The sequence below is a fragment of the Panthera tigris genome, chromosome X (genome assembly GCF_018350195.1).
Source record: "Panthera tigris isolate Pti1 chromosome X, P.tigris_Pti1_mat1.1, whole genome shotgun sequence".
NCBI classification, from domain to species: Eukaryota; Metazoa; Chordata; class Mammalia; order Carnivora; family Felidae; genus Panthera; species Panthera tigris.
The window spans coordinates 81907494-81979582 of NC_056677.1; the positions used below are offsets into that span (position 1 = coordinate 81907494).

A 72089-nucleotide genomic window follows, 5' to 3' on the forward strand; every position below is an offset into this window, starting at 1 on the left:
AGGCCCTGGAGTCAGCTACTCTGCCATTTTGAGTGACATCACTTCCTTAAATTAAGCCATTTCCATGGATCCCTAAAAGGGCCATGATACCTAAGCACTGTGCCTACTGTTCTTTTTTTTTTTCAATATATGAAATTTATTGTCAAATTGGTTTCCATACAACACCCAGTGCTCATCCCAAAAGGTGCCCTCCTCAATACCCATCCCCCACCCTCCCCTCCCTCCCACCCCCCATCAACCCTCAGTTTGTTCTCAGTTTTTAACAGTCTCTTATGCTTTGGCTCTCTCCCACTCTAACCTCTTTTTTTTTTCCCTTCCCCTCCCCCATGGGTTTCTGTTAAGTTTCTCAGGATCCACATAAGAGTGAAAACATATGGTACCGGTCTTTCTCTGTATTGTGCCTACTGTTCTTAATGGATAAGATCACCCTGGGCCTACCTAGGGTCTTCATGCCCAGAGGGCATTCTGGGTCAGTGCTTCTCCAGGGATAGTGAACTTCCTGGCTCAGATCAGCTTCAGAGTTCAGAAAAATGAGGATTCAATTCCCAGCTCTGCCCCTAACACTATGATCTTGACCAATAGACTTAACTTTTCTGAGATTCACTTTCTATCTTTTCTCACTTGGTTCTCAGAACTAATTTTAGAATTCAAACATAACAAATGTGAAAGTGCCTAGCCCAATACTGGTACTCAAATCTAGTTCCAATTTTCTCTCATTTTCAAATTTTCCTTGAGCTTTCTATTTTCTCTTGTCACTTTTCCACAGGGAAAATTAGTGGCTGTTAATAGCTGAAAAAATTACCCCTTGGGTAGTGTTTGCATTTTTACAAAGGACACATTTTAGCCCATAGGATTTAAACCTTTTTGATGGAATTGAAAGTCTCACTCCTTTTGGGAGAAGAGCACTTTAGAAAGAGAGACTATTTTTTCTTTTTTCAGATAGTTTGGTCATTGGCATGTGCTTTTGGTAAGGGAAGATCTCTGGTAGATGATGGTATTCCACTCTTGCATAGTGGTGCCTTCTTCCTCAGAGGATATGATGTTTGACAAATTAGACACACTACAGTGGATATACAGATATTAACTACCTACAGGTAAGGAATTGTGTGATTTGAGACACATCACTCAAAACCTTACTTTGGTCATCTGTGAACTTGGGATAATGAAAGTGGCATGCAAAAACTTTCTCATTTTATTATTTTATTTTATTTTATTTTAGGAAAAAGATCACTGTATTCTTGATCTGAGACTTTTTAAATAACTTTATGTTTACAAAAGCAACAAATTTAAAAAATAAAACATGTATAAATACGTGATGGGGATTAAGGAGTGAACTTGTGATGAACACTAGGTGTTGCATGAAAACATTTTAAAAACGTGAACTTAACCAGTGGGAGGCAGTGTAATTATTGATTTATATATCCACTATTATAAAATCATAACTAATGGCAAAACTTCTACCCACAAAGCAATAACCTAAAATCTGTGTCAATACAAGGAATTTGTGATTTATATTTACTTCTCACCTTCCCTGAAGGCACACTTTCCCTACAAAATCTCTTTTAGTACAAAAAATGAAACCACAAAAATGTTAATTACTATCAATTCCGCATATAAGTTTTGTGAAATTGGTTTATATCAGGCTTTATTTCAAAAAAAAATGCCAAGGCAGCTTACAAAGATAGAGGTTTGATGACAGGATTTTTTTTAAGTGATGAAATTGTAAATAAAGGAAATTAAGGTAGAAAAAAATGAGTGAAATTATGAGTAAGAATGAGAGTGAGCTCCCCACACAACCTAGCTTAATAACCAGCCAGCCTTACCCCAATGTTTACAGCAGCACTATCGATAGCCAAAGTATGGAAAGAGCCCAAATGTCCATCGATGGATGAAAAGATAAAGAAAATGTGGTGTGTGTATATACATATATATGTATATATATACATACATACATATACACACATATATACATACATATGTATATATATATACATACATATATATATATACACACACACACACACACACACACACACACACACAATGGAGTATTACTCGGCAATCAAAAAGAATGAAATCTTGCCATTTGAAACAACGTGGATAGAACTGGAGGGTGTTATGCTAAGCAAAATTAGTCAGAGAAAGACAAATATTATATGGCTTCACCTACATGAGGACTTTAAGACACAGACAGATGAACATAAGGGAAGGGAAGCAAAAATAATATAAAAGCAGGGAGGGGGACAAAACATAAGAGACTCTTAAATATGGAGAAGAAACAGAGGGTTACTGGAGGGGTTGTGGGAGTGGGGATGGGCTAAATGGGTAAGGGGCATTAAGTAATCTACTCCTGAAATCACTGTTGCACTACATGCTAACTAATTTGGATGTAAATTTAAAAAATAATAAAAAAAAACACCAGCCAGTCTTTGAACACTGCCAGTATTCAGTACCTTTTGAGATTAGTCAGTTTACCCTCAGGCTATGACCACAGGAAATGACTTTTCTTGGGGTCACCACTTTGTAATTTAACACTTAGTCATGGTCTCCCAACTATTACTCTCTACCTGATATTCTAATTTAATCACTATATATTGAGAGTTCAATATGTGTCAAAACTGTATTGACACATTAATTTCATCCTCAACCTTGTGAGATGAGTTTCTTTAAATCTCTTACAGATGAGGAAAAGTAAGTTTGCATGTGGTTAAATGACTGGCTTCCTGTTACCTTAAAGCAAAGGAGTGTGAGAGTGGTCTTTCAAACCCAGGTCTTCTGAATCTGTATACAATGCATGTACTACTCCATGTCATCTCCCATAATATGTAAGATTTTTCTCCTCCTGTTGCACTATAAGCTAGTTGGGCACTTGATAGGTCGCTGCCAGTTATTGAATAACAGATGTTACACTGAAGTGAATTCAGGGAAAACTTGAGGATCACCTCCTGACTTCACTGGGTGTGCACTGAGGACATCTGTAAAGCTAGGATTTCCTTCTTTTCTGGGATGGGAATGAGCCCTGTTCCACCCAACCTCTTAAAGGTTCTATCAGCTATGGAAAAGAAAAACACAATGTAGAGTACATTGAAGTAAATTTCTTGGTTACTTCATGCAGTATTTCAGGATAAATGAGGGATTTATAAGCCAGGGCCCTCACTTCTCCCCATAGCTGTCCCTTTATAGAATTTATAGATTCACCCATTTTATGGTGGCTGAAAATTCGAGGAACCAAATAAACCTCTTGCTTAGAGCATTTCTTAAACAAAAGGGAAAGAGTACTTCATACTTCCTCTTTTTCTATCTCTTTGGGGAGTACCAGCTATACTTCCTTTTTCTAACAAATCTCCTTGCCCTGTATATATAACAGGTGCAGTATGATAGATGTACAGCTAATCTTTTCAAAAGAATTACACAGTTAGATTTCCTTAATACACTGTTCTACCCCCAGTGAGCCAGTTAAAGATTTCATCATGAATTCTCCCTCTTCAATTTTGCTATAATCTACCTAATATATATATATATATATATACAAAAGGAAGAAAAAAAAAAGGAAGGGAACATAAATAGACCAAACTTTTAGCAAGGCTATACTAAAATTTTTATTTTGTTTTTAGAATAGCAAACCTGTGGAAAATAATTTTCTAACTCTCCAGAATGTGATTTATTATTGCTACTCCCAAGTATTTGTTTTCTGAGTGCTTATCTTAAATTAAGGTGCACAGTGAAGTTTTACTGACAAGTCCCATGGGTCAGTTATATACTTAAAGTTTTTAATCCCCTGGACTCAACTAAAAAGTCCCAAGAAACTTGAGCCTGTAATTAAATTAATAGACTTCTTTCAATCTGGAGGCTGTTTCCTTTAATGCCATCATGATGATAGGTTGACTTTCTTGGTATCAGTCATTGTGAAATTAGCCTGTCTGAAACTGGGCTTTGCTTTTCTCTCAGACATCTATGACCTAGCCCTAGTCTTTAAGAGTCTTTACAAGAGAACTTCATAGTCTTTCTCCATCTCTTACTCCCAGTTTTCTCTGACATTACCCTAGTCCCTGATATCGCATTTGGATTACCATATAGATTCTGTGTCTGGTCTCCTTCACTGCCCACACTTCCAACTTCACACTAACAACTTTTTTTTTTTTTTTAATGAGCACGTTAGACTCATTTAAGACCACCCAGTCCCACTCCCTCTCATTTCCTGCTTAGAAATCCTCAATGACTCCTGTTACTTAACAGGCAAAGACTTTAACCTTCTCTGTACAGCTTTCCAGGACTGCTCTTACTCTGTGCATATTCTCTCTGATACACCCTCAAGTGAGCTGTGTTCTCTGTCTTTACTCTCTATCTCTAACCTCCCTGCTTTATGGATCTCTTCCTGGAAACACCTAGCCCTCTTAAAGTCTGGCCACAAATAGGCCTCTGAGCTCAGTCCCACCAGGCCTCCTCCTAGTACTTTACTTCTTTCTGTAGAACTTTTTTCCAGACTAACACTTCTCAAGCTAGGTTAAGTTGTGATTTGATTATAGTTATTGGTCTGGTGACCAGTAGGAATCATGGGGATAGATGCTATGGAAGGGGACTTGTCTTGCAAGACAGAGGGATAAATATCATCTTCAAGCAAGATGGGAGTTAGGAGAAATGGGTAGGGTTGCCAGATTTAACAACAACAAAAATCCAGTTAAATTTGAAATTCAGATAAACAATGAAATTTTGTTTTAATGTAATTGTGTTCCAATTATTTCATTGGACATATTTATACTCAAAAATAGCTCTTTTTTCTGAAATTCAAGTTTATCTAGGCATTCTATGTTTTTTTTTTTCCTGGAAATCTTAGAATTGGTCCACCTTTTCAAGATAGAGGAATTGGGGGAGATGGGATCTCAAGACAGAGATGGAAGTCCCTTTATATGCTACCAAGGATGCCTTCTGACTTTCGTATTTTGCTTTAAATTGGTAAATTCTCATTCTCTTAGCCTTTCATTTTCTCTCTCCCATACATCAGTGGTACTCAGCAAGAATCAGCAGATTCTAGATAATTGCTATGTCCCCCAAATCCTCTCAATTACTCGAGATATTACATTTTCACATACATTCCTTTTCACTAGTATCACTGGTGAAAGTTTTAACAATTGTACTACTATAGCATGCCAGGGACTACCTACTACCAGTATTTTACCAACTACCAGTGAATGACAGGATCCTCATTTTCTGCTTCCCAAACCCTGTTTTTGGAGTCTGTTTCCTAGGACTACTCCTGATAACACTTGTCTTAGGTAAGGTTCTGGGAGAAAATGATTATGAGATGGAGATTTGTTTGTAGGTAATTTATAGGGGCATGCTCAAAAGAATAACACTGTGAGGTAGTTAGGGAAGCAGGATTAGCAGAGAAATCGAACTGTGATACAGTTATAACAAAGGTCTCAGTTGATCCCGTGGGGAGCTCTGAAACTAAGATGGCCTTTTACAGTTGCCCAAAATTGAAACGGGAGGCTTTGGCCTTAGTATTTAACTACATAAACCCACAAATGGTTGCTGCTTGCCCCTAGAAGAGGGCATGATCTTAGGAAACACAGTTCCCTTCAGACAAGGTCAATACCCAAAAGTTGGGGAAATGGGTGCCTTTGTCCTGAGATATTGGGGCAGGGGTGAGGAATGGTTCTGGGCAGCACCAACATAGTATCCATTACAACAAATTTATCTCCACTGACTATCTCTTATCTGTTCTATCAATCTATGGAATTAAAAAATTTTTTTCAATTATTTCCCTCTTTACCACAGTGTCTCTTCTCTTTTGTATTCCTTGCAATCTAATCTTCGCTTATTTTTTATTTACTTAGTTCTGTCAGTTTTTGTTTCACATTTTTCTGTTGTCTATTTCTGGGTTCTCTTTGTGAATTTATGCTGTATATCAAAGCCCTTAAATGTTTTCTTTCTTTCAGCTCATTTTAAAATACTGAGATAGTTTTCATTTACTTTGTTATCTTCATTTTTCTGGTGTGTTCACATTCTGCAGGTCTGGCCTTCCAAGGTGCTACTCACACCTTTAGAGGTTTATTTTGCTGTCATAAGACTTCCTTGGATCTGCTTTCTCTGGATTCTTCCCCTATCCACTACTATTTTTACTTTCTCTTACCCTTACCCAGTGTTTTGTACTATTCAATTTTGTTTCTGAAACTAGCAGTTTTCTTTGTGTATGTGGGTTTGTTCTTCTGGAGGAAAACACTATGCTGGATCATTCTGAAATCAAGGACCTAGTTCACCACAGCACTCTTTGATCTCTTGCTGATTCTGTGTAGTTTTTACCCACTTACCTGTAATTCAGAACCTCTGATGTCTTCTTTGAATGTTTCAGTTGCTCTCAAACCTATTTTTTTTAGTTTTATCAAGAAATGATATCTCAGATTAGAGTGGTGGCAGTGAAGATGAAGAGAATTGGACATTAAGAGAGATATTTTGGTGATACAATCAAGGAGGATTGCTTTTGGACTAATGTAAAAGTGAAGAGGTTCTCAAAAATGGTTTTGGGCTTGAGCAACTGGACGGTTTTATAGAAATGGGGAAAACTGGAAGATGAATGATTGGTAATGACAGAAGCAGGCACTCTGTGTGGTTATATTAAGTTTGAAGGACCTATTATATAGCCAAGTGAATGTATCAAAGAAATGTCTTTGAATTAAGAGGAAAAGGTCTATTTAGATGTCACTTCCTTTGGAAGCCTTTCCTGAATGCCCACTTCTCATTCCATTAATTTTGTTACCCTCCAAACCAGAGCATCCTTCAGTACTATTGTAGCCTTTATCAAATTTATATTGCAATTTCTTGTTTATTGGTCTATTTACTCTGTTAGATTGTGAGTTGTTTGTGGAATAGAATCTGTTCATTTTTTTCTCAGGTTCTTTATTGGCTGAATGGTGATAGCCAGCTCTTATTATTTGTTTAAGGCATGCATATAAAAAGGCAGTCAATTCTATTTTTTTCCTAAGACTGCAATTGTTGAAAATTATTTTCCAAATTCAGCCATAATTTGCCTCGATCTTCTATTTAATTGGGGATATACCTATGAGACTAGGTACTATTAATTTGTCTGAATATTGACTGGTAATTTGCTTAGATCACATGTGATCTTATGTCTGGATGGGTATATTTGTCTTTCAAACTAAGCATGTAATAAAAATCTCAACACTGTTTTCACATGCAATATCTTAAACTATGTCTCCTCAAATATATTTTTGTATTATCTTCTACATCCAAATGCAGGATTTAATGTTTATACCATTAAATTTAATCTTACTAGATTCAGCACTCAAATACAGAAGTAGAGTTAATTTTGGATCCTGTATATATATTTAAATATCTTGACTTATACTGTAACCTCCTTGTGCTCAGTGGCAGAAGTTGGGAGCATAGCAAATGTGCCAAAGTCAGATTCTAGGTCCTTGTCTCCAGCTTCACCTAGAAAATACTTCCCAGTTAATAGAAAATTAACTTTATTATAGAGTTAACAAAAAGTGTGTTTTGTCAAAATAGTTTTTGTTTTAAAAATTTGCAAAACCACTTTCTAGAGCAAGTCAATAGTAACTTCTCCAAGAATGTAGTTAACACCACACCCTTATCCATACCCCAACTTGCTACCCCACCTAATTTAAATGATTTTAATGTTAAAATATTGCATGATTTACACAGCGTTGATGAGATTGGGTGCTGCTAATTTTAATAAATCATTTATCTATTTAAGTTATTTGGAAAAGATCATGGTAATTTGGTGCCTTAGTAAATATTCTTATATAGTTTTGAATTCCTACCCTCCACCTTTCAACACAAAATGGACTTATGCAAAAGAATTTATCAATTCTAAAAATGCTTACAATTCAATTGATCTTTACTTTCTGTGAAAACAAGCTGCATTTTTTTTTTGCCATGTTCAGAAAAGAAATTTAGCCATTTTTTGTGGCTAATTCCAGTCTATTTGCTACTCTGGTTCTTCTTTTCCTTCTCCTTTCACTAGTATACCAGATGTGTTAAAAAGAAGGGCAGTAGTATTGTAGTAGTAGCAAATAATCTTATACCAACAGTCTCATGGAATAAAAGTTAGTTTGGGATCTAACTACCTTTCAGACTATTCATTCAACCTGGTATAAACCCAAACAATCATATTATGCTTCAGCTCCTATTTAACGTTTCAGTGAAATCTCAAGAAAAAACACTGTTAAAAGTCCCACCTATGTGCAGATACAACACCGTCTAAATTTATTTACTTTTTTGAATAAGATTCCTTTTTTGGATATGAATACTATAGCCTATTTTTCCTATTTCTAATGACTCCATGTTGGATTCTGATGGTATTGCCACAAGGTCACACAGTCGACTTGATAGTACAACTGAGACCAGAATCCTGGGATTTGAATTCCCAGGATTACTCTTTCTACTATACCATGGTGATGCTCAAATGCTTACAGGAAGTGCTTATCATATAAAAGGGAGCACCAGAGTAAAAAAAAAAAAAGTATGAAAGAGTTTCAAGGTAATGCACCCTCACAGCCCTTTCCACTTATAAATTCTTTCTTCTTCAGTTTCAAGTGTTTAGTTCGTCACATTTTTAAACTTAAAACTGAACTCCAGTCTGAATATCAGCTTCTCATAAGCAAGATGTAGAATAAATGGAGTTGTTACAACTTTACACTGTGATCTCCTGAGAGGTCCTGAGAGGTTTCATTATTTCCACTCTCACTCCCAAAATAAAATCATCTTTGGCTGGGAAATGATCATTTACATAAAACAATCTGTAGAAATTAAAACACTTTAATATAATATAAACATTTCCAGAATATAGACTGATTTTGTATCAGTACTTTTTGAGAGCTTTTTAAAACTATATATCATCTAACCTTATTACAGACAGTTTCATTTTCCACTTTTAGAACTAGAAAATACAAAAATACACTGCAAATTAGATTTAACAAACAAAAAAAAACTGATCTAAATTGCTTCATACATTTTTCTTAGAGAAAATCAAAAAACAAACACACAATAACAATAAAATACCAACACTAACACAAACCCAAACAAGGAATGGATTTTGTAATGCCTAGTAATTCTCTCATTTAAAATAAATTAATCTTTCATGGGCAAATAATTCACCACTACAGCAATTTGATGAATAGAAGTAGAGACAACCTCATTAAGCAAAATTACATTTTATATAAGAAATGTAATTTTTTAAAGAAAATGAGAAAAAAACTAACTTGAGGAAAAGGCATATTGAATACTTTTACTCCACTTGGCTTTTGTTAGAGGTTAAAGTTAACTGTTCACTTAGGAAGCATTCAAGTAACATAAATTTTATGAAATCAGACTTTTCAACTTATTTCTTCAATTCAACTTTAAGGGAACAAAACTAAAAAGTTCAAAATCCAAGCATAGACTCCTCCCAAAGCATTGTCTTTCTTCAACAGATTTCCTTTTCTTTTCTGTTCTTGTGTTCTTATGTTCTTCTTTCTCAGAGGCTAGATTTATGCTTGTTTCTTCTTTCAATTCAATTTCAATTTTTACACCCCCTAAAACTAAGCTTTCCTGAATAGCCAATGATCATATCTACCTATGCTTTTCTTCACTGGCTGTTCTTGTTTTTGTCTAAATCCATTTTCTAAACTGATTTCTTCATTTCATCCTTGGGTAAACAAAATGAAATTCCTAAAACAGACTCATCCCAAAACATTGACTCTCTGTCTTTTCTTCAACAGAATTCTTTTTCTCTCATGTTCTGGTTGTGTTCTTATGTTCTTCTTATGTTCTTTCTCAGTATATTTAAGCTTGTTTGTTTCTTCTTTCAATTCAATTTCAAATTATAAACACAAAAACTAAGCTTTCTGGAGCTGACACTAACTATATCCACTGCTCTTTTTCTTCTGGATGTTCCTGTCTTTGTCTAAATCTATAACTGATTTCTTCAATTCATCCTTGGGTAAACAAAACTAAAAATTCAAAATCCAAGAATAGATTCATCCCAAAGCATTTCCTCTTCTGTCTTTTCTTCAACAGGTTTCTTTTTCCCTTTCTTGTGCTTACGTTCTTCTTTCTCAGTGGGCACACCATGGCTTTTTTTCTTTTTTCGATGTTTAAGCTTTCCTGAACTGACGCTGACTTGATCTCCCTTTCTTTTCCTTTGTCGGATGCTCTTGTCCTTGTCTAGATTTGTATCACCATAACTCTTTTTCCTTTTATGCTTCGATTGCTCTTGCTCTGACCTGTCTTCACCTTCTTCCAGGTGCCTTCTTCTCTTCTGATGTCTTCGTTTGTGACCTGCTTTATGGTCACTGGTATTGTTTTCTGAGAGGTGCTTGTAAACTTCAGATTCTACACTGTATGAGCCAAAGTTATTTTCTTGCTGACTAAGGCTCAGGGGTACTGGCTTTTCTGGAAAACAGTCTCTGATGGGTTGACAGGAAGATATAGAGTCTAGTTTCTGTATGCTGTCATGAGCTGGTAAGCAATGAGGTAACTGGTTTTCCACTACTTGGGAAATACTGTATGATCCTGTATAAGCGTGGGAAGTCTCAAATGGGACTTTTTGCTCAAAAATTCTATGTTTGGGTCTGAAATCAACCTTTTCTTTGTACTTATGGATTTCTATAGAGCTATCACTAACCTTTCTGAAGCAAGTCTTTGGCTCTAGTCCTCTGGCTTTCTGCACTTTGATGTAATCTTCTAGCTCATCTTGGAAAGAATCATAAGTTCTGTTTGAATGAACTGGTAACCAATAATGCAACTTGCTTTCCACTGGTGAAATATTATATGGTTGTTGGTAAGTCTGGGAAGTCTCAAGTGAAAATCTTTGCTCAAACATTTGTTGTCTGGGTCCAGAGTCAATTTCTCTGTACCCATGGGTCTCTATAGAGTTCTCTCTTATCTTTCTGAAACAAAACTTTGGATCTAGTCCTCTCGCTTTCTGCACTTTGATGTAATCTTCCAGTTCATCTTGGAAAGAGTCATATGTCTTCTTTGAATGAGCTGGTAAACAATGAGGTAAATGGTTTTCTGCTGTTTGTGAAATACTGTATGATCCTGGGTATGTCCAGAAAGTCTCACATGGGAGTCTCTGTTCAAACATTGTATGTGTGGATCTAGAATCAACTACTTCCCTGTACCAACGGGCTTCCAAAGAACTCTCTTCCATCTTCCTGAAACAAATCTTGGGCTCTGGTCCTCTGGATTTCTGCATTTTGATGTAATCTTCACATTCATCTTGGTAAGAGTCTTGTGTCTTCTTGGGATTCTTCACTAGACTGATAACAATGGATTCTCTGCAAAGAAAACAGTAGAAAGTTCTTGTTACTAGGCTATTTTATTCTGAATACTTTCTTTATTTTAAAAAGATTAGTCTGGAAAAAAACAACAACAAAAGTCCAAACAAATATTAAAAGCTTACTTCAATATAAACGCTGTAAATCATCACTTTTTATGCTAAAAAGAAGCAGCAGGAACAGTCATATTTCTCAGGCACCTCACAATTTTTTAAATAAAAAAAAAAATTTCAGGGCTGAGATGAAAGGGAAGATGGGTACAAACATGCAGACATAGCTGATACTGCCTTAGTACTAAACATGTAAGACATGTTGGGATATGTGGGAAAGAACAAATAATATTTAATGCCCTGAGGATTGTCTGATTTGAATGTCACATTATTTTAAAAGTTTTAATTAGTTCTTTGTATAGAGCTATAAGTGTAATGGATATTTGTTCTGGAACCCTGAGATTTTATTTTATTTTATTTTATTTTATTTTTTTATTTTCATTTTTCCTTTATTTATTATTTTTTTCAATATATGAAGTTTATTGTCAAATTGGTTTCCATACAACACCCAGTGCTCATCCCAAAAGGTGCCCTCCTCAATACCCATCACCCACCCTCCCCTCCCTCCCACCCCCCATCAACCTTCAGTTTGTTCTCAGTTTTTAAGAGTCTCTTATGCTTTGGCTCTCTCCCACTCTAACCTCTTTTTTTTCCCTTCCCCTCCCCCATGGGTTTCTGTTAGTTTCTCAGGATCCACATAAGAGTGAAAACATATGGTATCTGTCTTTCTCTGTATGGCTTATTTCACTTAGCATCACACTCTCCAGTTCCATCCATGTTGCTACATATGGCCATATTTCATTCTTTCTCATTGCCACGTAGTACTCCATTGTGTATATAAACCACAATTTCTTGATTGGGAGGGAAGATGGCGGCGTAGGAGGACGCTGGGCTCACCGCGCGTCCTGCTGATCACTTAGATTCCACCTACACCTGCCTAAATAACCCAGAAAACCGCCAGAGGATTAGCAGAACGGAGTCTCCAGAGCCAAGCCCAGACGAGAGGCCCACAGAAGAGGGTAGGAAGGGCGGCGAGGCGGTGCGCGCTCCACGGACTGGTGGGAGGGAGCCGGGGCGGAGGGGCGGCTCACCAGCCAAGCAGAGCCCCCGGGTCAGGCTGGCAAAAGCGGAGGGGCCTGACGGGCTGTGTTCTGACAGCAAGCGCGACTTAGCATCTGGGAGGTCATAAGTTAACAGCTCTGCTCAGAAAGTGGGAAGGGTGGAGAACAAAGGGAGGGAGAGCTGCTGAGCCCCCGGACGGCAGAGCTCAGCTTGGCGGGGAACAAAGGCGCTCGCCAGCGCCATCTCCCCCGCCCATCCCCCAGCCAAAATCCCAAAGAGAACCAGTTCCTGCCAGGGAACTTATTCACTCCGCGCAAACACCCAACTCTGTGCTTCTGCGGAGCCAAACCTCCGGCAGCGGATCTGACTCCCTCCCGCTGCCACAGGGCCCCTCCTGAAGTGGATCACCTAAGGAGAAGCGAGCTAAGCCTGCCCCTCCGGCCCCCATGCACCTTGCCTACCCACCCCAGCTAATACGCCAGATCCCCAGCACCACAAGCCTGGCAGTGTGCAAGTAGCCCAGACGGGCCACGCCACCCCACAGTGAATCCCGCCCCTAGGAGAGGGGAAGAGAAGGCACATACCAGTCTGACTGTGGCCCCAGCTGTGGGCTGGGGGCAGACATCAGGTCTGACTGTGGCCTCGCCCACCAACTCCAGTTATACACCACAGCACAGGGGAAGTGCCCTGCAGGTCCTCACCACTCCAGGGACTATCCAAAATGACCAAACGGAAGAATTCCCCTCAGAAGAATCTCCAGGAAATAACAACAGCTAATGAACTGATCAAAAAGGATTTAAATAATATAACAGAAAGTGAATTTAGAATAATAGTCATAAAATTAATCGCTGGGCTTGAAAACAGTATAGAGGACAGCAGAGAATCTCTTGCCACAGAGATCAAGGGACTAAGGAACAGTCACGAGGAGCTGAAAAGCGATTTAAACGAAATGCAAAACAAAATGGAAACAACGACAGCTTGGATTGAAGAGGCAGAGGAGAGAATAGGTGAACTAGAAGATAAAGTTATGGAAAAAGAGGAAGCTGAGAGAAAGAGACACAAAAAAATCCAGGAGTATGAGGGGAAAATTAGAGAACTAAGTGATACACTAAAAAGAAATAATATACGCATAATTGGTATCCCAGAGGAGGAAGAGAGAGGGAAAGGTGCTGAAGGGGTACTTGAAGAAATTATAGCTGAGAACTTCCCTGAACTGGGGAAGGAAAAAGGCATTGAAATCCAAGAGGCACAGAGAACTCCCTTCAGACGTAACTTGAATCGATCTTCTGCAAGACATATCATAGTGAAACTGGCAAAATACAAGGATAAAGAGAAAATTCTGAAAGCAGCAAGGGATAAACGTGCCCTCCCATATAAAGGGAGACCTATAAGACTCGTGACTGATCTCTCTTTTGAAATTTGGCAGGCCAGAAAGGCTTGGCACGATATCTTCAGTGTGCTAAACAGAAAAAATATGCAGCCAAGAATCCTTTATCCAGCAAGTCTGTCATTTAGAATAGAAGGAGAGATAAAGGTCTTCCCAAACAAACAAAAACTGAAGGAATTTGTCACCACTAAACCAGCCCTACAAGAGATCCTAAGGGGGATCCTGTGAGACAAAGTACCAGAGACATCACTACAAGCATAAAACATACAGACATCAAAATGACTCTAAACCCGTATCTTTCTATAATAACACTGAATGTAAATGGATTAAATGCGCCAACCAAAAGACATAGGGTATCAGAATGGATAAAAAAACAAGACCCATCTATTTGCTGTCTACAAGAGACTCATTTTAGATCTGAGGACACCTTTAGATTGAGAGTGAGGGGATGGAGAACTATTTATCATGCTACTGGAAGCCAAAAGAAAGCTGGAGTAGCCATACTTATATCAGACAAACTAGACTTTAAATTAAAGGCTGTAACGAGAGATGAAGAAGGGCATTATCTAATAATTACAGGGCCTATCCATCAGGAAGAGCTAACAATTATAAATGTCTATGCGCCGAATACCGGAGCCCCCAGATATATAAAACAATTACTCATAAACATAAGCAAACTTATGGATAAGAATGTGGTCATTGCAGGGGACTTTAACACCCCACTTACAGAAATGGATAGATCATCTAGACACACAGTCAATAAAGAAACAAGGGCCCTGAATGATACATTGGATCAGATGGACTTGACAGATATATTTAGAACTCTGCATCCCAAAGCAACAGAATATACTTTCTCCTCGAGTGCACATGGAACATTCTCCAAGATAGATCACCTACTGGGTCACAAAACAGCCCTTCATAAGTTTACAAGAATTGAAATTATACCATGCATACTTTCAGACCACAATGCTATGAAGCTTGAAATCGAACACAGGAAAAAGTCTGGAAAACCTCCAAAAGCATGGAGGTTAAAGAACACCCTACTAACGAATGAGTGGGTCAACCAGGCAATTAGAGAAGAAATTTAAAAATATATGGAAACAAACGAAAATGAAAATACAACAATCCAAATGCTTTGGGACGCAGCGAAGGCAGTCCTGAGAGGAAAATACATTGCAATCCAGGCCTATCTCAAGAAACAAGAAAAATCCCAAATACAAAATCTAACAGCACACCTAAAGGAAATAGAAGCAGAACAGCAAAGGCAGCCTAAACCCAGCAGAAGAAGAGAAATAATAAAGATCAGAGCAGAAATAAACAATATAGAATGTAAAAAAAACTGTAGAGCAGATCAACGAAACCAAGAGTTGGTTTTTTGAAAAAATAAATAAAATTGACAAACCTCTAGCCAGGCTTCTCAAAAAGAAAAGGGAGATGACCCAAATAGATAAAATCATGAATGAAAATGGAATTATGACAACCAATCCCTCAGAGATACAAACAATTATCAGGGAATACTATGAAAAATTATATGCCAACAAATTGGACAACCTGGAAGAAATGGACAAATTCCTAAACACCCACACTCTTCCAAAACTCAATCAGGAGGAAATAGAAAGCTTGAACAGACCCATAACCAGCGAAGATATTGAATCGGCTATCAAAAATCTCCCAACAAATAAAAGTCCATGACCAGATGGCTTCCCAGGGGAGTTCTACCAGACGTTTAAAGCAGAGATAATACCTATCCTTCTCAAGCTATTCCAAGAAATAGAAAGGGAAGGAAAACTTCCAGACTCATTCTAGGAAGCCAGTATGACTTTGATTCCTAAACCAGACAGAGACCCAGTAAAAAAAGAGAACTACAGGCCAATATCCCTGATGAATATGGATGCAAAAATTCCCAATAAGATACTAGCAAATCGAATTCAACGGCATATAAAAAGAATTATTCACCATGATCAAGTGGGATTCATTCCTGGGATGCAGGGCTGGTTCAACATTCGCAAATCGATCAACGTGATACATCACATTAATAAAAAAAAAGAGAAGAGCCATATGATCCTGTCAATCGATGCAGAAAAGGCCTTTGACAAAATCCAGCACCCTTTCTTAATAAAAACCCTTGAGAAAGTCAGGATAGAAGGAACATACTTAAAGATCATAAAAGCCATTTATGAAAAGCTCACAGCTAACATCATCCTCAACGGGGAAAAACTGAGAGCTTTTTCCCTGTGATCAGGAACACGACAGGGGTGCCCACTCTCACCGCTGTTGTTTAACATAGTGCTGGAAGTTCTAGCATCAGCAATCAGACAACAAAAGGAAATCAAAGGCATCAAAATTGGCAAAGATGAAGTCAAGCTTTCGCTTTTTGCAGATGACATGATATTATACATGGAAAATCCGATAGACTCCACAAAAAGTCTCCTAGAACTGATACATGAATTCAGCAAAGTTGCAGGATACAAAATCAATGTACAGAAATCAGTTGCATTCTTATACACTAACAATGAAACAACAGAAAGACAAATAAAGAAACTGATCTCATTCACAATTGCACCAAGAAGCATAAAATACCTAGGAATAAACCTAACCAAAGATGTAAAAGATCTGTATGCTGAAAACTATAGAAAGCTTATGCAGGTAATTGAAGAAGATATAAAGAAATGGAAAGACATTCCCTGCTCATGGATTGGAAGAATAAATATTGTCAAAATGTCAATACTACCCAAAGCTATCTACACATTCAATGCAATCCCAATCAAAATTGCACCAGCATTCTTCTCAAATCTAGAACAAGCCATCCTAAAATTCATATGGAACCACAAAAGGCCCCGAATTGCCAAAGTAATTTTGAACAAGAACACCAAAGCAGGAGGCATCACAATCCCAGACTTTAGCCTCTACTACAAAGCTGTAATCATCAAGACAGCATGGTATTGGCATAAAAACAGACACATAGACCAATGGAATAGAATAGAAACCCCAGAACTAGACCCACAAACGTATGGCCAACTCATCTTTGACAAAGCAAGAAAGAACATCCAATGGAAAAAAGACAGTCTCTTTAACAAATGGTGCTGGGAGAACTGGACAGCAACATGCAGAAGGTTGAAACTAGACCACTTTCTCACACCATTCACAAAAATAAACTCAAAATGGATAAAGGACCTGAATGTGAGACAGGAAACCATCAAAACCTTAGAGGAGAAAGCAGGAAAAGACCTCTCTGACCTTAGCCGTAGCAATCTCTTACTCGGCACATCCCCAAAGGTTAGGGAATTAAAAGCAAAAGTGAATTACTGGGACCTTATGAAGATAAAAAGCTTCTGCACAGCAAAGGAAACAACCAACAAAACTAAAAGGCAACCAACGGAATGGGAAAAGATATTTGCAAATGACATATCGGACAAAGGGCTAGTATCCAAAATCTATAAAGAGCTCATCAAACTCCACACACGAAAAACAAATAACCCAGTGAAGAAATGGGCAGAAAACATGAATAGACACTTCTCTAAAGAAGACATCTGGATGGCCAACAGGCACATGAAAAGATGTTCAACGTCGCTCCTTATCAGGGAAATACAAATCAAAACCACACTCAGATATCACCTCACGCCAGTCAGAGTGGCCAAAATGAACAAATCAGGAGACTATAGATGCTGGAGAGGATGTGGAGAAACGGGAACCCTCTTGCACTCTTGGTGGGAATGTAAATTGGTGCAGCCGCTCTGGAAAGCAGTGTGGAGGTTCCTCAGAAAATTAAAAATAGACCTACCCTATGACCCAGCAGTAGCACTGCTAGGAATTTACCCAAGGGATACAGGAGTACTGATGCATAGGGGCACTTGTACCCCAATGTTTATAGCAGCACTCTTAACAATAGCCAAATTATGGAAAGAGCCTAAATGTCCATCAACTGATGAATGGATAAAGAAATTGTGGTTTATATACACAATGGAATACTACGTGGCAATGAGAAAGAATGAAATATGGCCTTTTGTAGCAACGTGGATGGAACTGGAGAGTGTGATGCTAAGTGAAATAAGCCATACAGAGAAAGACAGATACCATATGGTTTCACTCTTATGTGGATCCTGAGAAACTTAACAGAAACCCATGGGGGAGGGGAAGGAAAAAAAAAAAGAGGTTAGAGTGGGAGAGAGCCAAAGCATAAGAGACTGTTAAAAACTGAGAACAAACTGAGGGTTGATGGGGGGTCGGAGGGAGGGCAGGGTGGGTGATGGGTATTGAGGAGGGCACCTTTTGGGATGAGCACTGGGTGTTGTATGGAAACCAATTTGACAGTAAATTTCATATATTAAAAAATTAAAAAATAAATAAATAAATAAATAAATAAATATATTTTTTAAAACAAACAAACAAAAAAAACACAATTTCTTTATACATTCATCAGTTGATGGACATTTAGGCGCTTTCCATAATTTGGCTATTGTTGAGAGTGCTGCTATAAACATTGGGGTACAAGTGCCCCTATGCATCAGGACTCCTGTATCGCTTGGGTAAATTCCTAGCAGTGCTATTGCTGGGTCATAGGGTAGGTCTGTTTAATTTTTTGGGGAACCTCCACACTGTTTTCCAGAGTGGCTTGGAACCCTGAGATTTTAAAAAAGAGTCTAAATGAAGGTTAATTTGCTGAATTGCACAATTTAGCTCCTACGTATTCAGACTCAAAGTAGATATTTTCAACTAGAATAAAATAATATAACAGAAACACTATGGTTTGATTTTCAAAGCAACAAACCAAAAATACAATACCCAAGTGCCCCTCTGTCCTGCTATCTGACTGATCAAGTCCCTAATTGTCTACTTAATCCTCTCCTCCTTGAAACAATAGAATAGAATGGAATAAATATTTATTGTGCTATTGTGTGCCAGGCCAGGAAACTTACATATATTTTTGTATTTCATTATAACCACTTTAAATTGGAACTGTCTAAAGTTATACACTTTTTAGAAAGACAAATCTGATATTCCAGTCCAGGTCTAACAGCAAGACCTTTGTTCATAACCACTATACCTTGCTGAAAGGATGATGACCAGATCACTGTATCCCTGGAACTAAGCCAACCTTCCAGGAATTATTTGAATTTTCATGGCTCAATGAGAATGAGAAGAACAATGCTGTTTGGTCAGAAGAGGTGCCAATTATCCAGCTCTGCAAGTATACTATCATGGCTAGAGAACTCCCTACGAGATTCCACTACCATGCACTTTGTGACAAATACCATTAACTGTATCACTTCATAGGGAAGTGAATGCCTACAAAAGTTTTGTAAAATACATGCAAGGGTACTTGACAGAAACCCTACTCTCTGGTATCACAGGAGCATTTTAGCAGAAAATACTTACTTAATTTGGTGTTCACTTCCTTGCATATGGGACCGGAACATTTCTAAAGATGTAAAGGTGATATTACAAATATGGCAAACGTAGGTCCTCATACTAAATGCTGAAAAAAGAGAGAGTCAAATTTAAGGAGGTCAATATGGACAGGAATTTACTAGAGATCATCTACAGAACTTTCCCAATTTAAAGGTAAGGCCCAGAGAGGTCAAATGACTTGGTCAAAGTAAAAGAGCAGGTCAGTAATAGAGCTAACCTCTCAGAGCCCATGTTTCTTAATTTAAAGCCCAGAATTCTTCACACTACACTACACTACACTACACTGCTTCTTTAGCCTTGGCCTCTTTCTTGAGACTATTATCTGCCTGCCTATTGTTTCTACATTGAAGTGCAGTAGACACTTCAAATTTAGTATGCCCAATTAACCTTTGCCTCTTAATCCCTTAATCAACCTCTTTTTTCTTGCCCCTAATTATCTTGCCATCCAACAAAAACATGAAATGTTCCAAAAGATTAAACAAAAGCAAAGTTTTACTCTCTTACATGAAATCACTGTAGTGCATTAATTTACCAAAAGTAATTCCCAAGACAGATATTAGAAAAGAGAGAGGTTCAGTGAGCCCCACTCTCAGGATAAAAGCTGAAAGAAAAATTCTAAAACAAAACTACTAGTTACTACTTCAAAAGAGTCAAAAACTATAGAATAGGTATGCCAGCTATTTCTCTGTTCTGCTTCTTAGGTAGAGCTGAAAGCAGAGGATGAATTAATCTTTATTTTCTTAACCTCATCATCCTTCCAATTTCTCTTTGGTCAGAAGTAGAAAATTAATAAATTTCATAAGCCAAATATAAAATAATCCCACCCTAAAGAAGAGGCAATAAATTGGTGGATGCAGTAATTTTAAGATGAAGCATGTTCATCTTTTAAATCAAACAGCAACTTAATCATTCAAATGATGCTAAATTAATCAAGGATATTGGTCTTGTCCAAGCAAATATTATTCATAGAAACAGAAGACTATTGTTAATGAGAAAGAAAGATGCAACTTTGAATAACATGAGGACTCTGCTTACTACTGACATAACTCTAGTGGGCCAAGGAGAGCTCAGCAGGTTATGCCAAAGACTGAATGAATGATTCCTTGTAACTATCCTTTCTCCCAGTGGTCTGATTTCATGCTAATCAAGTCTATTTCTGATTATAATTCGGCTTCTCATATTCTTTGATACCAAAAAAGGAATACCCTGGATGATATATCCAGGTTTTAAAAACCCTAGGAACTGAAAAAAGATATTATCCTCTCCTACCATAAATCAATACCAGAATGACAATATATTAACTTAAATTACAATGTTTCCCAGACTCCAGAATTACTTGAAGTATTATTTAAAATATAGATCCTTAAGGAGCGCATGCTCAGTTGGTTGAGCATCCGACTTCGGCTCAGGTCATGATCTCATAGTTCATGAGTTCTAGCCCCACGTTGGGCTCTGTGCTGACAGCTCAGAGCCTGGAGTCTGCTTCAGATTCTGTGTCTCCCTCTCTCTCTCTGCCCTTCCCCCACTTGTGCTCTGTCATTCTCTCTCTCTCAAAAATAAATAAACATTAAAAAATTAAAATATAGATCCCTAAGCCTCTCCCTGTAAAACATGATCCTCTGTCTCTGGGACAGGGGATTTATGTTTTAACAATACCCCAGGTAATTATTCTTAGAGAATGTGTGGGGAATACACTAAGAGAATACCTTTATAGTTCCTTGATTATTTATCAGCGTTTTCTAAGTTTGTGGTCTCGTCAGTCCCTGATTTGAGGCTGGTCAACCCTGAAGATTTTGGACTTCCTGCAAAGCTAAGGACTAAATCCAGGAGTCTGCATGTTCACAACAATCCTTTTCAAAAAATTATCAATACCCTTATTTAACAACTGTGGAAATTAAAGCTCATATTTGCTTGGCCAACACCATACATTTTGAGAACACCCAAGTTATGCAAGATAAGCAGGAATCCTGGTTTCGTCTGTGTTAATGGTGCTCAATGTTAGCTACACATTAGAATGATGTGGAAAACTTTAAAAATATTAATGTTACAGCTCCACATTGGACCATTTAAATCAGAATCTCCAGGAGCAGAACCAGGCTTTCTTACTTTTTGAAAGTGTTTTACAATAGCCATATTATGGAAAGGGCCTAAATGTCCATCAACTGATGAATGTATAAAGAAATTGTGGTTTATATACACAATGGAGTACTACGTGGCAATGAGAAAGAATGAAATATGGCCCTTTGTAGCAACGTGGATGGAACTGGAGAGTGTGATGCTAAGTGAAATAAGCCATACAGAGAAAGACAGATACGTATGTTTTCACTCTTATGTGGATCCTGAGAAACTTAACAGAAACCCATGAGGGAGGGGAAGGAAAAAAAAGAGGTTAGAGTGGGAGAGAGCCAAAGCATAAGAGACTCTTAAAAACTGAGAACTGAGGGTTGATGGGGGGTAGGAAGGAAGGGAGGGTGGGTGATGGGTATTGAGGAGGGCACCTTTTGGGATGAGCACTGGGTGTTGTACGGAAACCAATTTGACAATAAATTTCATATATTAAAAACAACAACAACAACAACAACAACAACAACAAAAATAAATAAAATAGAAAGTGTTTTAGATGATTTTTCTATACAACTGTTGTTGAGCACCACTCCCCTAAATTATCAAGCTGATGATCTTCATTATGATTATAAACTCAGATTATATTTTAGGGATTTTACATATTTGTTTAGTGCTTATAAAGAATATAGTATTCATAATGTTCTCCTCAGTTCCTCCTTTGCTTCTTCGCAGATTATATCAGGATATTATAATATACGTAATAGAGGTGTTTAGAGAAGCTTCAGGTCACATATAAAAGATACAGAGGCAGTTCTGGAACTGTAGTCTGATTACTATTACCTTAGCCTTTGTCTTTTTCATACACTGATATTCTGTGTTGTTTCCTAGATACAGACATCTCATAAAATAATATATTCAAAAAATATATCTCAAAAAATAATACATAAAAAATATACTAAATGGTATAAACCTTTTCTGTGAAGATATGAAGCCTATTTATTGGCTCCAAGATCAGAATTCCTGGTCTAATTCTCTGCAACCTGACTCCCCTGTTTCTTTTTCTTTTCCTCTTTTAAATTGAAGTGGAATTAATATATAGTGCCATATCAGTTTCAGACACACAATATAATGATTAAACAATTCTATACATTACTTAGTGCTCATCAAGATAAGTGTACTCTAAATCCTATTTATCCACTGTGTTTCTTACACTTTCTATTCTCCTATCTGAGTCTGCTCCTTGGCCCTGTCCAGCTTTATTGCCTTCAGCTCTGCTAGGACTCCTTGTTTCTGACTTTACCCAGAAACTCAAGCTTCTCTGCATCTCATACCATTCAGAATCTTCCATAACCTAACACTTGTGGGGCCCACTTTTCTCCGAATCACAGTCCTATCTCATAACTCCCCAGACTAAGATCTTTGTTTTCAAAGAATAGATTGGGGGAAATTCATGTCTTTATAGTCTAATGTTGTGGTTCTCAATCTTGGCTCTATAGCCCAATCACTTGGGGAGTTAAAAAATATAAAACAAAACACTAGTGTATAGGTTCTAGGGATTCTAATTTAATTTATTTGAGGGATGGCTTGAGCATTGAGATTTCTAAAAGCTCCCTGCATGATTCTAACATGTAGTCAAGGTGAGAACCATTGGTCTAATAGCTTAAATGAAAAGTAATCAATTGAGAGTTGCATGTAAGCAAAAATGCAACTCAATGTGGGATTTAGTTTATGAGGAAAAATTGAAAATGTCTAATTTACCTATTTTAAAATTATGACAGGAGAACAAAACATTTAAAAAAAAGTAACCTTTGTTTAGAACCTATTCTGTGATGGGTACTGCACATACTGTTTCATTTCATCCTTTGTCAATCCTGTGAAGTAGCCTTATTTTCATTTTACACCTGAGGAATCTGAGATACAATTGGGTAAATGACTTCAAACATATCTCCTTCTAAGGATAAACAAATCTATGTTTACCCTTCTATGTGACACTGCCTCTCAACTAACAATTAGCAAATATTGAGAAAAAATATATACTCATTACCATATAACGCACTGAGATGGATATTGCAGAATAAAATATAATCTTTTGTCTTAAGGAAGCTAATTCAGTTAAGGAGCTATAATTAATGCAATTGTCAATGAACAGTGAAATCTGTGAAAAATCACAGGAAGGAGAGAATGTCAGGGGGATGAATGTCAAGGGGAGAATAGCTAGAGTAGTGAGGGAAGTTATGATGGATCTTGGAGGACAAGAAGAATTTGAATCATAAGGAAGGTAGAAAAGGGCATTCCAGGGGATGGAAACAGTATCAGATATGGCAGAGATAGAAATGAGTATGATGTGTTGATTTCAAATAATCTGTTCAACAAACACTGAGGGCCTATATGGCACCAACCATCATGCTAGATTCTAGGTGTACAAGATGGATAAAATGGGCAGGTTTCTCACAAACCCAAGTGAGAAACAGATATTTAAATAAAGGATTTCATTCTAATTAGGTAAAAGGTAAGAAGTATGCTTAAGGGGTATGGAAGCTCAAAGAAGTAGAGGCACTTAAGCACAGTGTGGTAGTCTGGAGAAGGCTATTGGAAGAGATGATGCCTTAGTTAAACGTGGAAGGATGAAAATTAGTTAACTTGATGAAAAGAGTTGAGAAGATTATTGTGCGTAGAGGGACTAGCATGAAAGAAGCATATAAGTGCTTATAGGAGCTTCTTAAAATTTGGAATTGTTGTAGAATAAAATAGAACAGGACAAGATGGAGAGGCAAAAGGGTGTCAGGTCAGAGAGATGTATATGTTATGCTAAGGGGCCTAGACTTTTTATCCTGTGTATTGTGAAAACTTGAAATGCTTTAAGTAGTAAGTGACATAGTCAGCTGTGTGTTTTAGACAAATCTCTCCTCTAGCTGCAATATGGAGGATAAATTTGAGAGTAACAAACCTTAAAGCAAGGAGACCACATTTATGTAAATATACTAGGCCAGGCAAGAGATAAGGAAGGCATGGGCTAGAACACATGGAACAGGGAGATTGGTGAAATATACCATTAAAATTGGCATAACTTAGTGACTGATTGAATGTGGGATATAAGTTTACCTGAAGGGTGTGAGAAGGGGAAATGTAGAAGAGTGGAAGAGAGTCTTGGAGAGTGGGGCAGGTTTTAATACCACTGCTGAGAGGAGAGTGAAGAGGAAGGTAAAGGATTAAGTAGGACTTCAAGTCCATAGAGGTTGGATTCCAAGACTCTCAAGGTACCCAATCTGTAGCTTTACATAATTTTCCATAGCATCACCCAGTACTCTGAATATAAAAGTAGAAAAGGTGGACTGTGGAACTGATCTAGGGTTGAATTCTTGCTACTAGGGAGAGAATAACAATGAGGTATAAGTAAAGCCTTCCAAAAGGTTGTTACAGAATTGGGAATGTGAAATTATGGTAGTGCAAACGCAATGGAAGGGTACAGGAAGGAAAAACAGTTCTAATAAGACTTGATAAGACTTGCTGATGGAGAGGATGTAGCAAAATTCAGTAGTCGAAGATGCCCTCAAAGAGTCAAATGTAGGTGACTAATAAATAGTGGTACTACTGGTAAAGGCCGGAATCTTGGGAAATTAAAGTTGGTTTTAGAGAAGATTATTAATTCCATTTTAGATATGTTGAGGTACAGGTGAAGGTGAGACATCTAAGTGCAATAACGAGGCTACAAATTAGTAAAATAAACAAAACAAATACAATAAGTAAAAAATGCATACATACTTTAGTTCCATATCGTTATGGTAGCCATCCCTGTGCTAATAAGATCTGGGCTGGATGAGGGACATGAGGAAAGCAGTGAGAATGATGAAAAAAGACAGAGATTAGGTATAGTAGGAGCACATACAAAGTGGATGGAAAATAAGGCAGAGACAGAAAGAAGGGTTATAAGTAAAATAATTAAGGTGTCACATGTCAAGTTGTTTTTGTCTTACCACTTGATTGCTTATAATATGGGTTTCTGTTCTGTTCTTTGAAATTCTCACTAGCTAATTTAAATTCTTCAGCCAGTTTTTAAATCCTCAAATATTTACTCTTCTTAAAATGGAATAGTCAAAGTAGTAAGGAAAATTTGTTCTATTATGCTAGTGGTCAGCACTCCCTCCCTGGCCAGATGAAAATTTCACCAAAATCTTTCTTCTCTTATACTAATAACCTTGAAATTTGAGAGTGCTAACATGACCCTCCCTTTAGAAGTGACCAGAGTACACACACTTCTCATAACTGACTCAGTTCCAATTTTACCTAATTCTAGCCATTAAATTAGAAGGTACTTATTTCAGATATCATCACCCCAGCAATAGGAAAAATACTGTAACAAGTAAAAGTTTGGCATTTCTCCAAACATCTACTACTTTATGAAGCCCTACCACTTCTATTTCTACACTTGTCTAAGACAACATTCTTCAAAATCCTAGATAGAAACACAGATCTCTATGTAACTTTTTGGGATATGTTGAATCATATTAATTAGGAAACTTAAATACTATAAGCATAGGGTTAGCACTCAACATATCAAAATTAATAGTGCACGGATTCATATATTAAACTAATCTCTACTGAGGTAGGCCTAATCTGTGCCAGTTTCTATCTTTAACACTTGAAATACAGACAAGTTAGATGAAGTCCTTACCCTCAAAGACCTTACATTCTGGTGGGAGATAAAGACACATACAGAGAAAATTAGACACACAGGCTAAGGAAGCACAGAAGATAAGTCTTGAAGGAAGTGAAAAGGCTTCCAGGGAAGTAGCATGTTAATGAATGAGTAGGAATTGAAGAGAAGATGTTTCAGACAAAACGGCAGCATGAACAAGGGCAGAGAGATGAGAAATAGGGTAATAGTTTCTGGAAACCAAAAGCAGTTTGCAGGTTCTGACCTAACACAAATCATGGCAGGAAGTAGGAGGGGATATGCCTGGAGAAGGCAGGAAGGAGCAAGATGGCAAGGAGCTATGAAGCTTAGATTTTTATCCTCAGAAAATAGAGAAACAATCGAGGGTTTTAAAGTGAGGAATGGCATGGAAAGATGTGCACTTTAGGTGAAACACTCTAGTGGTTAAATTAAGGGTAGATTTGGGGAGACAAAACTGATGGCAGGGAGAGTAGTTAGGAGGTTGTGGCAATGTTCTAGAACAATGCTTCTCAAAATTTATTGTGAGTACAAATGATCTAGGGATCTTGTCAAAATGCAGTTTCTGATTCAGTAGGTCTTCAGTGAGGACTGAGATTCTTTTTCTAACACGCTCGCAAATGATGCTAATGATGCTGGTCACAAACCACACTTTGAGTAGCAAAACTCTAGGAGAGATGTTGAGGGCCTGATCTAGTGTGGGAAAAGCAGGGCTAGAGATAAGGGAACTGGTAAAACAGTCTTAGCTTTGTGTTTCATTAGATATAAGAAGTGAAAAAGGTAATTTTGGGGGAGTCACAGTCAACTACAGGTTTCTACTTTGAACGAATGGAATTGAAATGGCTATGAAGTATTCAGGTAAAGCAGTAGCTGCCAGTTGGATATGAGTCCAAAGCTTGACAGAAAGGTCATAAGCATACAGATAAGATGAAATCAGGGTAACAGATCAGATCATATTTGTATAGTGAGGGCAAAATGGAGCCACAGGAACACCTACATTTAGGTAATGAATTAAAAAAAGAGCCCCCAAAGAAAACAGAAAAGAAATAGAAACACACAAGAAGAGTAGAGCTTTAGGAGTTACATATGACAAAGATTAGGGCTTTAAGGAGGGAGTGATAAATATTTTCACATGAAGCAAAAAGTTCTAGTAAGGAAAGAACTGAAAAAGAACAGTGAGTGGAGGAAGAGAAGTGGGTGGAAGAGAGAATATGAAACGCGAATAAAATATACTAGTAGTGAGAAGGTGCCTGTGGGGGAAAAATGAAAAAAAAATATGGTTAGAAGAGCAAGTGGATTCCTTCAGTCAGGATCAGAATCTTTATTGTGCCTGAATTCTTGCCACTCTTTCTAGTTCCTTTGTTAATACTCTCTCCTTCCCACTTCTACAAATCTAAATCATATACTTCCTCTACGAACATTTTCTGAACCATGATGTTTTACTCCCCTGGTTACCAAAAATATGTACACAAAAATTCATGCCTGTAGCCTCTTACAATGAAGTATCATTAACATAACTAGTTTACACACTTGCTCCTTCAGGGAAAATGGTATACCCTCATTTGTATTCCCAAGAATAAGTAGCCTAGTACCTTAGAGACACTTAAACCATACTTAGTAACTAAATAATATAACTACAGTGTCACTAATTAAAAATGCTTCCTTATGTACCTATGACATAACATGAGACCATGGGAATACCTGTACTCGATTTTATAACTAATGAAGGTCATCTAAACTTTTCTGAGTCTCATTTTCTAGAAACCAACAGATGGACCCTGAAGTCCTTACTCATCTAAAATTCTATAATCCCATGAGTACTATCAACCTACTACTCAATATGAGTAAAATGATATATACATAAGACAATATGTTTCATAAAATATAACTTTTCTATGAAAGAGTTTTGGTATATTTTTACTGTTTACCATTTGCATCTGATTTTGCTGGAAGAGGTTTCTCTCTTATCTTGTCTACAAACTTCTTTCTAGCTTCATTTCTTTTGTGTTTTTTCCCAACATAATGTTGTTGGGCCATTAATGGACTATTAAAGGAAGCAGGACAGAGCTTGCAATACTTGTTTGGATTATTCAAATCCAAAGCACTGCTGGAAGAGGAAGGCATAGTCTTGTCTTTAATCCCACCTGGAGGAAGCTTGACAGCAAGAGGCTTCAGAAAAGTTGATTCTGCAGAAGTAGTAATAGGCACACCTGCTGAAATAATTGTAATGAGAAGTGATCAACATGTATTCAGCTATCAGATCTCCATTCATTATAAAGTATTAGGGAAATTCAGAATTCTTTGAAAACTTGCTATCTTTGGACTTTTTCCTCACAGGGCTGTTGGATAAAGGTACTCAGGTTAAAAAGAATTTCCTTCTGTGAAAACAAAAATTTGGATGCAAGTCTGACACCAAGTTTCTCCAACAAAGGTACAGGAAGGAAGAATATCAGCATTAGCTTTTAGCTTATTACATTAATTTGAAAAATAAACGAAAGCATGAGAGTTTAGGATGATTCTTGAAATTAGTGAGGGTAAAACAGAGGGTGCCAACTTCTAAGTTGGTGCCTTTCCTGAGTAGCACAGTAAGTCTATTCAGTCCAGATTTGTGGTGTTTGTATCAAAATAAAATTTATGCAGTTATTTAAGGCTATACAATAATGTTTCCACAATTACAGTTATTTCAGAGCTCTTATATTTCATAACCTCTCTGAGCTCAATTTGATGAATTGTGGGGACTGAAAATAAGACTTTACACGATAATTTCTATTGTAGGACATACTGATTCCAACCCTCTTTGGACCGACAGGAAGAAAAACAAATATGCAAAAATTAGAAAGACTAGAATAAGTTTAAAAATAATTCTGATTTAATTTATTAAGATAAAAGTATGTTTTAATGCTGTATGAGGCCTACAATATGAGTTGGAAATTAACCTTGTTCAATTTTCCATGCTATGCATGCCTTATTCCTAAAGTGTTGAAGCTAGTGTGAATGTGGTAACTTATTTATTGCAGAGGATTAATCATCTCATTTTTTGTTCTCATTTTTTGTTCAAAACACAAGTTTGATTTTTCCAGGGTATACTCTTCCACTTTAGGCCAGAAGTGAGATCTTTGTGATAGATTTCTCATGTGCTGGTGACTCAACATCACTGGAAGGAGGAAAGAGGCAATGTTTTATAGTTCTCTGTATCTTTGGGATCTAGCATAAAATAAGTGCTCATTATTGATTGATAATGTTGGTGGTACTTTTTCTTTATATTCAGAGGAAAAAAGCAGTGAACTATCAAGTTTGAAGGAGAGTCCATAAGATATGTATTTCTTTTGCTTATAGTTATAGTCAGAAAATGCTACACCGTAACTATATTATGATGAAGACACTGGTCTGAACATGTGAGAGAATGCTTTAGAAAGTACTAAAGAAAAAAACTGATAGATGGCAAGGGGAAGAAGTAAGAAGGAGCTAAGATTTTGTGATTTGATTAGAACCTGGACAGCTCAGGCTGCTTTTTATTGTTTCTTTATAGCAGCATAGCAAATAACTTGTTTTCATTTGTATTTAATAAACTGAAAAGGAAAGGTCATAACATTTCTTAAAATTCAGCTAGCAATTACAATCTCCATACTAAATGACAAAGACACAGAAAGAGATTACTGGGCAGAAGAACAAGAATCCAGTTATTGCTCCAGAGTGAAAGTCTCTCTAATTAAAAAATGGGTAGCAGGTTGGGAAAAAATGACAGGGAGACCCTGTATGGAAGCTAAAGAGGTGAATATAACCTTACCCAACTCTGGCTGAAATCCTGATGGAGATACCTGATCATGCTCCTCCATTAATTGCTTCAGTTTTTTAGCATGGACTTTTCCCACATAGTGAGACTGAGCAACAACTGGAGAGCTAAATATCATGTTGCAGAGATCACAAAATTTGTTTCTGTCCACTACATTACTCCTATGCACCTGAAATAAGCACAATGTTGAAATAAGCACAATCTTGTTAGAATGATTTGATAACTCAAAGTTTAGAATTATGACATCAATATAGGCCACTTACCTTAAATTTCTTAACATCCATCTTCATTTTCTTACCAGGCACTTCGTTTTGTTCCCCATGAATTTGAGAATAAAACCTAACATTTTGAGCATGTTTCTCACTCTGAAAAAAGATATAATATGACTTTGTACATTCAATGACAGAGGCACCCCAAATTTACACCTCTCTGAATTTCAGGATGGCATTTGTGAGTTGTAATATATGTGGTGTGTACCAAGTTTACGAAAGAGCTTCACATGCTTTTTCAAATCTCTAAATCTCAGTTAAAATAAAAATAATACTATAATTTAGAGGTCAATAACTTTATGTTCTTGTTTTTAACAGGCTCCTGGTTGCTTCTCAGTATCAAATTTCTTCTGCTTACTTACACATCTTGGGCAACATACCCAGATAAAAGACTGCATGTTTCAGCTTCCCTTTCAGCAAAATGTAACCATATGACTAGATTCTGGCCAAAAAGATATAATCTGAACTTTTCGGTGGAACTTCTGAGAAATCTCCTTAACAGGCTGGGAGATGAGCCCCTCTTCCAGCCTTCTTCCCTCCTGTTTCTGGAATTAAGATGGAAAGGTCAGAGTTCAAACAGTCATCTGGGACTATGGGGGATCTTGAGGACAAAAGCTAGCTCATCAAAACAGAAAGACAGAAAATACCTAGGTCCCTGATGATGTCATGGAACTGTCATATCAGCTTTGCACTGGCTACCTCTCAAATTCTTTTATGTGAAGATTTTAACCCTTCAAGGTTAATTAAGCACATTAGAGATTAGAAAAATCTCTAAAAATGTGTAACAAAATATATAAGAATAACAAAAGTATTGGTGTTGTGGTAGAAGGGAAACTAATATTCCTGAGCACATGCTGTGAGACAATCACTACAGAATTTTAAATTATGAAATATATCCATCTTATAGAAAAGCACAGGAAATAATATAGCTGAAGCCCATACCCACCACATATGTAGTTCTACTTCCTCATGCCCACAATCTCTTCCTCCTCACTCTCTCCCCATTAGTAACCACTGTCTTAGAGTTGATCTATATCATTTTATTTCATGCTTTTCCTTTTTTACCACATATGCATGTACCCATAAATGGTATTATATACTATCATCATTTAAAATTTTTATGAAAATAGAACCATTATATTCATATCCTTTTCAATTTGCTTTTTATAACTCTCTATTATATTTTTAAGATTTACCCATATTGGTACAGATAGTTCTCATTCATTTCTGCTACATGCTGCATAATATTCTACTCTATATGTTACCCATTTAGTCATATATTGAAGGCAGTTATATTTGTTTATTTTGCTATTAAAAGCATTTCTCCATTGAATACATGTAAACACATCTCTTAATATACATGTCCAAGGCTTTCTTTAAAGTAGATACCTAGAAGTAGAATTCTCTTGACTTACAAGATTTGAGGATTTTTAACTATAATATGTATTATAAAATTTGTCCCCAAAGATGTTGCAGCAGCCCACAACTCCAAATGCAATGAATTTAAAGGTTTCTGTCTTTGTATATTCTCCTGAAGTGTTATGTGCTATTAGATTTTAATTTTTGACATGATGATTTTGATAACACAGCTCATCACTTTAACTTACATTTCCTGTATGATCACTAGTGAAGCTGAGTATCTCTTCTATAGCCTGTTCATATTACTTTCCCATTTTTCTATTGGGTTGTTTCTTGTCCTAACTGATATATAGTCCTTTATATATTCTAGACAATAATCTTTTGTTACCTACATGGGCTATAAATACCACTCAATATGTGATTTGTTTTTTACCTTTATGATTTTTTTCATATAAATTTTCCTGACTACATCTTTATTTTAAAGCTATAGCAATGAAGCAAAACTCTTGTACAGAAAGGCAAACAAAGCAATACAATAACACAGAATAATAGCCACAAAACAAACATATATATGAAATTTAGAATATGAAAGAAGTGTCACTACAAATCAATGGGGCAAGAATGGACTGTGAAATCAACAGTGCTGAGACACCTGGCTCTCTGTATGGAAAAAATGTCATCAACACCCTCCTCCACATGCAAAAATCAATCCTAGATGGATTAACACTTTAACATATTAAATAAAACTTTTAAAGGTATTAGAAGAAAATAGAGGGAAGTATCTATATGACAAAAGTGCAAGAAATGGTTGCTTAAACAAATAAGTATATACAAAAAGGGAAATATTAATAACTGCAACATCATTAAAATTCAAAACTTCTTTGTCAAAGGTTAGTTGGCCGTATAATTGTAGATTTATTTCTGGGTTTTCAATTCTGTTCCATTGATCTATGTGTCCATTTTTGTGCCAGTACCATACTGTTCTTTTTTAATATTTATTTATTTATTTTGAGAGAGAGATAGAGAGCAGGGGAGGGGCAAAGAGAGAGGGAGACGGAGAATCCCAAGCAGGCTCTACAGCTGTCAGCGCAGAACCTGACGTGGGGCTCAAACTCATGAACTGTGAGATCATGACCTGAGCCAAAACCAAGAGTCGGAGACTTAACCAACTGAGCCACCCAGGCGCCCCAGTACTGTTTTGATCACTAAAGCTTTGTAACATAACTTGAAGTCTGGAATAGTGATGATACCTCCAGCTTTGCTTTTCTTTTTCAAGATTGCTTTCACCACACCAGGTATCTTGTGGTTCCATATAAATTTTAGGACTGTTTGTTCTAGTTCTGTGAAAAATGTTTTTGGTATTTTGATAAGGATTGCATTAAATGTGTAGATGGATTTGGGGAGTATAGACATTTAACAATATTTGTTCTTCAAATCCATGAACATGGAATGTCTTTCCATTTCTTTGTGTCCTCTTCATTTCAGCAGTGTTTTATAGTTTTCAAAGTACAAGTCTTTCCCCATTTTGGTTAGATTAATTCCTAGGTATCTTACTGGTTTTGGTGTAATTATAAATGAATTTATTCCTTAATTTCTCTTTCTGCTGTTTCATTATTGGTGTATAGAAATGTAACAGATTTTGGGGCACCTGGGTGGCTCAGTCAGTTAAGCATCTGACTTCAGCTCAGGTCATGATCTCATGGTTCGTGGGTTTGAGCCCTGCATTGGGCTCTGTGTTGACAGCTCAGAGCCTGGAGCCTATTTCTGATTCTGTGTCTCTCTCTCTCTCTCTGCACCTCCCCCGCACACACTCTGTCTCTCTCTGTCTCTCAAAAATAAGTAAACATTAAAAAAATTTTAAAAAGTAACAGATTTCTGAATGTTGATTATGTATCCTGTGACTTTACTGAATTTGTTTATCAGTTACAGCAGTTTTTTAGGTGGAGTCCTTTGGGAAAACTGGACAGCAACATGCAAATGAAACTGGACCACTTTCTTACATGATACACAAAAATAAATTCAAAATGGATTAAACACCTAAATATGAGACCTGAAACCATAAAAATCCTAGAGGAGAACATAGGCAGTAACCTCTTTGATATGGGCTGTAGCTACTTCTTTCTAGATAGGTCTCCTGAGGCAAGGTAAACAAGAGCAAAAATAAACAATTGGAAATTCATCAAAACAGAAAGCTTCTGCACAGCAAAGGAAACAATCAACAATCAACAAAAAAAAAAGTATGCAGGCAACCTGAACCTGAAGAATGGGAGAAGATATTTGCAAATAACATATCTGATAAATGGTTTGTATCCAAAATATATTAAGAACTTATCAAACTCAACACCCCAAAATGAGTAATTCAATTAAAAAATGGGCAGAGGAGGGGTGCCTTGGTGGCCTGTTGGATTAACCATCTGACTTCGGCTCAGGTCGTGATCTCACAGTTTGTGAGTCTGAGCCCCATGTTGGATTCTGTGCTGACAGTTCAGACCCTGGAGCTTGCTTTGGATTCTGTGTCTCCTTCTTTGCCCCTCCCCCCGCTCTCTCTCTCTCTCTCAAAAATAAACATTAAAACTTTTCTTTTAAAAATAGGCAGATGACATGAATAGAACTTTTTCCAAAGAAGATATCCAGATGGCCAGCAAACACATGAAAAGATGCTCAATATCACTCATCATCAGGGAAATACAAATCATAACTACAATGAGATGTCACCTCACACCTGTCAGAATAGCTAAAATCAACAACACAGGAAACAATAGATGCTGGTAAGGATGTGAAGAAAGGGGAACCCTTCTTGCACTGTTGGTGGGAATGAAAATTAGTGCAGCCACTATGGAAAACAGTATGGAAGTTCCTCAAAAAGTTAAAAACAGAAGTACCCTGTGGTCCGACAATTGCACTAGTGGTATATATCCAAAGAATACAAAAATACTAATTCAAAGGGATACCTGCACCCAGATGTTTATAACAGCATTATCTATAACAGCTAAATTATGGAAACAGCCCAAGTATCCATTGACTAATGAATGGATAAAAAAGAAGTCGTATATATATACAATGGAATATTACTCAGCCATTAAAAAAATGAAATCTTGCCATTTGAAATGACATGGATGAAGCTGGAGAGTATAATTTTAAACGAAATAAGTAAGTCAGAGAAAGACAAATACCATATGAATTCACTCATATATGGAATTTAAGAAACAAAACAAACAAGCAAAAGGAAAAAAGAGAGAGAGAGAGAGAGATCTCTTAACTATAGAGATCAAATTAATGGTTACCAGAGGGGAGGTGGGTTGAGGACAGGTTAAATAGGTGATGGGGACTGAGGCGTGCACTTGTTGTGATGACAACCAAATGTTGTATGTAAATGTTAAATCACTAAATTCTATCCCTGAAACTAATACTACACTATATGTTAAACAAAAATTTGAAAAAAAGAAAAAAATTGTAACCTATAAAATCTAGAATAAAATTGATGATAATAAATGAAATTTTAAGAGACATATATAGCCAATTTTCTATTCTTATTAAAACCATATTGGGTTTCAAAAATGTATTTTGGAATTTTAAAGAAAAACAATTCATTCAAAAGTACTTATTTCATAATATAGTGAATAGCAAACCTGGCTCTTAGGAAATTTAGCTTTGCTTTCCCCAAAACTTTCCAGAGTAGAATAGCTTTTCAAAGGTTCAGAATTCTGTAAAATGTTTTTATTAAAAAAAACAGTCTTTTTGAAAATATATAAACTTTCAAAGTACTATAATTGGCAATGTTTTAAATATCAATCTCATTTTATAAAGTGCCAACTTTTTATTATAGGCTAGTAACAAACATTTTGTAGTCATACAATGTGTAAACTTATCTGTTTGCTTTTTAGTATAATACATTTTTTTACAGTGCATTTTTATTGACTGCATTATTTGTAGAGTCTATGAAAATAAGGAAAGTATATTATTTATAATTTAATCCCCCTAACAATCCAAGCTCTGAAATACTGGAAGTTCTCAATAAATATTTGTTAATAAAAAAGCCACAACATTACATAATGCCTTATCACCATGAAAATATTACAGAAAAAATAAAAAGATGTAATGATAGGGCAGATTGTCCAGAATATGCTCTTATATGAAAAAACAAGTAAAAACCAACAGATACAATTCTCTTTTGTTAAGATGTGTGTGTGTGTGTGTGTGTGTGTGTGTGTGTGTGTGTGTGTATGCACGTGCAGAAAGCATACTGGAATCATACCAGCAAAAGAAAAGTTAAGTGATGGTTACCTACAAGTGACAGAATTATAACTGAATGTGATTTTCTCATGATTTTGTGTATTTTCTACGCTGAATAGTACTTCGTAAGCCCATAAAAAGCTGTTTTTTTCACATTTAAATTCAAATGGTTCTAACCACAGTTATCACAGAGCCCCTTGATTGTGTGTCTCTCTTTACTAACTCTGAATCTTTGAACTATGGGGTCTGAAGATGTACTAGGCACTTTCACATATTTGATTTCATTTAATTCTTACACGTTTAATAAGAGAGATTTTACCACTCCTATTTTGCAGGTTCAAGGAACATGCTCAGAAAGGTAAAATGACTTGCCCAGGGTTACACAGCAGTGATGGAGTTAAAGCTTGAATGTATGTCCTCTCAATCCACATCTAACAAAATTTCCCTGTCATTACAGTAATTGAATCCCAGTCAACGTAAGAAGGAAATATAGCTACCAATAATATTAGCAATGGACAAAATGAGACATTTTTTAAAAAAAATTAATGTTTATTTTTATTTTTGAGGAAGAGAGAGACAGAGCGTGAGTTGGGGAAGGGCAGAGAGAGAGAGGGAGACACAGAATTTGAAACAGGCTCCAGGCTCTGAGCTGTCAGCACAGAGCCCAACACAGGGCTCAAATTCGGAAACAGCAAGATCATGACCTAGGCCGAAGTCAGACGCTCAACTGACTGAGCCAACCAGGCGTCCCTAAGACAAGATGTGTTTTAAAAAGTAAAGCTGCCATTATATTTTTTAGAGTAAATTTATCTAGTACTTTTAGTAACCCAGACCCTAGATATGAAATAAATCCAATAGCTCACTGTATAGAAATGAGAGGTAACACCAAATTAGAGAAAAGAACACTGGACATGAAAGAAGGAATCATTTTTAAGCTTAGTCATGCCAATGATGCTATGAAAAATCATGATCCCTCTGGTACTCAGTTTTCTAATCAGTAAACCAAAGGAGTAAGAACATTAAACATTCCTTCTTCCAGCTTTAGAATTTTATGGTTCTGTGCTTAAAAACATGTTGGTTAAGAGGAAACTGAGCAGCTTAGTCGGTTAAGTACCTGACTCTTGATTTTGGCTCAGTTCATAATCTCATACTTTGAGACCGAGCCCTATGTTGGGCTCTGCGCTGACAGCACAGAGCATGTTTGGGATTCTCTCTCTCCCTCTCTGCCCCTTCTGTGCTTGTGTGCATGTGTGTGTGCATGGGCTCTGTCTCTATCTCTCTCAAATAAATAAAAACAAACATTAAAAAAAAAACTGTTGGCTAAGTCAAATGCAAGACAGGTTCATTTTGTTTTTATAGCCTTCATTTACTGTACACAAAGACTCTGGAGTTTTATAATATGCCTTGATTAACATTAATAGTTACCTACTCAAGCTTTAAAATGCCTCCCTTATATTTACTACAAGCACTTGAAGAGACAGTGGTTTGATGAATACAAAGGGAGGCAGAATGGTGTAAATAAAAGAAAAGAAGCTCGGAATCAAAAAGATTTTAAACTCAAATTCCCCAAACTTAAGCTAGTAAAGTTACTGTCCCTCTCTGAGCCCGTCTCATCATCCATCAAAGGGAAATAATTCCACCTACTTCACAGGATTTTCATAAGAGCCAAAAACCATAAAATATGAAGTTTATCTGCCACATTTAAAAGACTACATTAGATTCTATTCCCATTATTTTTAACCTACCTCATAATGTGAAATCCTTTGTGATTCAAACTGTAGCACCACTCCACATATATTACAAAAGTTATCTGTAAAAAGTTCAGTCTTTTCCTGTTCATTCCAAGTCATATCTATGAATAAAATAAAGGGAAGTGAGACACATTAATTAATACTTAGAAGTTATCATTTTCATTCATTTCACATGTCACCTCAAATCTGAGTACTTACGAGGCTACAGTAATAGCTTTTTGCTTAACGAGTATGCAATTTAAATAAAATGTGTATATTAAGTATGCTTCCAATGTCTGATACAGCAAGAGTTACTTATTTAGTATGATAAGTCTAAGCAATACCATTCCAAAAGGAAAGTTATGTTATGTGGGGTATCAGTAACTTCATGAAATTCGTAGAATGATCTAGGGCACCAATAATGAAAGGCAGGATTAAAAAAAAATAGCCTTGGAATTTTGTTTTACAGCAGATAATTCTTAGAAAAGCATTGTTTTAAGACTATCACCTGTCTAGAGCTATGGCTCCAATGTTACCTAAAAACAATTTGGAACCACTAACTTTGCTGATGGTAGGCAAACATCCTCCATTTTTTTTTTTAAACTAGCATGTTCATCTGGCCAAACATGTCTCACACAAGCCCCTCAAAGCTATAAAATAATGTACATATAATAACATCTAGAAATTATACTATAGTGTTTCTCACTGTATTAATAACACATATTGAAACTTTCTGCATTTACACTTGAGGTTCACACTTCTATCAAAAGTTCTTAACAGCTGCAATGTATTCTGACAAAGTTTATTAGCTTATCTATAGGGTATAAATCACAAAACATCAAATTTTGCTTGCTATTTGGCATTTAAATGAATAAGCTGATACCACATATTTATGGAGAAATGCCAATAACACATTAAATAGATAAAAATTGTAGAACAATAAATATATCAAATTCCCAACACTAACAAAAATTAAATATACACCACATAAAAAAATATGAGAAGTTATAAATTAAATTTAAAAGTTGTTAATTTTGGGAAATGGGGTTAGAAAAGGAACAAAGGGAGAAAATTTAACATTTTATTCTTTTCAATTATCTTCTTTTAATTTTTGCAAAATACATGTAAGCCTTTCTATTTCAGTCAGTTAAGCATATGGCTCTTGATTTCAGCTTAGGTCATGATCTCCTGGTTCATGGGATTGGCCCCGCCTCAGGCTCTGTGCTGACAGCATGGAGCCAGCTTGGGATTCTCTCTCCCTCTCTGTCTGGCCCTCACCCATTCTCTCTCTCTTTCTCTCTCTCTCTCTATCAAAATAAATAAACTTAAAAAAGCTTTTAAATATACTTATTTTAGCAGTTATTTTGGATATCTTCAACTAAGCTTAATTTTCAGTATCACTGTATGCACTAAAAAGGCTTATTTAAAAAACTGTCCAAGATAAGAATAACTGTAATTAACATCACTAATCATTAGGGCAATGGAAATTAAAACCACAATGAGTGTCATTATACCTGTCAGAATGGCTAAAATAAAAAACACAAAAAAATCACAAGCGTTGGTGAGGATGTGGAGAAAAAGGAACCCTCATATGCTATCAGTGGGAATGCAACATTGGTGCAGTCACTGTGGAAAACAGTATGGAGCTTCCTCAAAAATTAAACATACAATTACCATATGATCTACTAATTCCACCACTGGGTATTTACCCAAAGAAAACAAAAACACTAATTTGAAAAGATACATGCACCCCTATGTTTACTGCAGCATTATTTACAACAGTCAAATATAGAAGCAACCCAAGTGTCCATCCATAGATGAGTGGATAAAAAAGATGTGATATCTTACTCAAATGTGGAATATTACTCAGTCATAAAAAAGAATGAAATCTTGCCATCTGCAACAACATGGATAGATCTAGAAAGTAGAATGCTAAGTTAAATAAGTCAGTCAGAGACTGACAAATACCATACCATTTCACTCATACATAGAATTTAAGAAACAAAACAAATGAACAAAGTAAAAAAGATACAAACCAAAAAACAGACTTAAATACAGCTCAAAAACTGGTGGTTTCCAGAGGAAAGGTGGGTGGGGGAAGGAGTGAAATAGATAAAAAGCATTAAGAGTACACTTGTTTTGATGAGCACTGAGAAACATAAAGAATTGTTGTATCATTATATAGTACATCTACAACTAATATAACACTGTATGTTAATTTTACTTTAAAAAATAAAGAATAACTGTAATTAGGAACATGTCAGAAATGCCTTGACAGTTAAATATTTATCCCTGTAATATATAGATAGCATCCCCTCTGAGTTTAATTTTTTAGGTTGCTTTAGAATATATATGATTTATCTAACTCTGACTCTAAACTCAGCAAGATAAAGAGGTTAAGATGCATTTCAGGACTTCCCGTGTTTCAGAATTAACGATTATATGCAATCTGAGTGTGCTGGTAAGATTTCAAATTTCCCTTTAAAATTTTTCACTAGTAAATATTTCATTTGTCAGCAATATAACTTATTATGGAGAGAATGTATCCTTTAAGAAGACAAAAGGAAACTACTAATTTAGAGGTTCAATAATTCCTAAAGTTTAACACTCATTTCTCTCCTAAATATGGAATTAAATCTGGAACTATTTAATTCCATATTTCCCCAAGTCTCAGTACTCAGTGTTCGAAACTGACAGACACTCAAATTTGTAAATACCAAGTCTGAGTATTTTAACCTAGACTTTCATTACTGGTGCCCCACATCATTTCCATGAAGCCCATGAAGTTACTGGCATCCCTTTACCTTTTTCTTTAGAATGGTATTGCCTAGATGTACTGCCTTTGACTCATTTCCTCAAACAAGTTCTTGGTCTGTTTTTCTTTATTAAATGGCACAATATTCCAGGCTTAAAATCTCAGCCTTTCTTCTCCCCAGAAAAAAACACTATTTCATATCAATTTTAGCTTATAACATTATTTCATATTCATCTCTTCCTTTTCATTTCCCGTAACACTACCCTTATTAGGCCATCAGTGCCTTTAGGCATCATTTAACTTTGTGATATTTATTTATTTATTTATTTATTTATTTAAAATAATTTTTTGATTGTTTATTTTTGAGAGAGAGAGACACCTAGTGTGAGCAGGGGAGGGTCAGAGAGAAAGGGAGACACAGAATCTGAATGAAGCAGGCTCCAGGCTCTGAGCTGTCAGCACAGTGCCTGACATGGGGCTCGAACTCACAAACTGTGAGATCATGACCTGAGCTGAAGTTGGCCGCTTAACCGACTGAGCTACCCAGGCGCCCCTAGCGTTGTGATATTTATTGAAGTTAGTTTCAAAGTACTATGGTAGATTCTGGAAAGAGATAAGAAAAAAGATTGAGCATCTATTGAAGGCCTTCTATGTGTCAAATAAAACAACAGCTTACCCCTATAGTCCTCAAAACAAATCTGCGAGGTAAGTGGCATTTCACATATTCTGAAGATTAGAAAATAGGGATTTAGTACAATCAAAATTACTTGTCACATCTGTTATTTGGTGGAACTAAAACTGGAAGTTTCTCTTGAATTTTTCTATTATATGTACATAACTATCCACATGTTGGAAGTGACACAGCAAGTAAATAATTCCTAATCTCAAGGAATTTACAATTTAGTAATTTTAGTAAGTGTATAGCCAGTGTATAGAAAAAACTATGATCCCCATATGAAATGTCAGAAGTGATATAAAACACAAGGTACAGTGTGTTCCTGCTGAGGACTTTTGGAAAAGCTTTATAGAGAACAGGTCCTGAACTAAGATTTAAAAGGTGTATATAATTCAGGTAAAAAAAAACTGGAATCAATGTTCTTGGCGAGAGGCAAGTATATGAAAGACAGTAATTGAAAGGTTGCCATGAGGCCAAATCATAATTGTCTTCACTAGGGCATTTGGATTGAATTTTGCATTCAAAAAGGGAAACGAAGTGGCTCACAATGGGCATATGAATTAGGAATCAGTTGCAGGAATGGGTCATTGAGGCTTGAAGCCTCAGGAGGGGCAGCAGGCACAGAAAGGAAGGCATGGATGTAAGAGGCATATCTGTCAAAACTAGAGGGCATTAAATCCTGAGATTAGAATTTGCTATGAATATGATAAGCTTTTAGATCTATCACATTTAAGCTTATACAATGTTATTCCTGATGCAAGAAGTGGAGTTTTGGCCTTAATTAAATTCAATAAATTCACCTACAGTTACTTGTCAATGGCAAATTATTTCCGAGTGTAATATGAGTGTGCTGATATTCTGACTTCAGTGAGTCAAAACTGAAATGCAGAAAAATCTGAAATTAAAAAAGAAGATGTGTGTTGATGCACATTAAAATGTACGTAGGAGGATTTATGCTAATTTTCTTTAGACAGCATGCTTTCCCAATCAATTCAATACTATTAAATTTGCGTTCCAAATTTCAGGAACAAATCTTCATGTAAAAATTATTCTCAGTCAGGGTATCACATCAAATTCACATGCACAGTTTTTCAACATCATACATGCTGGATTAAAAAATCTCTGTGGGAAGTCCAATCCATATAATTCTGATAATCAGTCATGTTGGGAATCACTGCTCTACAGTACAGGCTAGATCCTTACACGTAATGGCTGTCCAATACCTATTTGGTGACTAAGCTGATTGGTATACAGATCATCTACAATGATACTTATCAAGCTAACTGCTTTTAGTCTAACCCGAAAAGATTTTGGAAAAAAAGGAAAAAAAGAAAGAAAAGAAGTATTCCTTGGCACTATCTATATAAATCTCCAGAGTTGAAATCCAAGAATCTGAGTTTTATTTATTTATTTTTTAGTGTTTTTATTTATTTCTGAGAGAGACAGAGAATGAGCAGGGGAGGGGCAGAGAGGGAGACACAGAACCTGAAGCAGGCTCCAGTCTCTGAGCTGTCAGCACAGAGCCTGACACAGGGCTTGAACCCATGAACTGTGAGATCATGACCTGGGCCGAAGTCGGACGCTTAACTGACTGAGCTACTCAGGTGCCACAAGAATCTGAATTTTAAGTAGGATCCCCAAGTAATCTCTTGAACAGCCTACCTAGTGATCCTGTTCAACCTTCCACAAGGTAGTTCTGAACCCTGGCTACACATTAAAGTCACTTAGGTTGTTTTTAAAACATACCAATACCCAGACACCACTCCAGATCAATTAACCAGAATCTCTGGGAGTGGTTTCCCATCATACTTTCTTGTTTGTTTTGTTTTTTAAAGTTTCCCAGGTGATTCTGTTGCACAGTGAAGGTTGAGAATCGCTGCTAGCCAAATTTTCATGTGTTTTTTCGTTGAATGGAAATTTGTTTTCCTGGAGAGTAGGGGTCTCAAACTTTAGTGTGCATCAGCATCATCTGGAAAGCCTGTTAAAAGATTAATTTTGGGGTCCCATCCCCAAACTTCTTATACAGTTGTTCTGGGGTTGGGGACCAAGAATGTACAGTTTTTTACAAGTTCACAGGTGAAACTGTTCCAACATTCATCCAGGGATCAGACTCAGACCATGCTGTCTTAGTGCTTCTACTAGTCGTGGTTCTATTCCTTGAAGGCATGGTAAATATAATCCCTCTTCTAAAATGGCAATCCTCAAATATTTTAGTAGAACCATTACATCTTTATTGCTCCCCGCCTTAGCCTTTTAGTGAACTGATCCCAGCTCTGTCATCCAGCTGAATGTCCAGTGCTCTCACTGTTTACCTAAATCCCTGCAATTCATAAAGTGTAACATAAGCACAATCACCCTAATGGGGTCACAATAACAAAATAGTAAAATGAGATCATCACCTAATTTTTTTATTGTAGTAAAAATGCATAATATAAAACTTACCACTGTAACCATTTTTAAGTGTAGAGTTCAGTAGTGTTAAGTATATTCACCTCTCTGTTTTGAATATTTCTCTTCTATTAATATAGCCTAAGATAGCCTCACCAATTTTTTTGGTGGGCACATCATACTATTGACTCACGACAGGCTAACTTTTGTAAAACACAAGCTTCTACTGGGTGTTGTATGTAAATGATGAATAACAATTCTACTCCTGAAACCAATATTATACTGAATGTTCACTAAAATTTAAGTAAAAAATAAAATAAAAATAAGCCATCCCCACAATGATAATAAATTTGTGCTTAACTTGAATAAAGATAATTGTTTTAAGAAAAAAATTTAAAAGATACAAGCTTCTTGGGGAACCCGGGTGGCAGAGTCAGTTAAGCGTCTGACTTCTGCTCAGGTCATGATCTCACAGTTCGTGGGTTTGAACCCCACATCAGGCTCCGCGCTGACAGCTCAAAGCCTGGAGCCTGCTTCCGATTCTGTCTCCCTCTCTCTCTGCCCCTCCCTTACTCTCAATCTGTCTCTCTTTCTCTCTCAAAAATAAGTAAGCATTAAAAAATTTAGAAAAAAATACAAGCTTCTTTTTCACCTGGAGCTGTTAAACTGTCACTCCAGGACATAGTTATATAGATAGAAATTTTTATGGATCCCCAACCGGACCCAATATACACTTAGAGTTGTCTCATTTAAGTTTCCTTTGTTAGATTCTACCAATAATTCTGGCCTCTCAAGATCTTTTCAGATCCTGAATCTATAGACAAGAGGTTTGTAGAAGGTGGCTTCTTACTGACAACAATTATACATGATGGGATATTATTTTTCAGAGGGCATCCCACACTGTCAAGTTCTCTTCAAACTGCATTTCCCCTAAATTTGATATGAATGTGATGATCTCTACTTTCTAAAGGTAATACCTGAGGCCTGGAAAGGTCAAGCAATTTGTCCAAAGTTACACAGGAAGCATCAGAGCCAGGATTCCAATCCAAGTCTGCCCAAGATATCCCGGAGAGTTAGTTTTTAAAAAGGCCAAAGCTTAGATGAGAAACTTCCTCTCTAGGTCTGGCATATATGAGAAATGCATGTCTACTTCACAAGAGATGCTAAATAAATGTTCCTTTGGACCCTGCTCTATCCCTATCCCCACTTTTGAGACATGATTTTTGGACTCTCAGAAGTAAATGGTCTATAGCAAATTCTGAAAGTGGGAGAGGTAACTGGTTATAGATAGTGCAGATGTTTTTCAGCCTGTCTTAGGTGGAAGACCTAGAAGGCAGGCAAACATCAGGGAGTAGATGTTAAATTAGGAGTCATGTGAACAAATGATGTTGGCTGTGAGGAAGATGACTGGAACAGGAACTAATGCTTATTGTGTACTCACTATATGCCAGGAACTAAAGTTAAGTATTCTCACAAAAAACTGGGTCTTTTGAACTGGTTCTGGTAGGAATGAATACCTGAAGAAACTCGGCAATTTGTATCTCCCCCTTTTTCTTTTTTCTTCTTTGTACTCTCTTCACATCTTTTCTCTTCATAAACTGTTTAGAATTTGAAACAAATATATTTTTATTGGTTGGTTGTTAAATATGGGCTTCACACCGATTCTTAATTCCAAAAGCAGTAAGAGTTTTAAAAAGCACCAGAATGAGAGAGACTGCATGACAGTCTTTACCCTGCTATTAACTAGCTTATGATTAATAACATATTCCACCTTTCAGATTTCTATTTCTAAAGTTTCTCTTGTACTTGACCATATATGGGTTGATAGTCACCAAAAAAAAAAAATGTTATATTTTAGAGAGAAATACAGAGAGAAGCAAAATTTTGGTGGTATTTTTATAGAAGGGTCCAAATATCTTAGCTGCTTCCAAATAATAAGTCTATCAGGAAACACAAAAGATGATTTGAAGTTTTAAACAGCTACATAGTTATACAGAGTTTAGGGCCTAAAAATTCAAAAGGTCCTAATATTTTCCCCCTACTCCTCCATTATCTGCATTTCCTTATCTTTGTCCTAACCCTAAAATTGGTTCTCTTCAAAGTATTTCTTTGCAAAAACATACACAGAATTTCTATTACCAAATATAATGTTTTAGTCATCATAGCTAATGTCAAATTGCTTTAAGCAAATTATAGTATTATTTTTGTTATAATATAGGTATAAGTGGCTCAGTTTTCTTTCCTGACAATGAATACAACAAATTCATGGCAAATGGTCCTGCATCTTTCAATCTCATTTAGTTATAAGTTAGGAAAGCTATGGCTAAAAACATAGATTACACATTCGAATATCAAATGACAAAATTAAATGCTGTGATGTGTGATTTCATCCCTCATCTGCAGCAAATAAAGTTTTGAACATGGGAACTTAAATCCCTCCCAGTTAATCATAGACATGTTGTTCTAATATTCCTAGCATAGTACTTCTCACTTGTTCTTTATTACCTGACATATTTGGATTTTATGCCATCATAAACTTGGAAAAAATATATGGATAGGGGAACAAGATTTTATACTCAGAATCAAAGCCTGGTTTAGGTAGCTTGATAGCGAGATCTTAATGATACAATGCTGTGCTCTCAAATATGGACTGGGATATACTGTCTTTGAAACATACAGAAGCTTCTCATGCTGATAACATTTCTTTGTGTTTTAACATTAAAAAAAGCCATGAGGGGGGCGCCTGGGTGGCTCAGTCAGTGAAGCGTCTGACTTCAGCTCAGGTCATGATCTCACAGTCCGTGAGTTCGAGCCCCGCATCGGGCTCTGTGCTGCCAGCTCAGAGCCCGGAGCCTGTTTCAGATTCTGTGTCTTCCTCTCTCTGACCCTCCCCCATTCATGCTCTGTCTCTCTCTGTCTCAAAAATAAATAAAGGTTAAAAAAATTTAAAAAAAAGCCATGAGGAATAAGAAAGTACTATCAAAAACTAAGTTCAAAATGGGAAGAGAACCTAAGGCTGATAAAGGAGTAAAGGCTTAAACCGACAGGATATGGAAAAGATAAAACCAATGTTTAATGCATGGTTCCACTTATATTCAAAGTGTAAGAGAGTAAAACTGCTTTGCAATGCTGTCCTCTGTAGTCACAATAAATGGTACACTTCTTCAGGTTGCCAACTGTTAAAAAATTAAGCATAGCTTATAAATATGTTATTTTACAGAAATTAGACACCTCATAAAGTTCTTTAGATTGGAGAAAGATGGTCATATAACAAAACTATAACCTACAGGTACAGAGTTCTAGTTTGGGATGATGAAAGATTTCTGGAGATGGGCAGGGGTGAAGGTTGCCTAACAATGTGGATGTACCTAATGGCACTGAGTTGCACACTTAAAAATGCTTAAAATGGCAGTTTAATAAGAAACAAAATACTGAAAGTGTTAAAATAATAGACAAAAGCACCTTCTTCTCCCTGAAGGGGAGTTCCCCTGCAGAGTCAACCCATCACTCAGAGGAAAATGCGTAAGTAATAAACCTTTGTTTTGCTACTATAACGTAAGTGATCCTCTCTTGAATAACAATTATGAGGGTTATTTTAAATCAAAGAATGGTTTTGTGACAAATTATAAACAGGATCTGAGAAGAAAGTTCATGTATTTGGTGCTCTTACAATTTTACTATATTTATACATGACTTTAGCCTTTAGTGAGAGAATCAACTAAATTTCTATTAGTGAAAGTGTTTAGTCTTTTTATTTCCTTCCTACAAGAAGTGTTTACATGACTTGAGAAAGCAAAGCTTTCATAATAATTTGGAATGGGGCGAAAAACTATGACCTATAATACTGGGTAGTAGGGAAAAAAAATAAGCTTTTGAGTTGGTCAAACATATCCAAATCCCATCTCGATCTCTAACTATATACCCTTCAGCAAATTATTTAACCACTTGGAGCCAGTTTTTTCATCTAAAAAGTAAATAAATATACTGTCTCTCCCAGGATGTGGTGAATAATAAATGAAACAAAAATTTTTAAAAAATGTTCGGCACACAAAGTCACTTGATAAAATATGCTCGTTTACTAATGCAGAAGCTGAAATTTTTACTTAGTATTATATATAGTCAGTTTATTTCAGATCAGAGTAATTTTAGAGATAATCTAGTCCAACATTTCTCACTCTTGGCACTACTGTCACTTTAGGCCAGATAATTCATTGTTATGAGGGGTTGTTCCATTCACTGTAAGACATTTAGCAGCATCCCCCAGCCTCTACCAACTAGAAATTGGCAGCATTTTCCAGTTGTCAAAACCAAAAAATATCTCCAGACATTAACACATATCCCTTGTGGGGCAAAACTGCCTCTAGTTTATAGCTGATTTAGTCTAATGTCCTCATTTCAAAATAAGGAAGCTAAGGCCCAGAGAGATTATAGGAAATAAAGGATTGGGAAAGCTAAAATTTAAAATATATGATTCTAGATTCAGGTAGATTTGGACTATGAAAAAGTTCCAGAAGTTTGAGGAGAGGCATTAGTAATAGCTGAGAGATGTTTTTAAGTAAGTGAAACACAAATGTAAGGATGAATAATTCACATTCTATGGATTAAAATCCCCCATGTTGATATAAAAATATTCAATTCAGCTTGTTCCAGAGTACCTACCTTTGATGATATAAAAAGCAAAGAGGATTTACTCCCTAGAAACTCATTTTCGTGGAGCCCATTGTTGGATTGTGTCTACTCCAAATAGCTGCATTATTATGCTAAAGTTTTATAAAATACCATTAACCTCTGTATACAAAAGTGCAATTGAGTGTGAAATCAAAATTATCCTATTTGAAACTTTTTCCTAATACTACTAGATAACACCAGACAACTTAGGATGAAATACATTTTTGTGATAAAAGAAAAACAATTATGGCTTGAGTCAGACAAAAATGATGAGTCTATGCCTACAATTTGGTCCACCCTTGCTAATGAAATTAAAAACCACACAGGATCTCTGAGGAAAGGAAGATTATAACATCCTTCAGTTCTAAGTAAGAGAACTTTGCTTTCACTAGAATTAAATGTTACTTGGTTACCCTGATAAATTTAAGCTTATTAAAATTAGATCACTCTATAAATGGCTACATTTCATAAAATGAATCTTACTTGCATGACAATTAGATTTAGTTGTACCAAACACCAAATTTATTCTTCAAGATAACCCATCAGATGTTTATGGCAATAACTAGCTATTAACTGCTTTAATGCTTTGTTGAGGTGGGAATTACATAGTCCAACTGATCTTGATGCAAAAAAAAAAATCTAACATTGTAAAAAACTCTTTGCATCCTATTTTTTAAATATGAAATTTATTGTCAAATTGGTTTCCATACAACATCTAGTGCTCATCCCAACAGGTGCCCTCCTCAATACCCATCACCCACCCTCCCCTCCCTCCCACCCCCCATCAACCCTCAATTTATTCTCAGTTTTTAAGAGTCTCTTATGGTTTTGTTGTCTCCCTCTCTTTTTCTTTTTTCCTTCCCCTCCCCAATGGTCTTCTGTTAAGTTTCTCAGGATCCACATAAGAGTGAAAACATATGGTATCTGTCTTTCTTTGTATGACTTATTTCACTTAGCATAACACTCTCCAGTTCCATCCACGTTGCTACAAAAGGCCATATTTAATTCTTTCTCATGTCTTTGCATACTATTTTAATAAAGTGACAAGAATGAAAAACTCAAGAGTTGGCTGCAATAATATAAAACTCAGTCACAGATTTAAAGTCAGCTATTAATAAATCCAAGAAATCATCATTTTAATTCTGCAAAGAGCATACGTGCTTTATTCTCCATGACTGCACCTTTTGAGATAGCCTCCCTCAAGCGTTCTTGATTTAAAAGAATTTTTTAAATAGCTGACTTGACCTTTGCAATTTTTTAAACTTTTTAAAACATTTTATTTATTTTTAAGAGAGAGAGAGGGGCAGAGATAAAGGGAGACACAGAATCCTAAGCAGGCTCCAGGCTCTAAGATGTCAGCACACAGCCTGACGTGGGGCTAGAACCCACAAGCTGTGAGATCATGACCTGAGCCCAAATTGGACGCTTAACCAACTGAGCCACCCAGGAGCTCCGACCTTTGTGATCTTTTAATACCATTCATATAAAGGAAAGATGAACAGAGCTCAACACTAAGTTATAGTGGAAAATGGACCATGTTAACCTTGCCAAGGTATTTTAACACTGTTTCCCCTAAATGTCACAATCCATTTAAGGAGTTTTCAGAAATATTATTTGTGCTAGAAGTGCAGATGTGTACCTGTAAGCATTATGAACACACAGTTATAATGCTATCTAGTATCTTTATTTTCTCAGTTTATAAGATTAGTACCTAACCTATAAGTTTAGCAAGTTTTGGGTGTTTTACACAGATTCTCACAATAAAAAATAATGAAGGATTTCCTATAACATATTAATAATTACAAAATGCAATGTAATTAATAAAATAACTGGGAATAGTAGTTATAAGTTTAATATTTACTTTGTCTTTAAACGAAATATGTGACCTTCATAATTATAAGCACTCTGTGGCTAGTTAGCTCCGGAGTCCTGCCTGCTTGTGAAGTTACAAACTGAATTCAAGTCCTGTGTAAATCCACTAATTTACTTGATCTCATGACAGCTACATTGCATCAGAAAGTCACCATGCCATTCATTCCAATAGGTTAGTAAATGTGAATGGATCTCCAAGATTGGTTTCACATGGAAAAGAATCAAGGTTCATATCCAAACAAATATGTGATTAATACATGAAGGGGCAGGCTCAGTCAATATTTTCACATATTGACACCTAAAGACACATAGAGACAGAAGATCAGAAACTAACAAGTGGTCATTAACCTCTCTCCAGACATTCCTACCCTAACAAATGCAAAGAATAAATGTTAATTCTAACAGTTTGCTAATTATTCCTTCCTAGATACCAACATTAGATTTATAATGTGTTTTAGTGTACCTATAATATATAAGACACCATGGGTAGAATGCAGATTTATAATAAACAATGGGAGGGCCCTGATAGTTTAAGAGTCTGACAAATGATATTTAAGATTGCATTTTCCCCAATTATTTATTTATTCATTTTATAATTTCACTATCAAGCAATACTATTGACTTCTTTAATCTAGAGTTCTTTAATACAGCTGTGTCTAATTCAACTGTATCCTCATCACTGAGCATAGTGACACACACACAGGAGTTCAATAAACAATTCTCCAATAAATGAAGGAAAGGCCATTAACTAGGTTTTCTTATGATGGACTTGAAACTTCACTGAATAATATGGAGACAAAGGTAATTGTTAGGTAATTACTGTACAAATGGATTATTAACTAAATAAAAAGACAGCATGTCCTCCAATCTAAAACAGAATTCACTTAATAATTTTTTTAAATGAAGAGGTAAACAAACAAGAGGGTTTTTGTTTATTTTTGTTTTGATGTTTACTATGATAACATTGGAACATCAATATTGGGTGAAAATTCCTTTTTTGAGCCATTAAACATGAAGTGTCCTACAAAATCTCATGACTCCCTTTACCATGAATTCTAGGCAGGTATGTTTTGTCATATCCATTCACCTGGCATTTGTTTTGTTTGTTGTTTTGTTTTTAAGTTTATTGCCCAATTTCCCAGTTGTAACTTTTGAAACTTCTAATCTTCCCTGCTTGGCAATTTTTAATCTCCACTGTCATTTGCTCATTACCAACCCCAAGACAGATGAGATCCTTAGGAGTGTTGACTATAGTTGAAAAAAGATCACCAAATGCTTTATTAAACGACTTTTAATGGTTCTATCTGGAGTATACTTATAACAACTGGAATCTTGACAATTCTTTGTCACCTTTTAGAGTAATCTCCTAACCAGGGTTTAAAAAAAAAAAAAAAAAGCAAAAGATACTGGCACACCGTCAAGAAACATTTTTCTCTCTTCTCTTTTATCCAGTATCTTATAAATGGCAACCATTTATAGTCTTTAGAAATATCCAAACAAAAATATTTTACGATGTAATAGTGCTTTGGACAGTGTACTATATTACATATTTATCTTTCGTTAAGTGGAAAGGTAAACGTTTTGGTTTGGAGTGAACACGTAATTAAGGATATTTACCTAAAATGAAATAGTAAGAGATAATTTTTAGGTAGCAATTATATTTGTTTTTTTCATAGCTTAGTAAATTGTCTCAACACTAACAACACAGATTTAATTACTCACTGAATGTCAAGTGGTAACTACGGTCAAAGTTTCTTATGGCTTATGAATTACTGTTCTAGTGCGCAGCCATGGAAATGTCATTAAGAGTATGTATCAATGCAGAACTGCAAAATCATGGCTCATACTGTCAGACCAGAAATCAATCTTAAGAGTCTGGCTGGTTCAATACCTCTATTTCAGAAATGTCAAAACCCAAACCCAGGAAGTTTGTGATCTGTTCAGGGTCACAAAATCTAACGGATAAACAACAGAACCTAAGTTCACTGCACCAGACTTCTATGCTAGAGCTCTCCTCGTTTTGTCAGTTAGTAATAGTGTAGACAGGGTATGGTTGCTACATTATGAATTTATACCTCTTAAAGCCATTAATACCTGCATAAATTAAAAAATACTATAACCAATCCAGTCACAGAGACAGGCAAAAAGCCATTTGCTGCATGAGACACTGGTCCTAAACCTTACTGTGAAAAGGCCATGAGAGCCAGACTGAATTGTGATCTTGACCACCTATAAAACTGTTCTCTCGTTCTTTCCGGTTACACAGAAAGTTTGGTACAGAAACAAACAAAAAAAAATCCAGGTTTCATATTTTCATCCCGAAACAACTGTACAAATCCAGGCTGACTGAAGACAGTAGAATCTTTCCAAGGTTGCCTTCAGTAAGAGAGTTAATAAATACAAAGACATCACCATATCACAGTGTATTTCTAACTTCCATATTTAGTAAGTGGCATTTATGTCATGTGTCTATGACAAATATTGTAAAGGATTTTTTTACTGCTTTGCCATTCCCCCAAAGTGAAAGGTGTGAAAGGTAATAAATAGCACACAGGGATATATCACTTAAGAATGTGAAGAGAAAATCATTTTTATGGGCTAATTTTAATGGGGTGTTCTAAGGAAAAGGAACTTAAACTCCATTTTGGTGTCCACGTCGTTCACTTTGGAGGCAAGTTAGCACATAAGGTAACACACAAATAATGGAAATTAATTACAAAATTTACGATGGCAAAATGCTTTACTGAGATCTTCTGTAGTGGAATTGGTCTCTACTACCTAAGAAGCATTTCCAAACACTGCTTTAAAATGCATCTCAATGGCAAATTTTACAGTTTGCTGTTTACTACTATATAGTATTTGTGTGAACTAAATAGCATTTATACTGAAATAGTCAAGAAATCTCCTTTTTATGTTAGGAGTAGTATGTGTTGGTAGGTACAACAGCACTTATTAAAATCAAAACCATCTCAAAGATGGGTCCCTAAACCTTGCTCTACAAGGTCACACCCTCAAATAGCCAAAGAAAACTCTCCAATGTGGTATCTGAAATCTGTGCTTCTCCCACACTTCCTTTACTCTCTTCTTAGCACAACCCCCTCCATCGGACCCTATGACCCTAAAATCTAACAGCTCCCACTTTAAAGCTCATGTATACACTCTAACCTCCCCAAATTCCTAATCTCCTCTCTAAATATCCTATTCAAAGTTTCTACACTGCAGGATGCTGAATTTCACCAAAGGGGGTTTCCCCCCTCTTATTTCTTCAGCGTTTTCTCTTTTATCTCTGCCCCCTTTCTCCATCAGTCCCCCTTCCCTTTCCCTGACCCTCCAGTTCCACAGCACCTCTACCTTGTCTCCTTTCTACCAAATCACACCTCAACTTTATAGAGCATACTAAGGCGCCCTGGTTGGGAGAGAAACTAAGTGGTATTTTTCTTCCCTTCAAACTCCTGCTTTGTGAATACCTGCAGCTCCTTTTCCTGGGGACCCCCCCCCCATCCTTTTCGGGGGTGTGGGGAGAAGTAGGGAAGACCCTCTCTGCTTCGGTCCGTCTTGCACACTCGGGGCTACTACGGCGGGGCGGGGCGAGCTTGGCCTTTACTGCGCCACAGCAGGTGGGGGGGGGTGGGGCGGTGGTGAACCGCGCCCAGTCGGATCGCGGACGGGCTGGAGAGGCAGCGAAGGAGATGGGGCCGCCCCCACACCCCGGGACGGGAACTCACCTTCTCTGAGGCAAGGGCGGGTGTCTACTTTAAAACTACTGCCCCCCCTCCCCGCCGCCGCCATAGTGGAGCCGCCAAAGCCGCCGCCGCCGTCGCCACAGCCACCGGCAGGCGGGCTGGCAGGGGTGGAGGTGGCTGAGGAGGCAGGCACAATCACTGCCGCCACTGCCGCCGCCGCCGCGCAGGCGGTGTAGGAGGAGGAGGCGGCAGGGACGGTAGCTTCCTGAGGGGAAGACTCCGCCGCCAGCAGTGTGACTGTGCTCGGCGCCGCCGCCATCGCAGCGAAGCGCGGACAATTGCACTTGCGCCTCGCTCCCGTTAAGCTCTTTTAGCCCCGCCTCCCGCTTAGCCCCGCCCCCTTCGCCCCTCTTTTCCACGCTACAGCTGGAGCCTCGTTCTCGCTCCTTCTCCACACCAATGGGAACACTTTAGATCCACGGGCTGCCCCTCCCCCTTCACCAACTGCTTGGCGTCATCCTCTTCCCTTTGGAGGGGAAGCAGGGCCAAGGGCAAAGGGTAAAAAGAGCGGGATGTAAAAGCACGTGGGCCTCACATAGTGAGGCCTCTTCCCTTAGAGGAACTGATTTAAAACCAATTTAAGGTAAAAAACAAAATGACTGGAAACCAATTGATTCCACCTACAAAATGCTAATTCTCATAGCCCTAAGTACAAAGAGCAGAAATAAGCAGAGTACGTAATCATGACATTTCGTTCATGACATTTTCGTTCAGTAGAAACCTGTGAATCTGGTACCCAGCCAAAGAACTAGAATATTACTGATAATTTAAATCTCAACATTTTCCCCAAACTGCCCTGCTGAAGAAACCATTATCTTGATTTATGTTTATTACCATGATCTTTTTACATATATTCTTATCACATACATGCATGCCTAAACAATGTTTTTTAGTTTTGTTTTCAAATTTCACAGCACTTTGTATCTGTTTCTATGTAGTAATTTGGGACTTGTTTCTTTCGCTAAATGATTTGTTTCTAAAATTCATCCATGTAGATGTAGTTCATTCACTTTGAGTGCTGTGCAATATCCCATTCATTTCCCTGTTGATGGATATGTGTCCTGGTGCATCTGTGCAAAACTTTCGCTTGTGTATGCTCTCCTTTCCAGTCTCACTTCCATTTCCCAATTTCAAGTCTTCATTATCTCTCATTAGAAGTAAGGCCTCTGATCTATGGGTCTTCCTTCTTCTGATCTCAATCCCTTCCACTTGCCCCTACCTCACCACTCTTATTTTATGGTTCAGCAATATTAAATTTCTTACAGATTCCTATGAAGACTGTCATTTCATTATGCAATGTTGTATGTATTGCTCCCTCTTCCTGAAATGCACTTTCCCCACATTAGGGGCTCTTACACACTCTTTGAAACCCAGATAATAATACATCACTTCCTCCAGTGACCTGTTCTGTCCAACTTCGACTTAATTCCACCCTCCTCTGTGATGCACCCATATCTTGTGCATATGTGTATTGTGTGCCTCTCTTCTCCATAGCTTGGGACCATTTTGATACAAAATACAGTTTGTTTCATTTTTGAGTTTTTCATTTTTCATTTTGAATCCTCATGCTCTAGCACATGCTCTAGTCCTACGGCCAAGGTCACAAACTAGTTGTTCCTAGGGCTAGATCCTTAAGTCCCTAGGTCTGGCCCACAGATATGTTTTGTTTATTTACTTCCTTGTCAGTATTTGAAAAGGTCATTTCATACCCCCCCCCAAAAAAAAATCTCTCAAAATCATTTGAAAATTTGGTAGTATTGGCTGTACATTCCTGACTGGAAACAACTGGTTGGAGCTGAATAGCAAATTTGGAGACTTGGGATGCTGGGCTCTTAGGAACATATCTTTGTTGTTTTTGTGGTTCAGTAATTTACCCAAGATTACCTGAGTTGTTGGATTATTTCTCTAATTTTCTATCCTGTTCTTCTGGAAGTTAGTGCAATGTGTACTTACCAAAGAAATTACTGGATAGATTACACACAAGAAATGTTCCACTGAAATAGCCAATAGGACAAGGTAAGGATAAAGAGGGGGTGTAATTTTATTCCTTCCAATACTGTGTGTAGGGGGGAGGAAATCCCTCAAAAACATTACTTCTCAAAATATGGATCACAGTCCACTTCTATAAGAACTATTCAGTCAGAATCTCTGAGGAGTGTACATAACTCAGGATTTAGACAGCAAAAGAGAAACTGCACTAGGTATTTTAAACAGAAGATTTAGGGGCGCCTGGGTGGCTCAGTCAGTTAAGCATCCGACTTCAGCTCAGGTCATGATCTCGCAGTCCGTGAGTTCGAGCCCCGCGTTGGGCTCTGGGCTGATGGCTCAGAGCCTGGAGCCTGTTTCAGATTCTGTGTATGCCTCTCTCTCTGACCCTCCCCCGTTCATGCTGTCTCTCCCTGTCTCAAAAATAAATAAACATTAAAAAAAATTAAAAAATAAACAGAATATTTAATATAGGAAATCTGGTGTTTTAAAAAATCAGAAAGTTTAGAAGAATAGAACTCAGAGGATGTTTCCAGATATTGTCAGCTAGCACTTCTATGCACTCCCCTGTGTTGCAGAAGCTGGAAGCCCATCAATTACATTTCTTAGGTTTCTTGGCCAGCGAGATCTGTATATGGTTTAGGTCCTACCAGTGATACACATTTGCATGACATTTAAAAATAGAGTGGGATGAGAAAAGCCACGAGTCCTCCTACTTCTCCCTCAAAGGTTTCTATTTAGTTAATTAGTTAATTAATTAATTAAATATTTATTTTTAAGTAGGCTCCATGCCCACCATGGAGCCCAATGCAGAGTTTGAACTCACAAAGCTGAGATCAAGACGTGAGCTGAGATCAGGAGTCAGATGCTTAATCAACTGAGCCACACAGGCACCCCCTCTGGAGAAGGAATGGAGGTTTTTCAAAAAACTAAAAATAGAACTACCCCATGATACAGCAATTGTACTATTAGGTATTTACCCAAATGATTAAAAAACACAGATTTGAAGGGGTACACGCACCCTAAAGTTTATAGTAGTATTATCAATAATAGCCAAATTATGGAGAGAGCCCAAATGTCCATCTACTGATGAATGGATATAAAAGATATATAGTATACACACACACACACACACACACACACACACACACACTGGAATATTACTCAGCCATCAAAGAGAATGAAACCGTGCAATTTTCAATGAAGTGGTTGGAGCTAGAATGTATTATGCTAAGTGAGATAAGTCAATCAGAGAAAGACAAATACCATGTGATTTCACTCATATGTCAAATTTAAAAAACAAACCAGATGAACATATGGTAAGGGGGGAGACAAAAGAGAAGAGAGGAAAACAAACCACAAGAGACTCTTTAACAATAGAGAACAAACTGAGGGTTGAGGGAGGGTTATGGGTGGGAGATGGGCTAGATAGGTGACGGGTATAAAGGTGGGCTTTTGTTTTGATGAGCACTGGGTGTTGTATGTAGGTAATGAATCACTGAATTCTGCTCCTGAAACCAATATGGCATTGTGTGCTAACTAAAGTTTATATTAAAAAATAAAATAAAATAGGGATAAAACCCATTATTTATATGCATTCCAAAAGATATCAAACATGAATTTCTGTGGTGGCTTTAGCATTCTTCCTCAAGTTTGCACCCAAACGCTCTGAGGACATGTAAGATTAGCAATGGTTTTCTGCAGCCCCCTGACCTCTGCGTGGTAGTTATAATTTCTTGTCTTTGGACTACAGCACTGAATAAATATTTATTTTTCATTGTAATTCTAGTTAGTTAACCTACAGTGTTATATTAGTTTCAGGTGTACAATATAGTGATCAAACACTTCCATAAATCACCCTGTGCTCATCACAAGTGCACTCCTTAATCCCCATCACCTATTTAACCCATCCCCTCCAGCCATCTGCCTCTGGTAGACATCAGTTTGTTGTCTATAGTTAACAGTCTGTTTCTTGATATCTCTCTCTCTCTCTCTCTCTCTCTCTTTCTCTTTATTGTTTTATTTTGTGTCACAAATTCCACATATTAGTGAATTCAAATTGTATGAATTGTACTGACTTATTTAGTTTAGCATTATACACTCTAGCTCCATCCATGTCTTTGTAAATTGTAAGATATCATCCTTTTTTATGGCCAAATAGTTTTCCATTCTCTCTCCCTCTCTCCCTATATATATATATATATATATATATATCATATTTTTAAAGTTTACTTATTTAACTAAAGGGAGAGAGAGAGAGAGAGAGGAGGAAGAAGGGCAGAGAGAGAGAGAGAGGGAGAGAGTGAATCCCAAGCAGACTCTGCACTATCATTGCAGAACCCAATGTGGGACTCAAACTCACAAACCATGAAATCATGACCTGAGCTGAAATCAAGAGCCTGATGCTTAACTGACTGAGCCACCCAGGTGCCTCTACCATATCTTCTTTATCCATTCATCCATTAATGGACACTTGGGCTCCTTCCATATTTAGCTATTATAAATAATTCTCTTATAAACATACAGGTGCATGTATCACTTTAAATTAGTGCTCTTTATTCTTTGGGTAAATACCCAGTAGTGCAATTGCTGGATCATAAGGTAGTTCTATTTTTAACTTTTTGAGGAAACTCCAAACTGCTTTCCACAGTGTCTGCACCAGTTTGAATTCCCACCAGCAGTGCATTAACAAATATTTATTAAATTTTGGAATTAATTCTTTCTTCTTAGGCTCCATGGAAAATTATGTGTCAATCAAACAGTAAAAAGAGGGGAGAGGACAATGCACGAAATAAAAGTAGCTAGTTAATTTTTCCCCATTCCCCAACTCCATTTGGTGACATGTCATAATACAAAAAATTCCACCAAATCTCAGTCATACATTATGACAATGAGCGCGCACTTTCCTTTCCAACTCTTACCATTGCTCTCTATGACAGTAATGCTAAGTGAGTGCCAAAGTAATTTATTTCACAGGAGAGAGGAGGTGGGATATGACAGAGTAACAATTGATGAAAGCCTGCTGTAGGCTAGACATTTTCCATAATTTTCATCTTCTCACACCAGTGATGTTATATTGGGCTCATTAATCCCATTTAAAAAATGTAAACTGAACCTCACTAATGTAATTAACTATTCCATTATTTTTACTTTACTGATTGAAATGATGCGTTTCCATCACTTGGCCACAGGGAGGACACTATTGCCTCAACTAAGTTTTAACTACCAACTCCCCAAATAATAGAAAGAAGATGCAGGTGGGGGCATGTGGAAAAGGTCTAAGGGGGAGTTCAGAGATGCCAAAAAGAAACAAAGGAATATATCTTTGCATATCTGAGAAATCAGCTTAAAAAAAAGCATACCAGTGTGCCTGGGTGACTCAGTCAGTTAAGCGTCTGACTCTTTCAGCTCAGGTCATGGTCTTGTGGCTTCGTGGGTTTGAGCCCCGCATCAGGCTCTGTGCTGGCAGCGCAAAGCCTGCTTGGGATTCTCACTCTCTCTTCTATTTCTGCCCTTCCCCCACTTGTCCTGTCTCTGTCTCTCTCAAAATAAATAAATATGCTTAAAAAAAAAGGCCTACCAGTGGTCCTTTCATTATATTTACAGTGAAATATAATATGCTTTTTGGGAGAATAATATGGGGGAATTAAAATTTTATCATCAAACACAATATACTTAAAGCCATCAGAACATTAAAACATGATTTAGTGGCATATAAGTAATGTAACTGGCATAAAAATGAATCTAAGTAGACTTAGTTTTAAATAAAAATATATACATATAAATATAATGGTTAGAGAGGGAGGGAGCCAAAACATAAGAGACTCCTACAAATTGAGAACAAACTGAGGGTTTATGGGGGGTGGGAGGGAGGGGTGTGTGGGTGATGGGTATTGAGGACGGCACCTGTTGGGATGAACACTGGGTGTTGTATGGAAACCAATTTGACAATAAATTTCATATTATAAATAAATAAAAATAAATAAATAAATAAATAAATAAATAAATAAAAAGACATTACTGTGGTCTCCATCTCAGGCCTGATCAAGTAAAAATAAATAAATACATAAAAATAAACATATAGATATAGCATTTGAATTATATACAAACATAAAATATATGTGGAGAATATATAAAAATACTGAGTACAGAGTGTATAGCAAATCAGGGTTACAACTAAAATATAAGACAATTCACATATTTCTTAATTGTTTAAGCAGTAAAGGTTATAGATAACATTATGATAGCATAGAATGTATCAATTGGGAATTGATGTTATAGAAGTAAATTTGTATTGACATGAAAAGTTGCCAAATATATAGTTAAGTGAAAGGAGGCTATACAGAGCTTTTACAGAAAATATCTGTGTATGACTAATATTTGTTTCAGTATACACCTTCATATATTCTCTTTCTTGTTCTCTGCTCCCCACCACCATCATACACACACACACACACACACACACACACACACACACAACTTTTCTTTTTGGTCTACAGAGCGTCTGAAGGCAACATCCTACCATATAATTTAGTATCCAGACCTCTGCCAAAATTACTCTTAATGATTCCTATGCTACATAAATATCTAGAAAGTTTCAGAAGGTTCTCAATGCTTGAGAACTATAGGAAAGTGTTTTCCATAACATAAATTTAATTTCTATGATTGGTTGAAGGAAGAACAAATTTTGGTATTCATCACTCAATCACCCAATGGAGTTTGGAGTCATGGAACAATTTCCACACCTCATTCCCTCTTGTTTCATGTGTCTTCCTGATCTCTGATTTTTATATTTTGTGCTGTCCATTCTCTTTACAGCACCATGTAGCTCTTACTTTAAGAAATATCAGCTTAGGTCTCATCTAGAGTTCTTTCAGCTAGAGACTATTCTCTCCACTCAAGTGACAATGAAGTTAAATAAATGTAATTGCACAAGTAACAGTGTGCATTAGAAGATTTTTAACTTTTAGAACTAATCTTACCACCCAGCTAATAATTATTTTCTGGATGTAAAGAATGTGAGAATAAATGTCACTGTAGCCATTTTAATTTATTGCTAAAGAGTACTACTTCACACAAGCATTTAAAAGAAAAATTTAGCCTTCTTCCTTACTTGTTCTCTCTCTATAAAATAAAATATATAATAATAATATAATGATATAATATATAATAATGTAATATTATACACACACACACACACACACACACACACATATCACTTAGGTGGCTCAGTTAGAGTGTTTGACTCTTGATTTTGATTTTGGCTCCAGTCATGATCTCAGGGTAGTAGGATTGAGCCCCATATTGGGCCCCATTCTGAGCATGGGGTCTGTTTAATGCTTAAGATTCTCTCTCTCCCTCTGCCCCTCTCCCCTACTTGCTCTCTCTCTCTCTCTCTCTCTTTCTCCCTTTCTCTCTACATATATAGATAGATTAGATAGGTAGATTAATAGATCTACTTAACATGATTGTAGAAGATTTTATCCTACAAGAAGGGTCTGAGAATTTAGTTTGACATCTGGTGTGTGTGTGTGTGCGCGTGTGTACTGAATAGACTAGATCAAGTGTTTGAATTCCCTTTTAATACAGTCACTCATTAAAACTTTTCTCCAGGAAAGATTTTCTCTAAAATAGCTTCATTCTACCACCCTGGTCTTCACAGCAGCTGTGCATCCCTGGTAGAGGAGTACTGGTATGCACAGCTTACAGCACCATGCTCCCACCTGCCCACCTGTGCTTGCTTTGTGGAGTGGCCCAAGCTTGCCCAGGTCTCCCTGAGAGCTACATGTTTCCTGTGGAGAAGAACAAGTGCCACCTAATTAAAAGTGCAGGTTCTGCCCACTACTTTCAAAAGCAAGAGACAGAACTGCCTTTTCTAATACTGAGAAACAAACACAGAGAGTTAGGCAAACTGAGGAGACAGAAGAATATGCCACAAATGAACGAACAGGACAAAACCACAGCAAGAGACCTAAGTGAAATGGATATTAGTAACATGCCTGATAGAGAATTTAAAACAATGATCATAAAGACACTCATTGGACTTGGGAAAAAAATGGAGGACATCAGTGAGACTCTTAACAAAGAGACAAAAAGAACAAATTAGAGATGAAAAGCACAATAAATGAAATTAAAAATACATTGGATGGAATAAATAGCAAGTTAGAGGAAGCAGAGGAATGAATTAGTGACCTGGAAGACAGACTCATGGAAAGTAATCAAGCTGAGCAGGTGAGAGAAAAAAAATTATGCAAAATGATAATAGACTTAAGGACTATTAACTCAGTGATTCCATTAAACATAATAATGTTCACATTTAGGGATCCCAGAAGAAGAAGAGAGAAAAGGGAGCCCAAAATTTATTTGAAGAAATAATAGCTGAAAATGTATCTAGTTTTTGGAAGGAAACAGATATCCAGATCCAGGAGGAACAGGGATCCCCCAACAAAACCAACCCCAGGAGGTCCACACCAAGACACATAGTAATTTAAGTAGCAAGAGATAAGATGACAGTTATACACAAGGCAAACACTTGTTTCTAATTTTTCAGCAGAAAGTTTTCAGTCAAGAAAGAAGTGGCATGATGTATTCAAAGTGCTGAAAAGAAAAAAAATCTGTAGCCAAGAATGCTCTATCCAGCAAGGTTATCATTCAGAATAGAAGGGGAGATAAGAGTTTCCCAGATAAACAAAAACTATAGTTCATGACCATTAAACCACCCCTATAAAAAATATTAAAGGGGACACTTTGAGTGGAAAAGAAAGGCCATAAGTCAGAGTATGAAAAGTAGAAAACACAAAATCAACAAAAATAGGTATTTCTACAAAAATAATTCAAGGGATTCACAAAATAAAAGTTTGTAAAATATAACACCATATACCTAAATTTTTTTGGGGGGAGAGAGGAGAAAAGAAGAGGTTTGAACTTAAGCAACCATCAACTTAATATAGACTTCTATATACAGATTTTATATGCAAACTTAATAGTAACCACAAATCAAAAACCATTAGTAGATAGGCAAAGAATAAAGAAAAAGGAATCCAAGTATATCACTAAAGAAAACTAACAAACCATGAAAGAAAGAGAAGAAAGGATCACAGAACAAACAAAAAACAAGTAACAAGATGACAATAAATATATCTATCAATAATTACTTTGAGTGTAAATAGAGTAAATGCTCCAATCAAAAGACACAGGGTGACAGAGTGGATAAAGAAACAAGAGTCATTGGTATCCAGCCTACAATAGATGCATTTCAGACTTAAAGACACCTGCACATTGAAAGTGAGGGGATAGAGATATATTTGCCATGCAAATGGATTTGAAAATAAAGCCAGAGTAGCAATACTTATATCAGACAAAAGAGACATAAAACAAAGACTGTAAAAGACACAAAGGACACTATATGATAAAGGGGACTATCCACCAAGAAGATGTAACAATCATAAATATTTATGCACCCAACATGAAAGCACCAAAATACATAAAACTGTTAATAATAAAGGTAAAGATACTAATCAATAGTGATATAATAACATTAACACCCCGCTTACATCAGTGGACAAGTCATCCAAACAAAAAGTCAACAAGGAAGCAGTGGCTTTACACAGCACACTGGACCAGATGGATTTAACACATATATTCAGAACATTCCATTCTAAAACAGCAGAATACACATTCCTTTCAAGTGCACATGGAACATGTTCCAGAATAGATCACATATTAGCTCACAAAAGATTGAAGTCATACCATGCATCTTTTCTGACTGCAATGCTATGAAACTAAGTCAACCACAAGAAAAAATCTGGAAAGACCACAAATACATGGAGGTTAAATAGCATGCTACTAAACAATGAATGAGTCAACCAAGAAATCAAGGAAGAAATCAAAAAGTACACGGAAACAAACAAAAATGAAAACACAACAGTCCAAAACCTTTGGGATTCAGCTAAAATGGTTCCAAGAGGAAAGTTTATAGCAATACAGGCTTATGTCAGAACTACCTTACGACCCAGTAATTGTACTACTAGGTGTTTATCCAAAGGATACAAAAATGCTGATTGGAAGGGGCACATGTGCCCCAATGTTTATAGCAGCACTATCAACAGTAGACAAATTATGGAAATAGCCCAAATGTCCGTCTACTGATGAATGGATAAAGAAGATGTCATATATACATATATATATATGATATTACTTGGCGCATATACATATATATATATGATATTACTTGGCGCATATATATATATATATATATGATATTACTTGGCAACCAACAAGAATGAAATCTTGCCATTTGCAACAAAATGGTTGGAACTAGAATGTATTAAGCTAAGCGAAATAAGTCAGTCAGAGAAAGACAAATATCATATTATTTCACTCATATGTGGAATTTAAGAAACACAACAGATGAACCTAGGGTAAGGGCAGAAAAAATAAGATAAAAACAGAGAGGGATGGAAGCCATAAGAGACTCTTAAATACAAAGAACTAACTGAGGGTTCCTGGAGGGGAGGTGTGGGGGGAATGGGCTAAATGGGTGATGGGCATTAAGGAGGGCACTTGTTGGGATGAGCACTGTGTGTTATATGTAAGTGATGAATCACTGGGATCTGCTCCTGAAACCAATACTACACTGTATGTTAACTAACTTGAATTTAAATAAATAAATAAATAAAGTAAGTAAATAAATAAGTAAATCTAAAATATCAGATTTAAAAAAAAAGAAGCAAGAAAAATTCCAAATAAATAACCTAACCTTACACCTAAAGGAGCTAGAAAAAGAAACAAAACCCAAAAAACAACAGAAGGAAATAATAAAGATTAGAAATTATTTGTTTAGATTTATTAATAATAAAGATATAGAAACTAAAAAGCAGTATAACAGATCGATGAAACCAGGAGCACGTTCTTTGAAAAAGTTAACAAAATTGAGGGGCGCCTGGGTGGCTTGGTCGGTTAAGCGTCCGACTTCGGCTCAGGTCATGATCTCACGGTCCGTGAGTTCGAGCCCCGCGTCGGGCTCTGTGCTGACAGCTCAGAGCCTGGAGCCTGTTTCAGATTCTGTGTCTCCCTCTCTCTCTGCCCCTCCCCTGTTCATGCTCTGTCTCTCTCTGTCTCAAAAGTAAATAAATGTTAAAAAAAATTAAAAAAAAAGAAAAAGTTAACAAAATTGATAAACTTCTAATTAGACTCATCAGCAAGAGAGAGAGAGAGAGACAGAAAGAGAAGGAGGGAGAGAGAAGACTCAAACAAAATCGCAAATGAAAGAGGAGAAATAACAACACCACAGAAGTACAAATGAGTGCAAGAGAATATGAACAAGCATTTGCTAATAAATTAGACAACCTAGAAGAAATGGATAATTTCTAGAAATATATAACCTACCAAAACTGAAACAGGAAGTAATAGAAAATTTGAACAGGCTGAATTGAATCAGTACTGAGATTGAATCAGTAATCAAAAAAAAAAAAATCCTAATAAAGTCCAGGAACAGAATGCCTCAAAGTGAATTCTACCAAACACTTAAAAAAGAGTTAATAACTAATCTTCTCAAACTATTGCAAACAATAGAAGAATAAGGAAAACTTCCAAATCCATTCTATGAGACCAGTACTAACCGGATACCCAAACCAGATGAAGATACCACAGAAAAAAGAGAACTACAGACCAGTATCTCTGACAAACATAGATGCAAAAATCCGCAACAAAATACTAGCAAACTGAATCCAACGAGACATTAAAAAATCATTAATTATGATCAAGTAGGATTTATTCCCAACATGCGAGGGTGGTTCAATATTCACAAATCAATCAATGTGATACATCACATCAGTAAGAGAAAGGGCAAAAACCCTATGATCATTTCAATAGATGCAGAAAAAGCATTTGACAAAGTACAATATCCATTTATGATAAAACCTTCAATCAAGTAGGTTTGGAGGGAACATACCTCAACATAATAAAGGCCATATCTGAAAAATCCACAGTGAACATTCTACTCAATGGAGAAAAACTGAGAGCTTTCCCCCTAAGGTCAGAGCCAGACAAGGATGTCCACTCTCACCACTTTTTTTCAACATACTACTGGAAGTCCCAGCCACAGCAATAAAACAACAAAAAGGAATAAAAGATATCCAAATTGATAAGGAAGAAGTCAAAGTTTTATAATTTTCACATGACATGATTCTATATAGAGAAAACCTGAAAGACTCCACCAAAAAACTACTAGAATTGATAAATAAATTTAGTAAAATCACAGGATACAAAATCCATTTGCAGAAATCTGTTGCATTTCTATACACTAAAAATGAAACACCAGAAAGAGAAATTAATAAAACAATCCCATTTATAATTGCATCAAAAATAATAAGATGCCTAGGAATAAACTTAAGCAAATTGGTGAATGACCTGTACTCTGAAAACTATAACACACTAATGAAGGAAATTGAAGATGATACAAATAAATACAAAGATATTCCATGCTCATGGATTAAAAGAACAAATATTGTTAAAATGTCTATTCCACCCAAAGCAATCTATACATTCAATGCAATCCCTATCAAAATACCAACAGTCTTTTTTCACAGATACAAAGCAAACAATCCTCAAATTTGTAGGGAACCACAAAAGAATAGCCAAAGCAATCTTGAAGAAGAAAAGCAAAGCTGGAGGCATCACAATTCCAAAATTCAAGTTGCAGTACAAAGCTGTAGTAATCAAAAGAATATGGTACTGGCATAAAAATAGATCAATGGAACAGAGTGGAAAACCCCCAAATAAACTCACAATTATATGGTCAATTAATCTTTGACAAAGCAGGAAAGAATATCCAATGGTAAAAAGACAGTCTATTCAACAAATTGTGTTGCAAAAACTGGTCAGCTACATGCAAAAGAATGAAATTGGACCACTTTCTTACACTATACACAAAAATAAAATAAAAATGGATTAAAAACCTAAATGTGAGACCTTAAACCATACAAATACTGGAAGAGAGCATAGGCAGTAAAGTCTCTCACATTAGCCATAGCATCATTTTTCTAGATATGTCTCCTGAGACAAGGGAAATAAAATCAAAAATAAACTATTGAGACTACATCAAAATAAATATCTGCACAGCAAAGGAAACAATCAACAAAACTAAAAGGCAACCTATGGAATGGGAGAAAATATTTGTAAATGACATATCCAATAAAGCATTAGTATTCAAAATATAGAAAAAAGTATATACCTTAACACCCCCCAAAAACAAATAATCCTGTTAAAAAATGGGCAGAAGGCTTGAACAGACATTTCTCCAAAGATGACACCCAGATGGCCAATAGGCATATAAAGAGATGCTCAATATCACTCACCATCGGGAAATGCAAACCAAAACTACAATGAGATACCAGCTTACACCTGTCAGAATGGTTCAAAATCAAAAACACAAGAAACAAGTGTTTTGAGAATGTGGAGAAAAAGAAACACTATGGGGTGCCTGGGTGGTTCAGTTGGTTGAGCCTCTGACTGTTGATTTTGGCTCAGGTCATGATCTCCTAGTTTGTGAGATTGAGTCCTGCTGTCAGCACAGGGCCTGCTTGGGATTGTCTCTCTCCCTCTCTCTGTCCCTCCCCTTCTGTCTCTCTCTCTGTTGAAATAAATAAACATTAGAAAAAAATAAACCATTATGCATTGTTGGTAGGAATGCAACTTGGTGCAACCAGTGTGGAAAATGGTATGGAGATTCCTCAAAAAATTAAAAATAGAACTACCCTAAGATCCAGTAATGGCACTATTTACCCAAAAAACACAAAAACACTAATTCTAAGGGATACATGCACAGAGATATTTATAGCAGCATTATCTACAATAGACAAATTATGGAAACAGCCCATGTATCCATTGATAGATGAATGGATAAAGAAGTAGTGTATTATATAATGGAAGATTTTTCATCCACAAAAAGAATGAAATCTAACCATTTGCAATGATGTAGATGGAGCTAGAGAGTATAATACTAAGTGGAATAAGTCAGTCACAGAAAGATAAGTACCACATAATTTTGCTTATATGTGGAATTTAAGACACAAAACAAAAGAGCAAATGGAAAAAAAGAGAGTGAAAAAGACAAACCAAGAAACAGACTCTTAACTCTAGAGAACAAAATGATGGTTACCAGAAGGTAAGTGCATGGAGGAATGGGTTAAATAGGTAATGGAGATTAAAGAGTGCACTTGTCATGATGAGTAGTGGGTCATGTATAGAATTGTTGAATCATTGTACTGTACACCTGAAACTAATGTAATATAGTGTGTTAGCTATACTGACATTAAAAATTTTTAAATAAGCATTTTTATAAAAAATAAAATAAAAATTCCATTCTAGAATGTTTGGGTGAGGGTCTAAATATTTTTATGGGCCTTGTATTCCAAAATTACTCAAAGGCACCGTGGGACATTTAATTCACTGTAAGATAAGAGTTGGAATTTATTAGGCACTGAATATGGTGAGAGAGGATTTGACCTACCTCATATGCTACAAAAACTGATGGGTCTGAATATGGGGCACATACCTGCTGACTCCCCCTTTAGCATTTAATCCAACAGATTTACTCCCGTGAGTAAATTATCTTGTCAGCCTGCAGGGATAACACAGATATCAGGTACACAGAAAGAAGGACACTGCAACTCTATAGCAAGTTTATATATTAATGGTTCTTGGTCTTTTTCCAAAGGGACCTACGGCCATTTCCTTAGCTAACTGTGCACTGGGGGCATTTTTAGCTTTGGGACCTAGGACTCTAGTTGACATTGATGTCTGAAGGCCTGAAGCCTATTCATGGTCTTCTGTTGGCAAGGGAGCATATGAATTAGCCCAGGCGGACTCATTGCAGTTCTAATGAGTCTGTCCATGTCTGGCTCACTGATATTCTAATAATCTTCATGATATAATCTGCTTGTCATCTTCCTGATCCACAAATATATAGTTAAAATGGATATAAATAAAAGGTGGCAGAACCTCCACATTTGTTCCTTAGCCTGTGAGGAAAAAGTTATCATTCTAGGGAAATCCAAGGGGAAGCCTTTGAAGCTCTACATTTCAGTCAAGACACCAAATAAAAAAGCATACAAAATCCAGTGGAGAGTGGCAGAAATTTGTTGCCACCTTAAAGACTTAAAGGATGATGGACTTAAATAACGTTTCCCATAATTTTCCATTTTTTTAAATGTTGATTTATTCTTGAGGGAGACAGAGAGTAAGAGAGTGTGAGCAGGAGAGAGGCAGAGAGAGAGACACATACACAGAATCCAAAGCAGGCTCTAGTCTCTGGGCTGTTAGCACAGAGCCCAAGGCAGGGCTCGAATGCGGGGCTTGAACTCACGAATCGCGAGATCATAACCTGAGTTGAAGTCAGACTCTTAACCTACTGAGCCACATAGGCACCCCTCATTTTCCCATTTTATTCGTAAATCTGGACCAGAGGCATTATGAAAGAAGGAAGTAAACTACCACAAACTGAAATAAGTATTAGCTCCAATTGCAGCTTCTGTGTTGAGTGTTACATCTTTGCTAGAGCAGATTAACATGGCTTCAAGTACATGCTATGTGGCTATTGTTCTAACAAATGTATTTTTTCTCATCTTAACCATGAAAAAGGTCCAGATGCAGTTTACATTCACATGATTTAAACAACATATTAATTTGTGACTTTGTCCCAGGTACATGTTAATACTCACATTGTGTTACAACATAGTCTGAAGAGATGTGGAACATGTGGACATTCTGCAAAACATCCTTTTGTTTTACTGTATAGATGATATCATGTTAATTGGATCATATGAGAAAAAACTAGCAGGTACATTAGAGTCCTTAGTAAAACACATATGCTCCAGAGAGTGGGAGATAAACCCATCACAAATTCGTATCAGTGAAGTGTTTAGGGGTATAGTAGCTTAGGCATATTGAAACAACACTATGAAAACAGAAGACACATTACATCATTTTCATCTATCCATCATCAGTTTGGATACATGACCAAGCTGACAGACCACTTCAGATTGTGGAGACAACATATTCCAACTTGGGAATGCTATGAATACTTGGGAGTACAAAAAGTCAGCATCATTAAATAGGATACAAGCTCTGGATCCACCTCATTTCAGTGATATCAAATGAGGAGCCACTACAGGATCCAAGATGACAATGAATGTGACTCTCATTATAATAAACAGGCACCCCTAGCACACAAGAGACTATATGCCAAAGGCCCAAAAATGTGGAGCATTGTGGTTCTGCTTGTCCTCTCTGTGCCTTACTTGGCTTGTGGCTTGAATCTGGAATTTTACTTTCAACTCAATGCCAAAATACTTGGACTCCTTTTTATCCCAATTGTTTGAAATGTTCAAGTAGTTCACAGTTTCTCCATAAAAATTACACTGTAACTCCTGAGTGGGGGGGGCAAAAGGAAAATACTCAGCCACTTTTGTAATAATTTTTCAAATTTATAACTTTGCCTCAAGGTCTTGAAGCTAGCTCAGGATTCATGTCAGGAGTTCCCAGCCTCTACCACATAGAGTCCTTACAGTCATCATCCACAAGCCAATAACAGACAATGACACAGACAATGACTGTCACCTCAGAAGTAACAGTCTTAACCCAACAGCCGTGGAAGGAAGGAAGCAGCTATGAGCAATGCAGTCATGTTCTACGGAAAAGGTGTCTGGAAGGACATACTCAGAACGGTGATTGGATGTGATGCTCATTTGTGATTCTATTTTCTCCTTTCTACCTCCGCATTTTCTAATCTGTCTGAATGAACAAGCACCAGCTGAACATACGAAACGTTCCTAAAAGCTGCCCTGGGCTTCCCACAGGCACCCCGGTGCTCAAAGACTATAAACCTACCAATTAGATAAATACTGATCTCAGCATAACTTGGCAGTTCAAGCCTCCATGTTGATTCTCTAAGATGTTCTGCCACTACAATCCCATGCCAAAACCCACCAAGTAAAGATTCTAACCTCTTCTCTGTTTCTAAACTCAACCCTTGGCTCTTCCACCTCACCTGGATGACCATCTGGATGCCCTATAATTTTCCCAACTGCCCTCTTTTCTCTCTCCTTTCCATCTCTTTTCAATATATAAGGCTTCTGTTCCCTACCTACATACAAATGCCACCATGGTTATTGTTGACTGCTTAATTGAAGATCCCACCCATCTTGCTTGTCTATGTCCCTGTAATTTCAGATCCTCTCTTATACAAGATAAAGACACCTTGTGAGGAACAAAAGCTTATTGGCAGTCTCCATTATCTATCCCTGATGCTTCAAGGAATTCCAGGTATATCATTTATATTTGTTCTTGACCCACTCTTTTCCACCTTCACGCGTGCCCTCTTTGTGCAAGCTAACAGCCTATAAGTTAGTTGATTTACTCCAACTGGTGCCACACCATTTAATTTCCCTTCCTGGTACCTGAGAGGAAATTATCCATTCACAAAATCCTAAGACTCTACTGTGCTTAACAATTGGGACCTAGGAATGAAACCATCCCTATAACTACACCCACATCACTTCCCATTGTGACCCCCCCACAACTGCAGCAACTATGATTTTCCCTTGTCTAACAACCCACAGATCACTGTCCACTATTTCTCAGTTATCATCACCACTTTCTATGTTTTTAGATCTGTTGGACAATATCTATGTAACAGCATGTCACCTAAGAACTAAACATCTAGCAATGATGGGCCTGCTACCTAGTGCTCCATCCTGGACGACTGCTTATGTAATTAATTCCAGTCTTCTTGGAGATGTTCAATATCCATACTTACTACTCATCATCCTCTCCCCCTCTGGTCCCTGCATCTCTTCCCAGCATTCTCCTTACCTCATTAACATTCCTTTCATGGAATTAAACACTCTTCCTACCTCCCACCATAAATCAATATTATACATAGCCACGTCCCTCCATTAAGACTACTTGGCCTTTACATGTCTGCACTGATCTAAATTTTCCCACCAGAAACTTTATCTTTCAAGCACTCTTGGGCTACTTGCTCTCATGTGGTACCACTTGTTCATCAGGGTCATATATTGTACTCCTTCATTCCTCCGCATCTACCCTATGCAAATTGACCTTTGTTGTATGCATATGTAGTACTCAGGTTTCCCTATATCCAACTAGAAAATCCACTTTTCGCATCTAGCCTTCCCATACAAAAAAGTAATAAACTATCTTTTTATCTATTATTTTGGGTCTCATCACAATCTTTGGTGTAACAGGCACATGTTTGGGTATTTACAATTTGTTAGCACAAGCTCAATTCATAGAGGCCACCCATACAATGTCATGACTTCTGGAAGACCATATATATCAAGCAACTTAAACCTTAGAAGCTCTTAATGTGGGATGAATATCTTTAGCTGCTATGATACCTGATAAAAGATTAGCATTGGACTGCCTATTGACATCTCAAGGTAAAGTTTGTGCCTTAAAGGGGACCTTCTGCTGCAGGAGATACAGGAAAGGTCTTCAGAATATTTCAACAGTTAGGACCAACCAAAATGATAAATAATATTACAAGGGTACTCTAAGAGATTCCTTGGACCCTGGCTGATTTCTTCTCCTGTCTGTTTCCTTCTGCCTGCAGTGACCATCTCTGTATTATCTTTCAGGAAACTCTAATA

At 36.8% G+C, this 72089-nt stretch overlaps 1 protein-coding gene across 4 annotated transcripts; it reads right to left on the bottom strand.

The window, feature by feature from the left end:
• Positions 1 to 9013: 9013 nt before the first annotated feature.
• On the bottom strand, positions 9014 to 53689 carry ZMAT1 (zinc finger matrin-type 1). 4 transcript variants are annotated; one of them, XM_042974231.1, is made up of 8 exons: positions 53413 to 53689; positions 44665 to 44745; positions 37344 to 37450; positions 30001 to 30102; positions 29732 to 29906; positions 27873 to 28154; positions 19176 to 19275; positions 9014 to 11300 (listed from the first exon to the last, which is right to left on the bottom strand). In XM_042974231.1, exons 1-8 carry the CDS (start codon positions 53687 to 53689, stop codon positions 9980 to 9982), a joined length of 2445 nt encoding a protein of 814 aa, XP_042830165.1. In that variant the 3' UTR covers positions 9014 to 9979. The 4 variants fall into 4 exon arrangements, with proteins under 4 accessions (XP_042830165.1, XP_042830166.1, XP_042830164.1 ...); XM_042974232.1 differs by having other exon boundaries at positions 28089 to 28157; XM_042974230.1 differs by having other exon boundaries at positions 27873 to 28157.
• Between the last annotated feature and the right edge of the window lie 18400 nt (positions 53690 to 72089).

Excerpts from the sequence above, each read along its gene's own strand:
- ZMAT1 (XM_042974230.1), bottom strand. The coding sequence starts at position 53,689 with ATGGCGGCGGCGCCGAGCACAGTCACACTGCTGGCGGCGGAGTCTTCC. Across the intron at positions 29,907-30,000 it reads TGGATGTTAAGAAATTTAAG|GTGCATAGGAGTAATGTAGT; the intron begins GTAAGTGGCCTA and ends TGCTTATTTCAG. Across the intron at positions 19,276-27,872 it reads AGCAAAATCAGATGCAAATG|CATTTAGTATGAGGACCTAC; the intron begins GTAAACAGTAAA and ends CTCTTTTTTCAG.